The sequence below is a fragment of the Magnolia sinica genome, chromosome 13 (genome assembly GCF_029962835.1).
Source record: "Magnolia sinica isolate HGM2019 chromosome 13, MsV1, whole genome shotgun sequence".
NCBI classification, from domain to species: Eukaryota; Viridiplantae; Streptophyta; class Magnoliopsida; order Magnoliales; family Magnoliaceae; genus Magnolia; species Magnolia sinica.
In genome coordinates this window covers 81,991,989-82,064,077 of record NC_080585.1, presented here as the reverse complement: position 1 = coordinate 82,064,077, position 72,089 = coordinate 81,991,989, and the positions used below count along the sequence as shown (strand labels likewise).

General features: G+C 43.1%; 1 protein-coding gene across 5 annotated transcripts; it reads right to left on the bottom strand.

Moving 5' to 3' along the window:
- Positions 1 to 19,528: 19,528 nt before the first annotated feature.
- On the bottom strand, positions 19,529 to 46,832 carry LOC131223919 (peptidyl-prolyl cis-trans isomerase FKBP53-like). 5 transcript variants are annotated; one of them, XR_009160769.1, is made up of 14 exons: positions 46,690 to 46,832; positions 46,461 to 46,534; positions 45,795 to 46,030; positions 45,470 to 45,606; positions 33,103 to 33,454; positions 32,674 to 32,976; positions 32,297 to 32,548; positions 31,945 to 32,176; positions 30,921 to 31,008; positions 30,770 to 30,811; positions 30,621 to 30,669; positions 30,417 to 30,512; positions 29,718 to 29,754; positions 19,529 to 20,000 (listed from the first exon to the last, which is right to left on the bottom strand). XR_009160769.1 is itself a non-coding variant. In XM_058219497.1 (13 exons), exons 1-12 carry the CDS (start codon positions 46,700 to 46,702, stop codon positions 30,434 to 30,436), a joined length of 1,857 nt encoding a protein of 618 aa, XP_058075480.1. In that variant the 5' UTR covers positions 46,703 to 46,832; the 3' UTR covers positions 19,529 to 20,000; positions 30,417 to 30,433. The 5 variants fall into 5 exon arrangements, 2 of the variants coding, with proteins under 2 accessions (XP_058075480.1, XP_058075481.1); XR_009160770.1 differs by having other exon boundaries at positions 19,529 to 19,994; XR_009160768.1 differs by lacking the exon at positions 29,718 to 29,754 and having other exon boundaries at positions 19,529 to 19,746; positions 19,844 to 20,000.
- Between the last annotated feature and the right edge of the window lie 25,257 nt (positions 46,833 to 72,089).

Genomic DNA, 72,089 nt, shown 5'->3' with positions numbered 1-72,089 from the left:
TCTTATGTACCTCGGCTTCTGTTTCTCAAGTGGCCTCTTCCTCAATGTGCTGCATCCACAGTACCTTCATAAGTGGGATAGCCTTGCTACGCAATACCCGCTCCTTCCTGTCTAGGATACACGTCGGCCACAGTACATAAGTAGCATCCTCACTCAACTGCACCTGTTCCCATTTAATGATGTGGGAAGGATCAGGAACGTATTTCTTCAGCATAGATACATGAAATACATTGTGCACGCCCACAAGTGGTGTGGGCAGAGCAAGACGGTATGCCACCACACCCACTCGATCAAGTATTAGAATGGGCCAATGAATCTCAGCGTATGCTTTCCCTTCTTGTCAAACCGAAGGACTCCCTTCATAGGGGAAACTCTGAGAAATACATGGTCCCCAACCTCGAACTCCAGCTGCCACCGCCTCGTATCGGCGTAGCTCTTCTATCTACTCTATGCTGCCTGAAGTCGACATTTGATGATATCGATCTTCTCTGAGGTCGCCTGTACTAACTCTAGGCCAATCAGACTCTTCTCACCAACCTCTGCCCAGCAATGTGGTGCTCGATAAGGCGCCCATACATGGCCTCATAGGGAGTCATGCCAATACTCGCCTGGAAACTGTTGTTATAAGCAAACTCTACATATGGGAGATAGTCATCCCAATTGTCCTTGAAATCAAGTACACAAGCTCGCAGCATATCTTCCAACACCTGGTTTACCCGTTCCGTCTGCCCGTCAGTCTGTGAGTGGAACGCGGAACTGAACTTCAACTTCACACCCATTGCTTCCTATATACGAGTCCAGAAGATAAATGTGAATCGCGTGTCTCGGTCCGACACGATCTCCAATGAAACTCCATGCAAACGCACAATCTCCTTGATGTACAACCTGGCCAATTCGTCTACAGAGTTTGAAACTCTGATAGGGAGGAAATGAGCCGATTTTATCAACCGGTCCACGATCACCCATATGGAGTCATACCCCTTCCTCATCTTTGGTAGCCCTGAGATGAAATCCATAGAGATGAAGTCTCACTTCCATTCAGCAATAGGAATGGGCTGAAGCAGTCCAGGAGGTCGGCGATGTTCAGCCTTGACCTGCTAGCACGTGAGACAACGTGATACATACTCTGCTATGTGGGCCGTCATGTTGTCCCACCAGTACAACCTTTTCACGTCCCGATACATCTTCGTACTGTCAGGATGCATTGTCATCCTTGAATTGTGAGCAGCCTCGAGAACTTCCTTCCTCAAGTCAGGAAGGTCTGGGACGCATAGGCGACCCTGGTAACATAACCCCCCATCCATACTAACTCTCCATTCGGCGTCCTCATCGCTGCTAGCCTGTTCTCTCATCTTCGCTAATAGCTCATCGTCTTTCTGAGCTGCGATGATCCTATCATTAATAAGGGGTCGTACCCAAATATACGCGATGCCCTCATATGGCTCCTCCACCATGAGTTTCTGCTCAAAGTCTCACTCAAACTCTACCATGTCCCACTCTGCTATCATCAGCAGAGCCGCAAATGTCAATGCCTTCTTGTGGCTCAACGCGTCTACCACAAGGTTGGCCTTGCCAGGATGGTAAGACTTCGAACTTGAAGTCTTTTAGGGTCTACATCCATCGTCACTATCTCATATTCAAATCCCTCTGCGTGAATATGTACCTAAGGCTCTTGTGGTTGCAAAAGAGCTTGAAATCTTCTCCGTAGAGGTAATCTCTCCAGAGCTTCAGTGCAAAGATGACAGCTACCAACTCTAGTCGTGTGTAGGGCAGTTCTCCTTGTGTTTCCTCAACTATCTCGAGACGTAAGCAATCACCCTGTCCTTCTGCATAAGGACACAACCCAGACCAATGCGAGATGCATCGGTGTATATTGTATACTTAACCCCTTGCTCTGACAATACTAACACAGGGGCAGACATTAGCTTGTCCTTCAGCTCCTGAAAAGCTGTTTTTGCCTTCTCATTCCAGGCGAATTTCAGATCCTTCCGTATCAACTGAGATAGTGGTCTAGCAATCTTGGAGAAGTCCCTAATAAATCGACGGTAGTACCCTGCCAAACCAAGAAAGCTCCTTACCTCTGTAACCGAACCAGGTTGTTCCCAGTCTTGAACCGCGGCTACCTTAGCGAGATCAACTGTTATCCCTTCTTTAGACACCACATGTCTCAGGAACTTGACTTCTTCCTTCCAGAAGTCACACTTTTTGTACTGTGCAAACAACTGGTTCTTCCTGAGCGTATCGAAGACTGCCCGCAGGTGCTCCTCGTGATCTTCCCGACTCTTGGAGTATATCAGAATGTCATCTATAAACACGATGACGAATCAGAACAAAAATGGCCGAAACACCCTATTCATCAAGTCTATGAACATGGCCGGTGCATTCGTAAGGCCGAACGACATGACGAGAAACTCATAGTGTCCAAAGCTGGTCCCGAAGGCCGTCTTCTGCACATCTTCATTCCTGACGCGCAACTAGTGATACCCTGACTGTAAATTGATCTTCGTGAAGTACTACACCCCATTCAACTGATCAAACAGATCGTCTATCCTGGACAAAGGATACTTGTTCTTCACCGTCACCAGGTTCAACCTGTGATAATCAATGCACAATCGTAGCGACCCATCCTTCTTCTTTAGAAACAACACGGGTGCTCCCCAAGGAGACACACTCCGCCATATGAAGCCAGCATCTAACAGATCGTCGATCTGTTTCCTCAGTTCCTCCATCTTACACGAAGCCATGCGATACGTTGGCAATGAAATAGGTGTCGCACTGGGCACAAGGTCGATAATGAAGTTGATCTCGCGCCGAGGAGGTAGTCCAGGTATCTTACTGAACACGTCCTCAAACTCTCGAACCACTAGTGTGTTTTCAAGTACCAGGCCATCAAAATTCTTCAGTAAGGAAGCATAACAAAGAACTCAAAAAGGGCAACTGACCTGCACGGGAAACGTAAAGGGCGTGCCCTCAGGCCCACGAGCTGTCACTAGTCGGGTCTCGCAGTAAATCTCGACCCTCACTTCAGTTAGCCAATCCATACCATGGATGACGTCAAAATGGTATATCATGGTGACAATCAGGTTATTACATATCATCTTGCTCCCTAGATCTATCAAGCAACCCTCACACATTTTGGTGGCATTTGTAAAAGTCCTTGGTGCTGCGATAACTCGTACCCCAACCATCGGGGTCGTATTCAGCCCTAAGCGCTTGACTGCGAAACATGATATCATGGATATAGTGGATCTCATATCCACCAATAGAAATATAGGGGTACCTTCAATGTAGGCGGTGAGCTTAAGGTGGCGTAAGTGCTGCCTCTGATGCTTTCGCTGTAAGTGAGTGCATGGACACGCGCCTGCTGAGAACAGTTGGGCTGAGGTACCGTAAGCCATTGAGGCAGCCTAGATCGAGGTGTGGGTGGCCGAAATGATGGATAAGCTGGTGCCAACTGTAGAGGTGGTGCTGATATAACCTAAGGATGCTGGCGGTTGATCCTCTGGGGTGGTGAAAAGCCGCTATCTCTCATCCCGGTGAAGCAGTTCACCTCCGTGTGGCCAGGCCTCTTGCAGTAGGCACACCACACATCAAGTCGCCTCACTGGGGCAGGTGGGGCCATCAGCCTCGGCGGTGAGTCTGCGCAAGCCTCTTACCGAGGAACGGTCTACTCGGAAGATCAAGTCACGGCTTAGGAGCCATAGGTGCTCGCATATGGGACTGCCTGTCCTCGTCCTGCTCAGCTCGCATAGACAAGCTCACTAGCTCAGCATAGCTGGGTACGCTAGCGCAACACATCTTCAAGTGGATCTCAGGTCGTAAGCCCTCAGAAAATTGTCACATCTGCATCGGCTCATCCGCTAGAATCAACGGGGCATACCTGCCTAACTCCGTAAATCTGTTCTCATACTCTACCACTGACATCCCTCCCTGTCGGAGGCGAAGGAACCCACTCTCCTTCTCATGGCGATAGGTGATGGGATAGTATTTCTCGTAGAAGCGGGTCTCAAAGGCTGCCCACGTCCATATGTGTTCGACCGCAACAGTACAGAGGACACTATCCCACCAAAAGCTGGCCTCCTTCTCGAACATGAAGGTGACCAACTCCACCTGCTCAGGCTCTATGCAGTGCAGCAGCTTTAGCATCTTAGAGATGCGATCAATCCAATACTCGGCCTCCTCGGGTCTGTGAGTACCCGCAAAGGTAGGGGGCTGCAAGTGCTGAAATCGCTCAAAAAGGCCGCTAGCACCCACATTCCCAACAGGGAGCAAAGGTGATGTAGGTGGAGCCACGCCCATGCCCTGGGCAAAAATCTCTGCCATGGTGGTCAAAACCTGTTGCTGCTGCTGTGCCTGCTGCTGCTACTGCTGTACCTGCTGCTGTTGTATCAACAACATCATTTGCTCCAACCTATCAGTAGGGGGAACTGACTGAGGTCTAGATGGCGTCGAAGAGGATGCACGGTTCTGCTCTAGAACCAGTGGTACAATAGGTGTAGGCCCATTGGTGGGGCCAATGGCCGGCTGAGATTCCAGCATGGTGTCAGAGGGAGACAGGCCCGAACTGGGGTCCGTATGGCTATCGCTTAGGAGAGGTGCCCCATCAAACGACTCGCCAATAGTGAGACGTGCCGTACTCCATGCGGCCTTAGGTGGCATTCCCTATACACAACATAGGGTGCAACCCAGGTCAGATTCAGCATGCCCACTAACTCAACCACACAGCATTCACACATAGTTTTAAGAAACTTCATGCATTTCATTTACCAAAATTGTCACAATTACATGAGATACGACATTACATGAATCATGACAAGAAATGCATATAAGCAATTACAAGCAAGGCTGCAAACATTAAAACAAACTAACAAACACATACACACTTTCTACCTACAATACTATTAGGCCCATCAACATTTAAAACACGGACATCCTAAAACAACAACAAAACAAGCTATAGGGCAACGGCATGGATGACTAGACATCTGAATCTGGCGACGGAGGAGTGGCGCCCTTATCCTGCAGGCAGCACAGGATAGCTTTCAAGATGCGAGTCACCTTCTTAAACTTGTGCTTCATGAGGGCTCAGGTATTAATGATCTCCTGTCGCAGGGCAGCCTGGTCCTCCTCAAGTCGAGCTAAGCGGACTTCCCTAGAAGCCCGATCAGTGTCATGCTCCGTTGCCGTAGGAGGGGAGATCTCATTCGTGTCTTGAGCCTCCACTTCTTCTTCCTGTTCTTCCTCTATCTCTTCTCTGCTTTCCTCCTTGCTTCCATACTCCACACTAGCCATCTCATCCTCACTCTCATCAAGTCGGGCTTGCCGCTGTCGTGGCCCAATTTTCATCTAATTTCGTTTATGTAATGGGTCAGCACCGGCATTTTCACCCCGAGTCTATAGCCAAACTCATGTACAATCTTGCATATGAGTCGGTCGAATGGGAGCCAATCAGACACTCTAGTGGAGCGTGCGGTAAGAACTATTTATCACAGAACATGCGTAGGCACGCACAACTTCTCTCCCTGCCCCACTTGGTACAGGAAATCTACCATCAGATGGGTGCACTCGCTACAGTTGCTCCACTTGGGGTACACGTTGCACGCGAAGATGTGGTGGAGCAGGCGGAAGTCGTCAGTCATATTGGTTGCTAGGAGGCTGTTGTTTGGATTCCAGTGGGCCAGTTGTCCATAAAGGAATCGTGTGTGGTGATCCCTTTCACGTGCACTCCTCAAATTCTTCTCGCTTGCATGGGTCTCGCCAAGCGGCATTCTCATGAGTCAGGCTATCAAGCCAGCATCAATTACGGCCTCCCGATCTCTACCCACTGGAATCTTGAACTGCAAGGGCTCTAGCGTAGGCTCTCGAATGTGGGTGTAGAAGGCTCGGACTGTGCCCACATTTACGCGGTACTCACCCTCTAATACGGGAGCCCACCCGGCCTCGACCAGGCGGTCCATCACCAGATATTGCCCAAAGAGCTTCTCATCAACATGAGCTTCAAAAAGGACCATGCGACCATGAAATCTCCCATGAGACATATCCGTTAGAAGGATCCTTTCGAGAGGAGCCCTGGGATCAAGCTCTCGCTTGGTCCTTATCTCTCGATCGACGCTTGCACTTGTGGTGGCGCCTCTCGGCCTCCTTGAACGAGTAGGGCGACTAGGCCCGGCTTCATCCATAAGAGCCCTTTTCTTTCCCATGATAGAGAGAATGGTGAAAATCGAGAAAAAAGCCATCACAAGCTCGAATAGAGCCATTGGAGTGGAATGATATGTGGGGAATAGGATGGGTGGTTGGACTTGGAGGTATATGAGACAAAATGAGAGATTTGTGCACTCAAATCGAAGGAAAAGAGAGAGATAGGAGAGGGTTTTGATGGAAAATGAGGAAATGGGTGGATCGAGGGGAGATTTGAGAGAGAAACAAGGGTTTTTGAAGAAAAAGGAAAGCTTGGAGGGGTAGGAAATGAAGGAGGGGAGCAAATGGGGTATTTAAAACCATCCCCACATGATTTGATGGGCCACACAGCACCACATCAGTGTCGGCCCGCATCGGCCCGACCGCCCAATCGGCGAGGCCTCGCCAACGATGGCTCGCTAGTGGGACGATGCCCTCCCCCCCAGGGGGGTGCCGAAAACATGCGGGGCCCACTCTGGGCCCCCCCTGATTTGTACGGTTTGGCCCCCCGACTCCGTCTCGAGTCGTTTCGAGTCCTATCTCATGTACATTCACATTCTCTGGGTCGTTTGAGGTTGGAATGGGTTAAATCTCAGTCTAAACCCATCATTTCATGGTCTAGAACTAACCCGGGATCATTTCACGTGATCACGGGTGTGTACGGGCCCGATCTCGGTGGTCGATTTCTGTGAATTTCGCTGATTGGCAAAATTGGGAATCCTATGCCTGTTTTTACATTTTCTCGCACCCTCCTAGGTTAAAGTATGTCAGTGTGTGTCGTGTGACCATAACCCAGGTCCAGTTTAATCCAAATCATTCTCTGATACCAACTTGTAACGCCCAAAAAATTGGGGGTTGAGCATCGGCCCAACTCCCGAGTTCCAACACATCACTTATGCAACATCGATAATGATGATTAAATGTTGTCCATATTAGTGCATTTAACATGAATGGGATTATACCAAAACAGCATATCATACTCCGGAGACAGTTATATTACGCAAGCGGAAGACTATGATAAGTATATAAAGTATGTAAGTGATTGTGAGTCTCCCAAGTATGATCATGTTACCAGGTCGAATAGTTACAAGCATTATTTCAAAATACAAAATGTCAAAATGTGGTGGTCCACTACAAAGTAACAACCATGAAGCCCCGTCGATTCAGAACAGTCTACGTAAACTCGCCTGAATACTGCATGTATGAGAATGCCTCCTCATCATCCTCAAAGTCTAGCTCTCCCTCGCAGGCTGCACCATCACCTGAAACTACAACAGGGTTTGGTTGGTGTTTAAAACACCGTCCCATAACGTGGGAGTGAGTGATCAACTCAATGGAGCTATAAAGTAAAGGTTAACATGTTATCAATTCAGTCAAGCAGTAATGATAAAGCAGCACAATCAAACATCCCTAAATACTCTGATTAATGCAAGAATGATATGAAATAATGATGCATGCCCTCACCTACTCTCCCTCAGCGACTTCATCTCACGATCGCGGCATGCAACCCTTCCTCAGTGCTTGACCTGCTACGCCAAACGCACACGTAATGCGGTGCATGAACGTGATTACCGAGTTCTTATTAGACCCCTTTCATACAGCAAGATTGGGAAGCTAAGGTACCTCCCTTATATCAATTCCCAACGATGATCCATTTTAGGGTCGTCAGTCTTAGTAAATCTCATACGATGTTACAGTTCTAGGTCACTGCAAAGGGCTCGTCACCTGATCAGTGCAGGCCTAGTATGTACTCTTGTTGTTACGTAAAGGCTCGTCGCTTCTACGTGATCTTAGAGTATGCTGGAGGTCACTACAAAGGGCTCATCACCTTATCAGTGTAGGCCAACAACTCGAATACAGTGTCTCATACCACCGTATTCGGCTCACGAGGCTATGTTGCTCACTGGACACTACGGGGAGGCTCATCACCCCAGCGTAAGCCGACAGCTCGACCACGGTGTCTCATACCACCATGTTTGGCTCATGAGACTTAGCAGATCTAGGTACTAAGGTTAACGGGATTTTCAATGGTAAGTTGGTACCTTAAGTTCAAGCAGTAGCGTCCATACATGGTGAACATACATCAGGTCAATCGGGTTACTTGACGAGTTCAACTGATGCGAGCGCACATCGAATTGATCGACATGAAGTGCACGAGCACTCCGTGTGGCTTAACCACTGTTGACAACCGAAGTATGGCTCGTACTCATCGAACACGTCCTGTGGGGCAAAAATAACCTTAGCCACCAAATCAGAGCCTGTTACCGATTTCCTGGACTATATCATAGTCCCAAGCGCATTCAACTTTAGCAGATAATCATATGAGAAAATCAAGGCAACAATGAATCAATAATTCAATTCATACAATCATTTGAGCATATTAGGAAATACAACTTAAACATGAATTCATACATACATTCCATACCTAAACAGACACTATAGTATAAATACAGAGAGAAAATCATACACATAATTAAGGTAGTTGAGAATCATTTCTCAACAATCATATAAAGTACAATTTACTAACTACTAGTTCATTTGGACGTTTTTACAAATACTTAGACTAGCTTTTTAACATACACGACGTATGTTGGCCATAACATGTATTGGGGCAAATCCTTTTGCCAAGGAGTTGTTACACATACAACTAGTATAAACACACAGCAATTAATCATGGCAAATACATTTTCAAATTCCATACATATACGACCCTTTCTACAAATACATGGAATACACTAAACTCAATATAGTTCATATATATCTGAAACGTGAAACAAACATCGTATTTGGCATGTGAAATAGCACCCACGTCCGTAATAAATCATTAACCGACATTGAAAGCCTTGAAAACCATAACCTATATGTTTATAGTCCGCACCTTATGCCGGTAAACACGTAACAGATTCGTTTTAAACACTTAGTCTTTGTTAACGGCGGATTGGCAACCTATAGCATGAATTAGGTTAGCTATTTCATAACTTACACTATTTGAAACCCTAAAACATATTAGGGTTAGCTTTTCTTACCCAAGTACATTGTCGAAAACCCCGAATTTTTGATACAGATAGGGTGGCTAAGTGCGTGGAGCAACGGGATCAAATCCCAGGATGAATCTCCAACTCTCTCTCTCTCTCTCTCTCTCTCTCTCTTTCCTTTCCTTTTCCTCTCCTCTCTTTCTTAGGGTTTAAAATTCGTATGGAATATAAAAGAGAGGGTTTAAGGCCCTTATATAGGCCCAGAATTGATGGGAATGACCCCAGGGCCATGGTATACTTAGGTTATGTCCAAAGATCAGTTGTTCCGATCCAACGGAGCATTTCTGGAGCCCCCTTTTCTGCGTGCGGTCGGACTTAAGCTCCCTGATACTGGATCTAGGTCAAGCTGAGTTTTCACTCCGATCGGGTTTACAAATCGACCATGGAGGACCAGTTTAAATTTAACGGTCACCGTCACTCGATCAGGGCCACAAGTACATTGCCATGTATGGGAAATTTTTCCTGATCCGAGGGTGTATTTAGGTCAGATTCTGACAGTCTGAATCCTTATATTTAACCTGCAAGCGACATGACTCAATTTACTTAAAATTCAAATTTTATTTCTAAAGATATTCACGTTTCTCACACACTTTGCTCCGAACTCAAGTTGTGCATTTCTAGACACAATTAAGACTTGATTTCTGAGGGGTTTGTCAAGTCCAGTAATGCGGTCATACTGTATAGTTTTGCGATTATCGGACTTTTGACGTGCAGTCCAGGTCCGATATGGAGTTTCAAAGTGCTCCCAAGAGCAACTAGGTTTTGAGATAGATCTTAAGTTTTAAGGTAATGTAGCGTTAATGATTCTACACGTTTTGGGTCTTGCAGATCATATTTAAAGTGATTAGTGCTAATTTCACAGGTAATCTAGTTTAGCACTTGGTTAACTCTCGTTTAATTTCTAAAGGATTTGGTCATGTTTGATTTCTGCCTGAGGTGATACTCGGGTCTTTGTATGGATTTTTCCGAGACGTTACAAATGGACTGGATCATTTTCAAAATCTAAGAAATATTTTCAATATAAAGCAGTATCGATCACGACCGTCGACTCGCGAGCCAATGGATTGGATCATTTTCAAACTCTGAAAAATATTTCCAATAAAAACCAGCAATTATCGCGGCCCTTGACTCGCGATCCAATGGAATGGATCATTTTCCAAATCTTAATAACATTTCCAATAAAAACCAGCATCGATTGCAACCATCGACTCGTGATCCGATAGACTGGATCATTTTCCAAATCTCAATAACAATTCCAATAAAAACCAACATCGATCGCAACCGTCGACTTGCGATCCGATAGAGTGGATCATTTTCAAACTATCAAAAACATTTCCAATAAAAATTGGCACCAATCACAACTATCAATTCGCAATCCGATGGATCGGATCATTTCAAAAGCTCAAAAAAAATCCTAATAAAAATCGGCCTCGATTGCGACCATCAACTCGCTATCTAGTAGACCGAATCATATTTCGAAAATACAAAAAAAAAATTCTCAAAGAGTCACAAACCGTGGGACAACGAAATCGATCATGGACCGAAATCTTAACTGCAAAATAGTGGGACGACGGAATTGATCGTGGATCAAAATATTGACCACAAACCACGAGATGATGGAATCGATTATGGATCGAAATCTTGACCACAAACCTGCGGGACGACAGACCTAATTAGTCACAAATCAAAATCTTGAACACCATTGATGGACAGATGTGCACCATTCATAATAAAAGCCAGAGTTGATCACAACCAACAATCTAAATTAGCTAAAAAACAATCAAGTCTGATTACCCTTTGAGACGATGAAACTAATCAACCATATCTAATGGGACTCTTGATCACAACCACTATCAGATTTGCACAAAATAAACCATCCCCAGCATATCTCAATCCCGATTGCAGCAACCAAAATCTAAGCAATAAGGTACAAAATCCTAAAAATTCACAATCCCCATCATAACTAGCATGCGCACTAGCCCCTCTTATATTTTCAATAAAAACCAGCTTAGAAGAAGTCCCATATGCATCCCCAATGGAGACGACCAGTAAGCTGGACACATTTCAAAATTATCTTTCAATAAAAAACCCCACAAAGTATCACTCTCCAGAGTGGGGTGACTTTAAAATTATAAAATATTTTCATAATAAAGCATCAGACTTCCATGGCACTAAGAGATCTTCTATATCTTTGGGTGGGAGTCAGTGCAAAATAAAATCCATGATCGGACTAAACTCCAGTGTCAAATCCATCGCATCAAATGTTAATGCTAAGAAGAGACGATAGGCCAAGACTGGTCAAAAGGTCATCCAAATTGCAAAAAAGACAAATTGTAACCTAAGTGTCAAAACTAGAAGATTGCATGGAAACAGGTTACCCACACATACCTAAGCATGAATGCTTGCGGAATTTGATCGAGTCCAAGTCAGCGCAATGAGTTCCCCATACGGCTACAGAAAGCGCAAGGCACTTAACCACTTTGACGATCAAACAAAACAAGTACTCCTAGGGTGATTTGGGAAGCAACGGACAATCCAGTATGGGTCAGTATCCTCGTAAGGCCACAGAAAGCACAGGGGCTCTACAGTACATTTTCGATGTTAGTACCAATCAAGAGCAAAAGGGTTGCGATTAGCGGCCCATGCAAGGACAATCGTAAAATTGTAATCAAATACTCACAATATGTACGAGTTACCTATTCTAGGCAACTAGCTGACATAGACATAAAGGCATGTAATGGATCCAAATCGCAATTTATGACTGACTAGCAAGGGTGGGGTGTCCACTCTCTTTGACATTCTATTGTACACAACCTCTGCCAAAGAGGGGCATCTGTAGACACCCCATCCCAAGCTGATAAGCTAATTGAGTTTGAACTGATGGATGGTTGACCAAACTCCTACCCTAAACCCTAACCCTAGAAGCCTAAATCCTAGGAACCCCAATCATAAACCCTAACCTTGGAAGCCTAAACCCTAGGAACCCTAATCCTAAACCCTAAACTTGGCCCATTCAAACCAGTAAACCAAGTCAACCTAGTTAGCCTAAAATCCTAAAACGCTAGAGCCTTGAGTCACCTCGGCGAGTCAAGTCATCCAGTCAACTTACTGAGTCAACTCACCCATTGAGCATGTCTAATCCAACAACCCAGCCAACTCACCTAGTTAACCCCAAAACCAAAACCAAACTCAAGCCCAAAAGCAAGCCCAATTGAAGAAATATACAAAACTTCAAAGTAGTAACCTTCACAACAGAGCATCCACACGCTTGGAGGAGGCTGCCCACCAAAGCAAGGAGTTCAAGTGGGGACCGGCAGCAACTAGCTTGTAGCCAGCCACGTGGCACTCCCCGTATTTGGGGTAGCGTCCCTCAAGCATGCGAAATCTTCCTTTTTTAGACCATAAGTTTGCAGTTGAGGTGTATTTACTCTGATGTCTATCTCCTTACCCAAAATTACCCTTTTACCACCTCATCCAACCCATGAGATAATACCATGTGAAAATCTCCAATTCTAACCCTTCAACCACCTTTTGCACCTAGGATTACCAACAATTAACAGAAAATCAGGTTTAGAGGCTATAAATAGCCCCCTCCCCTTCTCATTTTAAGCACTCACTCCCATCCATTAGATCCAAGACATCCAGAAGGAATTCATCTACTCCCATTTCAAAGCCTGTTAATCCGTTTGGGCTTTAGCCATCTAGTCATCCCTCCACCAAGGAGAGTAAGAGTGAGTGAGAGAGCCCAGCCCTGGTCTAGCCTAGCCTAGCCAGAGGTCAAGCCTCTTGAACCACCTAAGTTCAAATGTAAACCACTTGATCTAGCCTTGCGACACTACCATTCATCCAACCATTCAAGCTTCAATCAGTTTCATCAAACCATAACATTAGAATTGTGCAATATTCACTCCCTTCTCAACCCCCCTTGCTCCACATATACATCAGCATTACATTACATTTCATCATTTTCTCATATCTGACTGGCAAGCGTATGCTCAGTGGCTTGTCGATATAATCAGAACTGGTCCACCAGAAACCTTAGCTAGTTGGTCGTCACTTTATTGTAAACATCAATACAACATCAAGCATCTCATACATCACATTTCTATAAATTATACACCTTACACAATCGTTTCGAACGTATGCTCTACTACTTGCCGATATAATTGGATCCTGCCCATTAGAAATTCAGATCGATCAATCACCATTCGCATTGCATCACATTACATTTTTTTGCACATAAGAACTAGTCTTATTCCTCAGAATTAGTCAGATCTTGTGAAGCAAAGACTGTAAATCTGTACGGGCGGAGTTGGTGCATAACACATTCCCTCTCTGTAACCGTGGTTCCTTACTCGGAATCTCTGGAACACGAACTCATGAGTCATATTAGGATTAAGGATCTTCGAGTTTTCAATCCTATGCATATCTATAGGGTCTAACCGACTGTAGGATTATAATAATTGGTTAGTGGCGACTTTGGTCAAATGTAATAACATTTTACCTCCTAAACGTAAGCCCTCGAGCGAGGCAATGAGTGGAAGAGAGAGTCGATCTCCCGTCCCCTGGAAAATCCACCCTTCAGCGTCCACAGGTGGTCAGACCTTAACCCATTTTTGCAAATCGACCAAGTCAGGATGGTTAGAGTTGAACCCATTTTGCAAATCAACTATATCAGGCTGGTCAAGCCTCTTCCTATCCGACATTGGTAGTGGGAGTCAAATCAACCATGACCAATGTGTTCCACTCGACCTAATGATGAGGCACTTGATTGGTACCGACGAGGTTTAAAACGGCCCCCACACCATGGTGCCCGTCCACCTCTACTATTGTTGCCCACACCAGAAATTGGTATTTGTGTTGTCAATGCATAATTTGATTGATTTGGCACACACATCATGCGTACGATGGCTTTCAAATAGGAGTTGGAACTAGTGCAAGGGATGTGGGAACATTAGTGGAGGCTGGCTATCAAAATGGAAGGGGCTCTACTATGAGATATGGTTCTCAAATAAGAAGAGATACCGGGAGGGTCCAATCCCATATATTATGGGTATTGGTAGGCTGCTAGTGCTAGGCAATCTTGACCCGATCCAGTGGATCCGACGGCCTAGATCGGTGCAGATCAAGTATGGTAGTCCAAATCTGAAAGCTTTTCGGGTCGAGTTCGGATCCATACCTATCCGAACCAATCCGATCCGGAATCCAATCCAATTGGATCCGATCCGATCCGACCCGACCCAATCCGGAGCGGATAAACCACATGCATTTTCACGGTGGGCCCCACTAGAGTTTACTCCTAACCAAAAGCGAATTTTCTGGTTTACCACACACCACCTGTATAGCTGTTGTAGGTGGGAAGACGGGTACGGCGAAGACGGATTGGCTAGTTCACCTGACACCAGCCCCGTGGCTGGTGGTCGGTGCTCTGTGGGCTCCAGCATGATGTATGTGTTTCATCCATTTTACAGATCATTTTAGGGCTTTATGCAAAAAATGATAAGGATGTAAGTCTCAGGTGGACCACACCACAGGAAAACAATAATGATTGGATATCCACCATTATAATCCTCCTAAGGCCCACTGTATTGTTTATTTGACATCTAATCTGTTGATTAGGTTAGAAGGACCCAGATGAAGGGAAAAAATAAATATCAGCTTGATCAAAAACTTTTATGGCCTCCAAAACGTTTTTAATGGTTAACGTTCATTCACCATTGTTTCCTATAATGTGGTCCACTTGAGATTTTGATATACCTCATTTTTTTCCTTATAATATAAAATGATCTATAAAAATAGATGGAGGGCATGATGGAACACATACATCATGGTGGGGCCCACAGAGCATTGACCACCAGCCATTGGTTGGTGGCAGGGGGAGTAGACAATCTGTTTCATTGCTGTCGTCTGGCGCTCCTCGAGCTCTGGGTGCACTTCAAGCTTCGAGTTGTACGAACGGTTCAAAGGAGATCAAAGTTATATGGGCACCACAGTGATGTATTTATTATATCTACACCATTCATATATTTTTAGCGACCATTATATAGCATTATCCAAAAAATGAATAATATCCAAAGATCATCTGGACCACACCACAAATAGCAGCAGAGAATGATTTTTACCATTAAACAATTCGTGTGGTCCACTTAAACAATTCGTGTGGTCCACTTGATAGTTAGATCTATCTTATTTTTTGTATCAAGCCTTAAGACGAGCTCACCAAATGGATGGACGGTTTGGATATAACACATACTCCATATTCAAGCCCACAGAACTCGGTAACGTCAATCCAAAAGTCACCTGTACAAGCTGTGCTTGCATGAAAAGCAAGTTACTATGATTTCGTGCAGTGCACGATCCACAGTCCAATAAAAACGTTGATACGGTGGAGGGAAAGTTCATCAAAGCTATGTGGGGCCCACCTTGATGTATATGTTTTATCTAAGCCGTTTAACCATTTTGACATATCGTTTTAGGCATTAAGCACAAAAATAAGGTATATTAAAGGTTGAAGTGGACCACACCATATGAAGGAGTTGGATTAAATTCATGCTATCCGAATCGTACCCAACCCGATCCGACTCGGTTTTCCTGACCGAGTTAGACTTGGTTTGAGTTAGGCCAACCATGCATCAGATCTGTCCGAGTCAAGTGACCCGGACTCAGTCCTAGATCGAATTGAGTTCGGATCAAGCCATTGAGATTTCGGTTCGGATCGAGTTGGATCCAATCCGATCCGATCCGGACTGATGCCCAACTCTATAGGCTACAGAGAATTGGTTTACCTCTGCTCCTGCAATTGGGTAATGAACTAGATCTCGAACTCCAGCTGGCTCTAACCACGCACCTTTGGTGTACCAATTATCGTGCCCACAATAAACGTTGGGTAGCCAAGTGCGGAACAGATAAATGTTGAAAGCATCTAAGTAGTAAGCCCACCCCAAGATGAATGCTTTCCTATTCCGACTTCTCCGGAGCCTCTGGTAGCACAGCTGAGACAGCAACGAGTTCTCTACCCCTAAGGAGATGGAGCAACAAAAGTCTTGAGAATCCAAGATAAGGTCACGGCAGAGCCTATGAGTGAGGTACTAACCCCAAAACACAAGTCAAAAATAGCAGAAGAGCCCTACCCCGGAGAACCAAAAACACAGAGCAAGCAAAGAAAAAATGACGTCCCCCTATTAGTGATGGTGCGCAATGGCTTCAAAAAAGCCCCTTATGTATATAAGGCCCTAACAAGAGTCCATCAGTTTGCTTCAAAACGCTTATGACTATAAATTCAGGCTGTAGCGTGCAACGACTTTTCAGCAGCTTGCTGGCTTTTCAGGCAGTTTTTGTTATATTCCCCAACTGTTTTCGATTTTGTGAAAAATTGGTTGTCCTGAGTAAGGAAGAAACAATTAACGGACCATTAACCATACATATAAAATTTATTAGAATACTAATAAGGAGAGCTAGAGCTCTCTGAGGCAATTACTACTTAAAGCAAACAAAACAACACGATAAGAACTATAAATATCTCCATATACTAAACGTTCGCTAATGAGTACCACATCTTCAGAATTGTAGCCTTCCCATGAATTAGAAGCAACTAATATGTTTTCTTAAACGGTGACGCCCTCTCTATACACCGGAGCCCCTTCCCTCATTTAATCAATGTTATTGGTAACTTGTACAGTTCACACTCTTTGGCTCTACCCATGAATTATCCAGTTGAAAATCATCTCCATCTAGAATCTCAAACATCGCATCCGCAAATTCATTATCTTCCTACCAAGTTCTCGAATTGTTTCCACATCAAACTCACTATCTCTTATCTCTTAGTAGGGTAAAAGCTTTAAATCCGCCAATTTTATATTCATCTGACGATTTGCTTAATTACCAACTCTGAATATCCGATTCCAATTGGATAATCTGGCCTGCATAGCTTCATACTCTGCTATGTTGTTGGTAGCAGGGAACCTCAACCTAAAAGCTTCAAGGATCCTTTATTCCTTATTGGGATATTCAAACTATCCCTATCCTCGCCCAATTGGGCATTCAGAGCTCCATCAAAATAAAATTGCCACAACTTCTCTTTCTCTTCTTCTATTGCAAACGACGTTCATCTGGGAAATGAGTTTCCAAGGGAGAAGGCAAAGGGTGGTTGCATCATATCTAACTGATTCCTTGGTTCAGACCAAGAAGCAATGTCACTCGATCATTATCAAACTAACTGCAATCTTTTTCTGTCCATGAGGATCCCACCAGAGCACCTTCTAATAGGCCATGAACTAGATCAGAATCATTCTCAATTACATTTTCTTAATAATGAGAAACAATTTAAGAAAACCAAGTCGATCATTAAGGTAAACAACTAGAAAAAACACCCATTTCTGTACCATTCCGGAAGAGCGTGTTTTGTTAATGGGAACAAAGAACTGTTAATAGCCGTTACGATATAAACAAGTATACTCATCCGAGCCGCAGAAACACATCTGATAAAGCGGTTGACTTCTCACTAGCCAAAAGTTAGGCTTTAATTGGTTTCAGGCAGGGCCAGACAGTAGCAAGAAATAGACAGCACATATTTCCTCCTCCTGACATTATTGCTGCATGATGTCCAAAGTAAATGGATGGTGGAGTTTCCATTCGTCAACTTACCCTCGAAACTTGGCACAATGATGATTAAAGTTATCTCCTTGTTTCATGTTTTGAAATTCCTTTAAAATGTCATACAAACGCTATATGTTATTTTCATTAGAGCAAAGATGTTAGAGAGTTTGCCAAATTTTCTTTGTGCTATCACCATACATCACGGTGTAATAAACATAGTCTTCCTTAGTATGGACGAGCCAATTCATCACTTAATAATCATCCTCCATCCGTTTAGACAGAGTCTGAATCTTCAAAAGGTTGATTCAGACAGTCTACTGTCAACTTTTTTTTTTAGAAGCAATGAAAGATTTTAATTGAATGAGGCCATGAGAGAAAATTACTCACCCCACATAATTTTGCAGAAGAAATTTGTTGGAAACTTGCTTTTGTTTCTGTTGAACATTTGATCTCAACTAAAGCAAAGCATGGATGATGAGCAACACGATTAGATGCACGTTTTGTTTTGGAAAAGATGAACACAACTCACCAACGATCAATGGCCCACATGGATCAGCAAAGATTAGATGCCGACACGTACTAGCAATCAATGGCCCACATGGATCAGCAACGATTAGATGCCCAAACGTACTAGCAATCAATGGCTCACACACGGATCAGATGCCCACACGTACTAGCAATCAATGGCCCACACACGGATTAGATGGTCACACGTTCTAGCCCACGTAGGGTTCATTTTATTAAATATGCGAGAAATTGTGGGCCAATGGACCAAGCCCAGAAATAAACAAAAATACATATGATGAAGCCCAAAACTATATTTTCTGCGAGAATTGACTAGAGAGAGGTCTTCTATTTGGATTTGCTGTGCTCAATGGGGCCCATGGATCCCCTTCTTGCAACCTCCTTAGGCCGCCACATTTACTAATTTGAAGAGCAGAAAAGTATACACGAAGTGATCCTTGTACGGGGTCAGCTTTCAGTTTAAAGCGAGAGAGACTTCCCGGCAGCATAGGCAGGAAGTACGAAATCTTTGCTTACGATTCAGTGCAAACAGATATGGCTTGCTCTCTGAATCGCAAGTCCGACAAAAATCAACCAGTTGGGTCTGATTCGAGCATGCCAAATGTTCCTAAACACCCACCAGCCACCCACCCACATTTTTTTTGCCCAAAAACAGGAAGATCGGAGTGGGTCAGGCCAGTTGACCACTAATGGCAGCAGACCCAACCATAAATAAGGTCTGGACGTGAACTAGGGAAATGGAATGAAAACAGATTTGACTTTCAACTCAGCCGTCCACACCTTATTTATGGTTTGTTAAAAAAACAACAGGTCCGGTCCAGATACAGATCAATGATTGTATCAGGATATTTAATGCCATAATTCGAAATTTAAGGCATTTAATGTTGGGAATCATGTGGAATAAAGAGAAGATTTTGCTAAGCCACATGCAGCTTTCCTGTTTTCCAGACTTAAAAAGATGAGAGGCCATTTCATTTCCTGAGGTGGACCACAATGTACAAAATGAAAGGGGGTCCAGGCATCCTAATACCTACAATAAGGAATGTTCAAGTGGGTAAACAGTTGGAACGCAAAAAGGTCAGATTAGCCACCAATATTCATTCATTTTACATGCCATATATATATATATATATATATATATATATATATATATATACATATATATCTTTGCCATCAATCAAAACAATATTTTGTCAAGTTTCACAATTTTTCTTTTTAAATAAAATAAATGTCAAAGCAGCAGCATAAAGCAAGCACACAGTAAAACATTTTCATCTGCCGTTTCTCAAGTACTGTGCTTTTGTTTTCTCCTTCATGCAGCTCAGTTTCTAGTTCTTGTATCTCTCGAATCAGCATCTTAATGCTCAGGTGAACTCTGCTATCAACACCTTCAAAAAATGCAACTGCCCCCATTCTAGTGGAAAGAGCACCTATCAGTGAAGGATCCAAATAATAACAAGAAACTGCCTCTTAACTTGCTAATAATATAATCAAACATAAATTCTACTCACAGAGAAGTTTCCAGCACCATAAAACCTGGGGTCAATAGTTGTTAGTCGGATAGCTGCTGCCATGCATGTCCCCAAAAAGAAAATTGAAAAAAAAACTTCACGGCAGCACCCTCTATTGGTAGAGCTTGATGAGGCCACTGTTGAACAAAATCTTTTGCTAAAAAAAAAAAAAAACAAAAAACAAAAATAAAAATAAAAATCACATTAGCAATTGATGGTTTGCAGTTGAAGGCATAGCATCTCTCTTCTGAGCGTAATTTTGAAAGGCACAGCATCTCTACAACACTATTTTTAAGTGCCAACTTTTGAATTGATGAAAAAAATCAGCACAAGCATCAAAATTATCGCAAAACTTGAGATTTTGATGGAAAACTAGCAGGAAAGCAAATGAACATTTCACATAAAGGTTTACTTGCAATCCATGGTTGGTAGAGAGAGCTCATGTGGAAAGATAAGCAAATACAAGAGTCAGGAAATAAATGGCAAGCATTGATGAAAAATGTTGGCCTAACATAACAAACTTGCCTTTGTAGCATGCATGGCCTAAAGTTACAACTGTAGCAAATTTTGTATCAAACATCAACCAAGAGGTGCAGAACAGCCCAACAACCTTGCCAACAGTCACAAAGAATGATACGCATGGAAAGATGGAAGGTTGGTATGGTCGTATGGTTGTATCAATTTCTAGAAAGACTGCACCCAAGCATGCTAGAGACATGATTAGTATTGGCCAGCCAAGTCCCACCAAACACTATTAGGTATGCTAAATTGTGGCTCTATCTTGTGATGATCGTTTATTTGGCTGAAAGTCGAGCCTCTAAAACCTTGAGGAGATTAAACTATCAACATGTGGCTTAAAGAATCACTCTCCAGCTGGATTCACACACAATTTTCTACAACCCAACCACTTTCAGCTGATTTTCAGCATTGTTAAATATGCAAACATATTATCTAAGCATAAATGTTGGAGAAGCTAAGCTAGAGATGTTAACTAAGAGTCTGGACAATAGGCTCCTCAATTGGGAGAGAGAACCTATGGCCCGCATTTAAATAGGGCCAATCAGATGGTTAGGCTCGTTACACGGGAGAATTTTGGGATTTCTCCCATCTACCATGGACACAACACATGAACAACTTGGATCACCATTGGCCAATATATGGATTATCTCCAATTACAGTTGGCTGGCCATTGATTTTGATGATATGACCATCAAACTAAATAAACATATAGGTGAATTTCTGACTAGGCACAGTCTCACATTTGCAAAGATTACACAGGTTCTCAAATACGACAGGTGGGACCCATAGCTCAGTAATCCAGACAATTGGATTGACCTCGTTTTTCGGGGTGTCCCTTCCCTTCATCCTTGTCGGGCACACCTGATGAACAAGTTGGATGGCACATGCACACCGTGGTGGGCCCCACCTGCAATCTGGAAGGTCTCAATGGGGGGTTCCCCCCTCCTGACTGTTCCCTCTAGTGTGGCCACCAGAGTTTTAAAGGCCTGCTACTTGAGATTAGGGCCTAACATGAGGTGGGGCAAGAAATGGACAAAAGCAGATACCATACACACATTAGTGGACCCCACACAACTCAACTATATGGTCACTTACGATCCAATTGACATATTAGATTATATGCATTAGTGTGTGCGTGTGCATGTGTGCTGATCAAGAAGTACACCCAAAATGACATGAGAGACGAGATTGAGAAGGATGTTGCTCATTGAATTAGAATTGAGAAGATAAAGTGGAGACATTTCTCCATAGTTCTAAATGCTTGCTGCAGACCAATCAAACTGAAGGGAAGATTTTATGGGATGGCCATCAGACCAGCCATGCTTTATGGGACAAAATTTAGGCAATCAAGGACAACATGTTGAAAAGACGTGTACCTTAAATAAGAATGTTGAGGGATAAAATTAGAAATTAATGCATTCAAGGGATGTAGAAGTTAATAACTTGAGAAGGTAGACTTAGATGGTTTGGTGATGTAGAGCGGGTTGCGGACATTTTTCATGGCAAAGATGGACCAGAGAAGGCCCAATTAGAGGCGGAAGTAATCAGGACCATTAGAACCTTAAAACAGTCGTATCTCGCAAACTGGAATAAGTTTTTCAGCATATCATATATGATTTTGGAGTAGGAGAAGCTACTTCAGCCAACCAACCCTACTACGCCAGGTTGCCCACACCGGATTTGCGAGATTCCATCAGATCGATGGTTGAAAGTCCATTTTATTTTCGTTTTTACTATAAATAGTAAGTTTTAATTCTATCATAACATTTGATCCTTTTGAGTTGTAGGAGTCGTGCCCAACATGAAAAGGGAATTTAAAAATTAGGAGAATAACGTGGTTAGGCCTACTTGGACACTTGCTATTTTTGGCCAAAACCAGTGAAGTCTAGTAGGAATCAAGACCGTCTATAAATAGTAAATAACTAGTAAGTAATGTTTTTAGGGAGTTTGAGTCTTAAACTCTATCCTAGGTTTGAACTCATTATTTAAAGGATTGAAATTTCGTTTTTATCATCAATCAATTTATTTTCAAATTTATTAGAATTTATTTCTATTTTTTATCTCTCGTGGATTCAAGGAAACTATGTGAGGAATCCAGAGAACTCCTTAGAGTCGAAGTAGTTATCCCTGAGGAAGACGGTGATCGACCTCATCACGTCCTTCCCTACGTCAATTGGTATCAAAGCAAGGACACCCCTCGGGCTGATGGCATCTAACAACGGAATGGACCAAAATCCTGTGGACGGTAATTCAAGGAGTCGTTATCTATTAAGAAGAATGGAAGCTTTCCATTCAGAGAGTCGGTTGACCATGCAGGGGCTACTGGCAACCCTCGATCGTATTGCGAATGCGCTAATTCCACCCTTAGTCTAAGGCGATACTCAACCGCCCGTGATCGTTGTACGACACAACCTAATTTCCATAGAGCACTTCCGGAAATGAATCGTATGGCAACCCCAGATGAGTCAAGCTCCAGCAAAAGGACATCAGTGGCGTCGCTGCCCAACAATCGATCCATAAAGACGATCAACTAAATCGTGTTGATAAAGACTACAAGGTAAGGTCGAACTCTCAAATTTTAATGGCTTATTACGTATGGAAGACTTCCTCGATTGGTCAGTCGAAGTAGAGCAGCATTTTGATTACATGAACGTGCCAGAACATAAGAAAGAGAAATTGGCAATGTTCAAATTAAAATATGATGCCTCTGCATGGTGGGAGCAATTACAACTCTCACGTGCCCGACATATCAAGGCACCTATCCAATCATAGCCGCGGATGACACGCCTTCTTCGATCATGATTCCTCCCTAGTGATATGAGTAAGTATTGTTCCAGCAATACCAAAATTGTCAACAGGGGAATTGAACCGTCACAGATTACACCGAAGAATTCTAGTGGTTAGCAATGCGAAATGATTTGTCAAAGACTGAATCGGAGAAGGTAGCATGGTTCATAGGCAGTTTACGACCGACAATTCATGACCGAGTTCAGTTGCACCCGGTCGGGACCGTGGATGAAGCGGTTCAGTTGGCTGGTAGGGTGGAAACGCATCTTGCAAGTGTCCCTACTCAGTCGTATCCTTTAACTCAGGCCCCCATGACGTGTCCCACGCGGGATTTAGCGTTAGCCAAAGAAAAGGAACCACTAGGAGGGCGTCCTCAACCTACAACCGCAAACAGTGACACGGGTGAACGATCCGTCTAGGCCTCAATGTGCAGTGCCCACAACAGCGGATCTGAGTAGGATTCCAAATCTATATAATCCACCAAGGTCGAACAATTGTTACCGTTACAGCCAACTGTGCCACTTATCAAACACCTACCCTCAACTCCCCACATCCCACTCGGCCATTAATTAAGGGGGTACTGAAGGTGAGGCAGCGAAACAGGGTCCTGGATTTGATGAAGAAGAAAAGGTTGTCGAGGAAGGTGCTGGTGACGAAGAATGGTTGGCCGATGATCATGGCAAATACTTGGTCGTGAGGCAATTATTATACACTCCAAGCAAAGAGGTGCACCCGCAATGACACAATATATTCCATACACGGTGTACCGACAATGGCAAGGTCTGTGATGTAATCATAAACAGTGGCAGTAACGAAAACATCGTCTCAAAGGTGATGGTGGACAAATTGCGGCTACCTACGACAAGGCATCCTTCCCCTTACTTGATTGGCTGGATTAAATTTATTTATTTAAAAAAAAAAAAAAAAAAAGACCAAGGTAACTGAACAATGCAATGTCTCGTTTTCAATTGGTAGAAATTAAAAAGATCATGTACTTTGTGATGTGGTCGACATGGAAGCATGTCATATGTTACTTAGTCAACCATGGCAATCGAACTGTGATGCGACCCACCGAGGACGAGACAATGTTTGTCTTCGTCAAGGACAGTTAAAAGATGATCATTGCCCCTATAGCACGAAAGAACCAACTCCGAAGCTTCTAAAGTAGAGGGGAGCTCCCTCTTGACCATTCAGGATTTTATAGAGGAATCCAAGGAAACCGGCGAGGTGTACGCCGCGGTGGTAAAGGGTGAGAAATCGGAGCCCTTAAGCATTCCTCTAAGTTTAAGGCCGTTGTTGAATGAATTCAAAGAAATCTGGCCCAAAAAGTAACCCAATGGATTGGTCCCCGTGTGAGACATCCAACATCACATACACCTCATCCTTGGGGCTAGCTTGCCCAACCACCCTCACAATCGAATGAGTCCGAAAGAGTGAGATACTTCAAGGGCAGGTGGAGGAATTGATCCATAAGGATCTTTTAAGAGAGAGCATGAGCCCATGTGATGTGCCAGCTTTATTAACGCTAACGAAATATGTGAGCTGGCGCATGTATGTCGATATCAAGGCAATTAACAAGATCACCATTAAATATCGGTTCTCAATACCGCGATTGGACGACATGCTCAATATGCTATAAGGTGCTAAGGTATTCTTTAAAACTAGATCCGATGAGCGGGTACCATCATATTCGTATTCGGCCTGGTGATAAGTGGAAAACGGCAATGAAGACCAAGGAAGGATTGTACGAGTGGCTGGTCATGCCCTTCGGTCTATCGAAGGCACCAAGCACTTTTATGCGTCTATGAATCAAGTGTTGAAACCGTTCATTAGTCAGTTTGTGGTAGTATATTTTGATGACATCTTGATATATAGTCAGGGTGAGACGAAGCACATGGAACATCTCAGGCAGGTGCTAGAGGTCCTAGCAGTTAACAAGTTGTACCTCAACTTAAAGAAGTGCGGTTTTTTATCGGACAGCTTGTTGTTCTTAGAATTTGTTGTGATGTCCACGGGCATCCGTGTGGACGATGAAAAGGTGTGAGCCATCAAGAAATGGCCAATCTCGACAAACATTCATGGAGTGGGGAGTTTCCAAGGGTTGACGACCTTTTATCGTCGATTCGTGCAGAATTCCAGTACTATAGTCGCACCCATTACAGATTGCACGGAAAAAAGTCTCAATGAGGCTGACAAGAGCTTTGCTGAAATCAAGCATCGATTGTCCACAACACCGGTCTTGGTTCTTTCCAGTTTCGACAAGCTATTTGAGGTTGAGTGTGACGCCTCATGTCAGAATTGGAGGAATCTTATCACAGGTAGGGGGGCCGGTAGCCTTCTACAGCGAGAAGCTCAGTAAAGCCCGAAAGAGCATTACCTCTTTCTTTGTTCGAGCATCCATTTGCAAGGTGATTGTAGCTATTGCAATGGTAACATTGAATGTGCTCACTTCCCTTTGAACTAGTGTTGGCTAAACCCTTACCTTTAACACCTTTGTCATAGGTGGGAGCACCAGTTGAGGCCAGGGTTAGGTTTGGCTCCCTGAGTAACCCTGCCATTGGAATCCCCAGCCCCAAACCTCTTCATGGTTGGTTGTACTAGGCATTGCTTAAGCTCCTCTACCCTAAGGTAGGCCTCCTCTAGTGTACCAACATCACGAGGGATGAGCTCGCACCTAATGTCAGCCTGAAGGCCCATCCTAAAACCAGACAGGGTCACTTAAGGGTGCACATCGACGTCACATCGCATCATATATTCCTCAAGGACTGCTACTGGTCCGAAAGACGCTCACGATAGGAAAGTGGGAGATATTTTTTCTAAGGACCTCCATCTCAATCCATGATGCAATTGGCTCATCTCCATGCCGCTCAGCCTTTCGTTTCGTATTGATCTAGAATAGCTTGGCTTAACCCGTCGACTGCATCTTCGCGAACCTCACTCGATGGCGATCTGACATGTCATGCTACTCAAAGAAGCGGTCCATGTCAGCTAGCTAATCAAGGAAATCCTTCGGGTTCAAGCGGCCATCAAAGCTGGAAGCATCGACTTTGATGCTCTTCATAACCCTATCCTTAGGGTCGTAATGATCCCGTGACTCCCTACGGGGCACATGGGCACATGATCCGACATGACCTACTCACTAACCAAAGTTCCTATTATGACTCCTAAGACCCTTAATGGGTTCTATTGGGACTAGACCTTATTCAATTGGGTCCTCATCTGCTGGCTCTCCTGCTTGAGACTGGTGGTCTTCCCCAATGACGGGGGTATCGCGAGCAAAGTATTCTGTAGCAATAACGATGGGCGTAACGGTGTCCACTGTTAAGGATACACTGAATCCCCAGTGACGGGGGTATCGTGAGCAAGGTATTCTGTAGCAGTAACGATGGGCGCAACAGTGTTCACCGTTAAGGATACATTGAATCGGTGTAACGAGTGATAGGAGGGTCGTAACGAGCGATATGCCCCTATATCGATTTTTTAAAAAATGTTACTCCAAAAATTCTAGAAAAAATATTTAGAAAATCTAAAAAAATATAAATATTCCAAATATGCATTCATTTATAATTTTGAACAAGTTTATGCTAGTGTAACTATCCAATGTTTGGTGAGAATGCTATGTCGAGTTGTCTGATGGATTTATGAACCTGACAACCTGGAATTAACTACAAACCTTTTATATTTCGCTTTCTAACTATATAATATCTATATAAATTTACTATAATGAATGTAACACCAAAACATCTTATATTTTCAAGTTTTACTTTTATTTATAGTGCTAGTGCATTGCATACTTCGTGACTCGCATACATTTCATTTCCATATATAGAGTTTAAGGACTTTTGTATCCTATAATGTAATTTTTATGCCTAACAATTTGATATCATTTTCCCCCATATATCTTTTTTTTTTAATAAAATTAAATTGGGGTAAATAGTGTTGCTGATTCGAGGCTGATTTGGGGACCATTCGATGCCCTAAACTAGCCTCAAATTAATGCAATCTATTATCACTCATCCCACTAATGGATTGGTGGATGAGTGCTAATAGGTTTTTTTCAAAATAAAAAATGTGGCCCGTACTGTAACAATAACAACCATTGTTGTCGAATCGCATATGCGATCGCACACATGTGCGATTGCATATGCCTATGCGCATATGCAATTGCACAATCGCATATTATTATTATTATTATTATTATTTTGAAAAATTATATATATGCATATATATATGGGAAAAATTCAAAAAAAAAAAAAATGTAAAAAAATGATAAGAAACTGTGGAGAACTTTTCTAAGTTAATAGATAATTAATTTTACATATTTAAAATACATTTGAGAGAGATAAAATCAATTAAACAACGAATTAAACATCAAGTCATCCACATTTAACAATATAGTTAGCAAGAAGTAACAACAAAATCAACAAGCTATTTATTTATTATGGTAGAAAATCAACAAGCTATCTTCCTTGAAACTTAAAAGTGCTTGAATCTTGATCTTCCAACTTCCAAGAGAGAGGGAATGTAAGAGAGAGATTAAGATCACTTGGATGTAGGAAATACAAGAGAGAGGGAGATTAAGACCACTTGTAATTAAGAAATGTAAGAGAAAAATATAGTAAGAGAGTTTTGGAGTGAGAATATTGCAAATGGAGGGGATTTGGAAGCCTTTTTATAGGCCAAATGTAATTTTTTTGCAAAAAAAATTCAATGTGCCATGGCCAATATGCAATCGCATATCTTCGCATATGCAACATATGTGATCGCATATGTGCCAGATCGCATATGCGATCTGCATATGGATATGTGCATATGTAGTCGCACATGACAACAATGGTAACAGCAATTGCCGTTACGGCAAACCGTTACTGTTATTGAACACCTTGTGTCTAACATTAAATTTTCTTTGGGCAACAGAAGTTTTGGCTGAAGCTGATATTTTTGCTCTGCCTTCATCCAGGTTCGTGTGACCTTATAGACAAATTTGATGGCAAATAAACATCATGGTGGGCCCTAGGAAGGTTTCAATGGTGGGCGTCATCATCCTCATAGCTTTCTATGATGCGATCCAATTGAGCTTTGGGGCTACCTCATTTTTTTTGCTCATGCCCTAAAATGATTTGGCGAAGTGAATGGACGATGTGGATATGACACATACATCATGATGGGGGCCAAAGAACTTTGCCACATCAACATGTCTTCCACCTTACGCAATTAGCCCCACGAAAGCCTACAGCAAAGGTTATAAAAAAAATGGTGATGGGGACATCTAAGCACCATAATAGAGTGTTAAGCCATCCTTATTGCTAGACGACCATTACATGGGGCTCACTTGGCCCAATTCACATTCCTAGCCACATTGAAGACCCCACGTGCATGTTCGTGAATCTTTGGGGACCCCACACTAGGAAAATGCAAGTGGGCTACATATAGGAGCTTGATGGACACATCAGACTGTTGGATTGAGTGGACATGATGATCGGACCGTTAGATTTCGACTGTATACCATTCTGACAGTTGGATCATCATCATTGGACATCTTGATCATGGGCCTCCATGTGCCACGAAAGAGTTTACCTGTTTAGTTTCTTTACATGTTCCGTTATTTTTTGTATGGCTCATATTTATGTTAAGATTAGAGAGTTGGGAACAACTTTTAATTCTTATCTGAGAGCGCCTTTTTGTAAAATGTCTTTTCTGAGACTATAAAGGGTTGGACGTCCCCACCCTAGCCATTATGCATGTTATGAAATAAAGAGATTTCTCTCATTTTGCTTTGAGATTGAACAAAATTTCATCCTGAGATTAGATGGTGGTGCGAAACCACAAGGAGCAATTCCTTCGTCATCTTTTCTACTTTTCTCTCTTCTCAACAAGGTATCATCTTCTCTCATCTCCTTTTCTTCCTTCTTCATCTTTTTTTTTTCTTCTTCTTTTAAACCTTCATTCTTCTTCTTTCTACAGCCCGTAATCCATTCAAACCCAGTTTTCAAAACATTAGTTCTTAAAACCCTAACCCTAAATCTCCAAAAATCCTAATTCTAAAATTCCTAAATTCCAAGATCTCTTGTCCATATCATAAATCCCTAATTCCCATAACCTGATACCCATATTCCCAATTCTAGAAACCCCAAGTCCTAAAACCCTTAACCCAAAATCTGAAATCCCAACTCAAAACCTCCCAAAACCTCAACCATAATGTTCCAAGCTTTTCATCTAAGCCTAGATACCACAAACCCATTTCCCACATTCCCTAGCCTTTAAACAACCCTAACACGCCAAAACTCTTACAAGACATGTGATTTTCATTGAATTTAGATTTAACCCTATGTTAAATTCTATCTCCCATATGCCCTGGTTAATCAATAATTTATGAGATTCACATTGCAGGACTGTCATGACTCATAAGCTTGAATTTGGACATGTCATGAATATGAAATTTCTGAATTTATGGTACATTAGCTTTATTTTTTCGTTCCACTGCTCTAGTTAATCAATGTCTTTTAATTTCATGGCATCATATTAGGTGAAATCATTCTGTCCTACATCAAAAGAATTAAGTGCTTACCGCATTCCGCGTTAAGTGTTAAGCCCGAAGAGGGAAGCTGGAAAAAAATCATATTTTTCAGTGAAAATCGGAAGCACTTAGTTTTTTTTTTAGATCTACCAAACAATTTGAATCAAGGGAAATCACTGAAAATAGCCCTTTCAGTTGTAAGGGCTAAAAATAAGTTTTCAACCAAACAGGCCCTTAGGTGGGCCACACCATAGACAACAGCCGATAGTGGATGCCCATGTAGAGAAGTTTTCTTGATTGTTTATAGGGCCTGTTAAGATGTCGTTCAGACTTCCAACCCATCCATTGTGTGTCCCAATTGGATGAAGGGTCACACCAAATTTCAAGCCATTCAAAAACTCAGGTGGGCCCCACCAAGTGCTTTTTAGATGTTTTAGGCATGATTTCACATGGTTTCAGATTGTTTGGCCCGCCTGAGTTCCGGATACGGCAGATTTTTGGGACATCCAATGACCTAGATGGGACCCTCTAAACACATGGTGTGGATGTCCAACACATCACAGTGAGGCCCACAGAGCTCGACCTCATGACCTTTTTCCATATATTTGTATGTGTCTGCACACACAGCATATATATAAATACCAATTAATTGGGATAAGGGAATGATGATGATTATGATGATTTATTTGTGTGTGCGGGCAGGCAAGTGTGTGTGCATGTGTACATACATAAGGTAAAGACAACACTTACACAATGAAGCAAAATGCTTAGCGGACGTCAACCAACTCAACGTCATACATGAGCCATGCATTCCCCGGTACTTCCCCTGCTCCTTCAGGCCCATAACTGCATTAAGGAATAGAATATATAAAGGATCAAAAGGAGATCATAGAAGAAACAAGTAAATACAAATAAATTAGAGAAAAAAAGAGGTCTAAACAAATTTGCACTTACCCGAAAGACGGTGGAATAATTAGCCTTCTTTTGTCACCAATGCGCATACCTAGAGAAAAGAATAACAAATTTAGAAGAAATTATCTCAAAGGCTTCTCGAGAAAATCCAGCTTATTTATACAATAAAGGATTCAAACTTCGGGAGTTACCAGGAATTCCAGCATCCCATCCCTCTATAACTCGTCCTTTACCTGTAGTAAACAACATATCAGTTGCATTCGAGCCTATAATCAACTAAAACAATTAAAACCAGAACAAATCAGTTTTGCAAGATATGCAAGTTAGGTGAACTATAAATACCTAGCCGGAATTTAAAAGCCTTTTGGCCAATATTCGAGTCGAATACTTTTCCATTCTCATTTAACCTACCAGTATAGTAGATAGACACCTGAAACCAAGTAATGGTTATTTCAAGCAATTGAATTATACATAAAATGTAAATTTTTCTGTATAAGAGAGAATCAAGTTGAAGTACTAATGGGTTCTCGCCTCCTCAGGTCAAGGATAGAGTATACGTTGTTTCTAGTTATATGGAGCATAAGCATGTCAATAGATGACCCTATACAATACAAAGCATGAAAAGCTATGATTGATGGTATTGAATAAAGAATAAATATTGGCCCTGAGCAACAACAAATGCAAATATTTTTAGACTCCCAATACCGCAGATATGGAGCCCATGTTCCAATGATCTCAAACACTTACCTGATGGGGCCATTGAGGATCAATGGATGGGGAATCCTCCAGACTCTTCCATTTTGGAAGAACCTGGCACTTCGATCTTTGGTCTTTGGCCATTTTTCAATTGAAGAGGGACAATTGCTATGCTATTTTTTCCTCATAACCGTCCTTTTGTTATAACATTTTTTTCACTTTTTGTACACTGCAGATTAATGGACTCCCAATCTAGGAGTTTATGGGGCATCTCCAATCCACGATACCAATCACATTGACAATCTCAATCATCAAACCTAGGCTCCCATGATGAATGGAATTGGGACCCTTAGCAAATTATAAATTTCCTTTTGTTTTCTTTCTTTATGTTCTTTGAAAGAACCATTTCAAAGAAAGTGCATCAAGTACATCAAGATTGAGCAAAATAAAACTAGTAAGCTAGTTAAGATAATCTATTTGATGATGCTCAATGCCCTTCTTTAAAAATTTGTTAGAATTGGAAGTCTGGGCAAATTAAAATTTGATGATGCTCAATGCCCTATAATTCTTGTAACAAAAATAATTATTGTTATATTAAAAAAAAAGTAAACTAGAAAGCACAGAATAAGATACACCATTCATGAACAAGTCAAAAGCTTGAAGGATTTACTTTATTTCCATGAGAAGCTCTTTTGCCATCAGGATTGCCCATTGATAGCTCCTCAATAACCAATCCATCAGAGGTCTTTGCTTCTGATATTTGCACTTCAGCTTTCATCTCAATCTCTTTAGCATACTCGGTTTTCTCCTCCATCATTGTCAACCCTGATCCCTCATTGTTTTTATTTGTATCACTCGCCTTACGCTTCAGTTTTTTCTTCTGTTTCTTACCTTCGTTTTGACTATCAACAATGACAGGGTCAGCATTACAGTCAACATCCCATCATAAAAAGACAGCAACATTTTTTGTATATAAAAGATCCCTTCAAGTCAAGTGAAATAACAAAACAACTGATTCTTACTGATCATCCGGAAGCTTGGCGCTTGATTCTTGAGCTCTAACAGGCATATCCTGGTCTATCATTTCACTCTTAGCCTCTTCAATGATATGAGATGACTTCCCATTGTCATAAGAAGCCTTGTCTACTGTTTCAGATGATGGATCAACTTCTTGTTTAAGTGCAGTATCCTTTGAACTTTTATTCTTTTTCTTCTTTGGCCTTCCATTAAATTCAACAATAACTACATCTGAGGGAATTGAGTCAATGGCATTCCTGTCAATGGACCACAGAAAAACCATTACCATAAGTAAAAACAAAACAGTGGCTAGAAACCATGGCACTCCAATGTAAATGGCTTTGAAATTTTAACCCAAAGAGATTAGGTGACTGAATCATACTCATTGCTTGGTAGCTTCTCCTTCAGATCACCTCTGATTGGCAAATCCTGGTCCATGTTATCAATATTCGCCTCCAATGACCAATCTTTACCGTCATTAGGGATGTTTATCTGGCCATCATCTATAGCTTGATTTTGTTCTCTACTGGCCCGTTCCATAGTTTTATCAGTCAATAAACTAACCCCTGACTCAAGGATTTTTAGCTCCTTAGCCCTCTCTTTCTTTTTCTTCTTTGACTTCAGACCATTTTCAGCAGCAACCCCACTTGCTAATACTAAGGAACCACATGTCTGGTTAGCTTCCCTGCTTACATAAGTCAAATTACAAAGATTATTATAAAAATAAAAATAATAATAATAATAATAATAAAAAAAAAAAAAAAAAAAAACCCAAAACAATTCATAAACCTAGATGTCTAAGAAAACTCACCTTTCTCTATTACCGTCTTGCTCAATGGCATCAATCTTCCTTTTTAAAAGCATTCCTTGATCACCATCATCTTCCCCTTTCCTGTTCTTCCTAACTTCCCCAGCAGAATTATTGTCTAATTTATCTTCTGCTTTTTCACTAACATTTTGTTCACTTCTCCGTATGGCAGAAAGTGGAATACAATCTTCATCTTCACTTTCCAAAACAACAAGGCTAGTATGTTTGCCAAAAACTTTTGCATGATCACCATTATCTCCTTCAGAGTCACTGGCCTGATACTTCTTCTTAAGACGCCTTCGAGTACCACTCTTATTTGTAGGTTTTACATCATCCAGTATCTCGTCATTTATAACTGGGAAAAAAGGGGAATTTTATGGGAGGAAAAAAACTACCTAATTAATATAGAATTTACATACTGGTACCTTTTCCAAAAAGACTTTCAATAAGCTACCTCATTAATATAAGTAATTATCATTATAGTTCCTTCCACTCGATTTCTTAACGGCGGCTCCAGTCAGCCACGCGAGAAAAGGGGCATGCAGCTTGGGTTGGCCTCACCATTATGTTTACATGAAATCCACCCCAACCACCAAGTGTCACCCTTTATTAGGCCCACGTCCCAAAACTCAGCTCCATCCTAAATTCAGATAGACCACACGATTGGAAACAATGTACAGGTCAACGCTCACTCTCCAAACTGTTTCCCTTGGTGTGGCCCACCTGAATCATGGACAAGCCCCAAGCCTAAATTTTGGTGTCGCATCTAGTAGTTGGAGTGGATTTCATATATTCATCATAGTGAGCCCTATAAAAATCAAGGGTGGGCGTCTCACTCCTAATAGTTCTTTTTGTGTGGTCCACTGAATCACAAATCAGCTTGATTTCTTGGCCGTGGACCTAATGTGGGATTACACGTCTAACGATCGAACTGGATTTCACATACACATCATGGCAGGCCCATAAAAAAATCAAGGGCAGCATTCATCTCCCAACTATTCCCCAAAAAAAAAAACAGATATTCCCTTACATATTTAAAAAATAAAAAAATCACCAAGCCTTGATTTTTATTGGGCCCACCATGGCGTGCATGTGAGATCCACTCCAACCATTAAGATGTGTAATCCTACGTTATGCCTAGGTCCAAAATATACGCTGACCAAACGAAACTATTGGGAGAGACTTCCACCCTTGATTTTTTACATGGCCCACCATGATGATTATATGAAATCCACTCCAACCATTAGATGTCACACCAAAATTTAGGCCTGGGGTAAAAAAATCAGGCCCTTAAGTGATTCAGGTGAGCGACACCAAGGAAAACAGTTTAGAGGGTGAACATTGCCCTATACATTGTTTCCCATTGTGTGGTCCACCTTAATCACAGATGGAGCTGAGTTTTGGACCATGGACCTGACAAGAGGGTAATGCACCTGGTGGCCGGGATAGATTTCACATAAACATCGGGGTGGGGCCCACACAAGTTGCCAACCCCTTTGCTCGCACGGCCGACCTGAACCACCATTAAGAAATCTAACAGATAATTACTTAGATTAATGAGGAAGCTAATTGAAAACCTTTTTGAAAATGAACCAGAATGTAAATTTCATATTAAGTAGGTAGTTTTTTTTGTAAAATTCCCAAATAAAAAAAAAAAATCAGTAGTGCATATAATAGAGAGGTCTTGACAAAATAATGACGAAACATCAAACAATTAGAATCTTAATGATTGACTTTGTCTGACTACCATTCATCATAGAAGGATAGTAATATCGTCTTTTTTTATTGGTACTACTAACATCATTACTGCACGATAAAATAAACTTTCACAGTACCAAAAGATTAAGAGGAATTGCCTCAAAAATGGGATAGGAAATTACAAACATCAATAATACACATGTTCATCACAAAGTACACTAAAACAATGTGGATGCTAGGTAACTCCAACACCTTCGGAGGCATTAGATCAGTCTCTCTCTCTCTCTCTCTCTCTCTCTCTCTCTCTCTCTCTCTCTCTCTCTCTCTATATATATATATATATATACATATATATATATATATACACACATATAGAGAGAGAGAGCCTCCTACGAGCAGTGCTGTAGGAGAACATCCATGCGAGCAGAAGGATGGGCAGCTTAGGTGGGCCCCACAAATGTGTATGTGAAATCCACTATATCACCCCATGTTAGGCCCAAGGCCCGAAATCATACCCATCCATGATTCAAGTGTGCTACAAAATTGGAAACAGTATATAGGGCGAAACCCAACTAGAAACTGTTTCCTTGTTATGGCCCACTTGAACCACTGATGTTTCTAATTTTTTGTCCCCAGGCCCAACTTTTGGTGTGGCATCTAATGGTTGGAGTAGATTTCAAATGCTCATCATAGAGACCCTAGTTGGGTCAAGTGGCTGTCAGGCTCGGGAGTGTGTGTGTGTGTGTGTGTGTGTGTGTACACACACACACACACACACACTACACGAACCCAAGTTGAGTCGAGTTTCGGATCGAGTCGAGTCAGTACCAAGTCGAATTTCGAGTTGAGTCAGTACCGAATTGGGTGAAGTCTACTCGGTTCGGATCGAGTTAGGTCTGAACGAGTCAGACGAGTCAAACCGTCCCAGGCTCAGCTCTACTCAACATGCATGCGGAGAGAGAAATTCCTGGAGATGGCAATCAACACGAGGACCTAACTAAAGATAGTGTTGTCAGGGATCCGTGGAGCCCACTGTGACATGTTTTTATCCAAGTCGTCTATCCATTTTGACGAATCATTTCAGGGTATAAGCCCAAAAACGAGGCAGATAGAAGGCCCAAGTGGACCACACTACAGGAAGTAGTGGTGACAATGACCCCCACCATTGAAACCTTCTTAGAGTCCACTGAGATGTTTATTTGCCATCAAACATGTTCATAAGGTCACATATATATAGATGAAGGGTAAAATTAAAATCGACTTAATCCAAAACTCTGTGGCCCCAAGTTGTAGGTGTTTGATCCTATTGTTTCCTATTGTGGTCCCCTTAATAGTTGGATTTGCCTCATTTTTGTCTCATGCCCTAAAATGATCTTTAAAAAAAAAAATGGATAGCGCAGATCTAAAACATACATCATGGTGGGGCCCACCAAGATTCAACACGCCAAGTCTTTCAGTTTTCTTCTCTCCAAGTTGGAATGTGCAGTGCACAGCACAGCCAGTGAATGTTTTGACTAATTTTTGTGGGCCCCACCATGACGTATTTGTTAGATCCACACCATCTAACAAGTTTTCCAGATCAATTTAGCGCACAGGTACAAAAACAAGCCAAAGCCAAAGCTCAAGTGAACCACGGTACCACACCACAAGAAACAATGGTGATTGTATGCCTATTGTTGGAAACTTTAGGGTCATAGAAGACTCAGATTAATCCAATATTTGTATTATCCCTTCATCTAGATCTATGCGACCTACTGAACATGTTAGATAGCAAATAAACATCACGGTGGGCCATAGGAAGGTTTGAACAGTAGCCATTCAATCCCACCAAAATTCCACATGTCAACATGGCACCGACATAGGTTTCGCGTTCTACTCCACGCAATCCAAGTGTGGATCTCTGCAATTAGTTTGCGATTGCACAGCACATCAATGTAAGTTTTTTACATCTGGATCTTTTGTGGACCCGACCATGATGTAGTGTTAGATCCACATAGTCCATCCACTTTTCCAGATTCGTTTAGGGCATTATTAGCCCAAAAACGAGGAGGATCCAAAGCTCAAGTGGACCTAACACGGATGAACATGATGAGGATAACTACTCCGAATCCACGGAGCTTCTCTGGACTCCTCACAGAGACTTCTCAAATCCACAAGGAAAGAAAGCAAGAAATAGAAATAAATTCTAATAAATTCGAAATTGATTAATTAATGAATAAAAACGAATTCACAACCCTTTAAATAGGGGTACCAAGCAATGGGAAAGAAATCAGAACCAAACTACAACTAAAACTCCTAGAATCTGCAACTTACTATAAATAGTAAACTTACTATTTATAGACAGTCGTGATGTCTACTAGTGCGCAAGGTTTTCGGCCAAAAATAGTAAGTGTCCTATTTGGCTTCACCAAACCGCTCTCCTAATTATTCTAAGCTCTTTTCACGTTGGACGTAACTCCTAAAGCCCAACGGATGAAGAGTTATAATCAAACTAAAACTTACTATTTATAGTAAAAACGAAATTAAAACAGGGAAACGACCGTCGATCCAGGGGTATTTCGCAAATCCGGGTTGCGCAACCCGGCGTAGCTGGGTTGGTTGGCTAAAGTAGCTCGTTCTACTCCAAAATCATATATACTGTCTGCGACCCGCTCTACATCAGTCCCTTCCACTTCAAAAGAACTCGTTCTCGAGTTCTCATCAGTCCCTTCATGATACTCAGTCAAGTCCGCAACGTTGAAAGTCCGTGAGATCGCCATGTCATCTGGAAGATCAAGAACATAAGTATTGTCATTGATCTTTCGAATGATTGAGACGGGTCCAATCTTCTTATTTTTTAACTTATTGTACGTCCCGGTTGAAAATCTCTCTTTGCGCAGATGGACCATAACGCGATCGCCCACCTCGAACACCTTTTGTCGCCGGTGCATGTCCGCTTGTTCCTTGTACTTCTCGTTCGAGGCATGTAGCTTGGTCCGCACTTCCACATGGATGCCCATGATCTTGTCTGCCATATATTCTGCTGCAATGCTCGTGCCTGGGTGCTTGAGCAGAGGGACCAAGTCAAGTGTGTGGTGAGGCACTCGTCCGTAGATAATCTGGAACGATGATTTCCCTATCGAGCAGTTCACCATGTTGTTGAATGCAAACTCTGCTTGAGACAAGGCCAAATCTCACTGCTTCTGTTTTTCTCCTGAAATACAGCGAAGGAGGTTTCCTAATGTGCAATTCACAACTTTGGTCTACCCATCAGTCTGTGGGTGGTAAGCACTGCTGAATTAAAGTCGTGTATCGAATCAAATCCACAAAGTCCGCCAAAAGTGACTGATAAACTTCGTATCACGATCAGAAGTAATGGTCATGAGGACCCCGTGTAGCCGTACGACCCCCCTGAAGAAAAGATTCGCCACATGTGTTGCATCGAGGATCTTCTTGCATGGGATAAAGTATGCCATCTTGGAGAAACGATCTACCACCACGAACACCGAATCCGTGCCGCGTTGTGTTCGTAGGAGACCAAGTACGAAGTCCATTGATAAATCCTCCCAAGGACCGTCAAGCACAGGTAACGAGGTGTATAGGCCCGTATTCTGAAATTGCCCCTTGGAGGTCTGACAAACATGACAACGTTGTACGGCTTTTCCCACATCACGTACTAATTGCAGCCAGTAATACCGCTCTTCCACAAGAGCTCGCGTCTTGTCTCACCCAAGGTGTCCACCGAGGCCACCTCCATGTAGCTCCTGAATAATTTGCTCCCTTAGAGAACTTTGGGGGATGCATAATCAATTCCCTTCGAAGAGAAAACCGTCCTGTACATGAAGGTCACTAGGGTGACCTTCTTGGCACTTCATTTAAAAATCTTTGAAGTCCTCATCCTCGGCATACAGCTCTTTGAGATAGTCAAAGCCGACCACCTCGTTGCACATCGTAACAATTAGTGATGCACGACGACTAAGTACATCAGCCACCTTGTTCTGTTACCTTGACTTGTGCTTCAGAACAAACGTGAATTCTTGTAAAAACGCAACCCATCTAGCATGCACACGATTCACGTTAATCTGACTATTAATAAACTTTAATGCTTGATAGTCAGTGTACAGAACAAACTATCTTTGAATCAGATAACGTCGCCAATGTTGCAGCGCCTGAACAACTGCGTACAACTCAAGCTCATAAGTCGACCACTTCTTTCGAGCTTCGCTAAGCTTCTCGCTGTAGAAGGCTACCGGCCTGCCTTCCTATGATAATACTCCCCCAATTCCGACGTATGAAGCGTCACACTCAACCTCAAACAATTTATCAAAATTAGGAAGCACCAAGACCGGTATTTTAGACAAACGATGCTTGATCTCATGAAAGCTCTTGTCAGCTTTATCAGTCCACTGAAACGGTCCTTTTTTCATGCAATCTGTTATAGGCGCGACTATGGTGCTAAAATCTCGCACAAATCAACGATAGAAAGTCGCCAACCCGTGAAAACTCCTCACCTCATGAATGTTTGTCGGGATCGGCCATTCCCTAATAGCTCGCACATTTTCATCGTCCACACAAATGCCTATGGATGTTACAACAAATCCTAGAAACAACAGGCTGTCAGTTAAAAAACTACACTTCTTCAAGTTGAGGTACAACTTGTTAATTTGTAGGACCTGCAGCACCTGCCTGAGATGTTTCCCATGTTCCGCCTCATCCTGGCTATATATCAATATATCATCAAAATATACTACCACAAATCGGCCAGTGAACGGTTTTAGAACTTAATTCATCAAACGCATAAAAGTACTTAGTGCGTTCGATAGGCCGAAGGGCATGACCAGCCACTCATACAACACTTCCTTGGTCTTGAATACCGTTTTCCACTCATCACCAGGTCGAATACGAATCTGATGGTACCCGATCCTTAGATCTAGTTTTGAGAACACCTTGGCCCCTTGTAGCATATCGAGCATGTCGTCCAACCGTGGTATTGGGAACCGATATTTGATGGTAATTTTGTTGATTGCCCGGCTGTCGACACACATGCGCCAGCTTCCATCTTTTTTTGGCATTAATAATACTGGTACGGCACATGGGCTCATGCTCTTTCTCAAGAGACCCTTACGGATCAATTCCTCCACTTGCCCCCGAAGTATCTCACACTCCTTCGGACTCATCCGATATTGAGGGTGATTGGGCAGGCTAGCCCAAGGGACAAGATCTATGTGATGTTGGATGTCCCTCATGGGGGGCAATCCATCAGGTAAATCCTCAGGCCAGACTTCTTTAAATTTGTTTAGCAACAGTCTTAAACTTTGAAGGATATTTGAGGGTTCCTCTTCCCCGCCCTTCACCACTACGGCGTATACCTCGCCGGTTTTCTTGGATTCCTCCACGAAATCCCGAATGGTTAAGAGGGAACTCCCCTCCACTTTAAAGGCTTCAGGGTGGTTCTCTGGTGTCATAGGGGCAAGGATTATTTTTCGACTATCCTTGACGAATACGTAGACATTATCTAGTCCCCGATGGGTCACATCACGATCAGACTGCCAGAGTCGACCGAGTAACATATGACAAGCTTCCATATCGACCACGTCACAAAGTATTTGATCCTTATCATTTTTGCCAATTGAAAACGAGATAGTGCATTGTTCAGTTACCTTAGTCTCATTCACTTTTTTTATCTAGCCAATTGAGTACGGGGAAGGATGTTTCGTCATTGGTAGCTGCAACTTGTCCACCATCACTCTTAAGACGATGTTCTCGCTATTACCACTGTCTATGATCACATCACAGACCTTTCCGTTGACAGTGCACCGAGTACGAAATATATTGTGTCGCTGTGGATGTAATTCCTTTCGTGGGGCATACAGTAATCGGCTCACAACTAGAAATTCGCCACGATCTTCGCCTGTCACTTCATCGCCACCTGCTAATTCTTCAGTGGTTTGTTCATGTTCATCAAAATCATGGCCTTCTTCTGCGGCCTCATCTTTAGTGCCCCTTTCGTTTATAGTCAAGTGTGTTGCGGGGCGTTGAAGACAGTGTTTGATAAGTGGCCTAACTAGCCACAAGGCCCACAACGGTAACAATTGTTCGACCTTGGCTGAGCATAAGGATTTGGAATCCTACTCGGGCCCGCTGTTGTGGGTGCTGCACGTTGAGGCCTGGATGAGTTGCTCCCCGTATCACGGTTTGCGGTTGTAGGAGGTTGAGGACGTTCTCCTACTGAATCTTTTCCTTGTGCCAGCACTGGATCCTGCATGGGACCTGTCATGGGGGGTCGAGCTGAAGGATATGGATGAGCAGGAGCTCTTGCAAGTTGTGTTTCTGCCCTACCCGCTAATTGAACTACTTCATCCACGGTCCCGACTGGGTAACATCTGAACTCGATCCTGAATTGTCGGTCGTAACCCACCTATAAATCGTGTCACCTTCTGTGACTCAGATTCTGACAGATCTTTTCGTGTAGCCAATTCTTCAGTGTAATCTATGACGGTTCGATTTCCTTGTCGGCAATTTTGATATTGCTGGAATAATATTTGCTCATAATCACTGAGGAGAAATCGTGATCGAAGAAGACGTCTCATCCGTGGCCATGATGAGATGGGCGCCTTGTTCTGACGAGCTCGTGAGAGTTGTAATTGTTCCCACAATGCAGAAGCACCAGATTTTAATTTAAACGCTACCAATTTTACCCTTTTATGATCTGGCACGTCCATATAATCAAAATCTCTCTCTACTTCAGCTAGCCAATTTAGAAAATCTTTTATACGTAATAAATCGTTAAAACTAGGAAGTTCAGCCTTACCTCAATAATCTCTTTTAGCACGATCTAGATGATCGCCTCCATGGATTGGTCGTCGAGCAAAACCCTTATTAAGGTCCTCGTCGCTAAAACTTGAATCATTTAGTGTAGCCCTACGGTTTGTCACTGGTAGTTCTCTACGAAAATCGGGGTTGCGTCGTACAGTAACCACGGGTGGTAGAGCAACCATAGGTGGTGGAGCACCGCCTAGGGCTCGGGGCGGAAGTAGCGCATCCACAAGACAGTCGAGGGTTACCTGCAGCCCTTGCATGGTCAACTGACTCTCCCGGTGGATAACGAATCCCTAGATCACCGTCCACAGGATTTTCATTCACACCTTCATTGTTTGCCATCGGCCCGAGGGGAATCCTCGCTCTAATACCAATTGACGCAGGGATGAACATGATGAGGATAACTACTCCGAATCCACGGAGCTACTCTGGACTCCTCACAGAGACTTCTCAAATCCACGAGGAAAGAAAGCAGGAAATAGAAATAAATTCTAATAAATTTGAAATTGCTTAATTAATGAATAAAAACGAGTTCACAACCCTTTAAATAGGGGTACCAAGCAATAGGAAAGAAATCAGAATCAAACTACAACTAAAACTCCTAGAATCCGCGACTTACTATAAATAGTAAACTTACTATTTATAGACAGTCGTGATGTCTACTAGTGCGCAAGGTTTTCGGCCAAAAATAGTGTCCTATTTGGCTTCACCAAACCGTTCTCCTAATTATTCTAAGTTCTTTTCACGGTGGACGCAACTCCTAAAGCCCGACGGATGAAGAGTTATAATCAAACTAAAACTTACTATTTAGTAAAAACGAAATTAAAACAGGGAAACGACCTTCGATCCAGGGGTATTTCGCAAATCCGGGTTGCGCAACCCGGCGTAGCTAGGTTGGTTGGCTAAAGTAGCTCGTTCTACCCCAAAATCATATATTTTACGCCTAATAACTCATTCTAGATTGTGAGATACGCCCGATCTAAGGTCCAACGGTCCGGATCACTTCTGTCGTCGACCGGGCCTTTTCTGATCCATCTTGGCCATGAAACTGTTCGCGACCCGCTCTACATCAGGACCACACCGCAAGAAGCATTGGAGATTGAATGACTGTCGTTGAAACCTTCCTATAGCCCACCATGACGTTTATTTTCTATCTAACCTATTCATTAAGTCACACAGACCTGGATGAAGGGAAAACACAAATATCAGATTGATCTGACCCTTATGTGGCCCCAAGAAGTTTTTAACGATAGGCGTACAATTACCATTGTTTCTCATGGTGTGGTCCACCTGAGCTTTGGACCTGGCTTTTTTTACTCGACCCTAAATTGATCTGAAAAAATGGATGGACGATGTGGATCTAACACATACATCATGTTGGGGCCCACAAAAATTCAATTAAGTCAAAACATCTGGTTATTGCGATATGCACTGCGCATTCCAATCCAAACAGAGAAGAAAAACAGAAGTTTTGACAAGTGGAATTTTGATGGGGCCCACCATGATGTATGCGTGAGATCCACACCGTCCATCCATTTCTCAAGATCATTTTTTAGACCAAAAATGAGGTAGATCCAACTATCAAGTCAACCACACCACATGAAACAGTGGGGATTGAACGCCTACCGCTAGAAACCTCTTGGGGGCCACAAAAGTTTTGGATCAAGCTGATTTTATGTTTTCCCTTCATCCAGGTATATGGAACCTTATGAACAGGTTCTATGACAAATAAACATCACCATGGACCCTAGGAAGGTTTCAACAATTAGGGTCCATCTCACTAATACTTTCTGTAGTGTGGTTCACTCAAACCTTCCATCCACCTTGTTTATAGGCACATACCCTAAAACGATCTATCAAAATAGATGGCCGGCTTGGATAAAACACATATCACGATGGGTCCCACAGCTCCCCTGACAGGACTGTCTCTAGCTAGGTCCTCGTGAGGATTACCATCTCCGAGAATCTCTCCCTCTCCGTGTGCGCACCGAAGCTCTCACTTTTAATTTTAAAAACTTTCATCATGGCCGTAAATGAGACCTGACAACTTAGGAGGAGGTGCACAATTAACCTTTACGCATAGGTGCGCAAGAGAAAATCTCTCTCTCTCTCTCTCTCTCTCTCTCTCTCTCTCTCTCTCTCTCTCTCTCTCTCTCTCTCTCTATATATATATATATATATATAGAGAGAGAGAGAGAGTGAGGGAGAGAGAGTAATGCTCTCCTACGAACCATAGGGTAGGGGAGCTACGTGCGCAACGTCCTGGAGTCCAGGATAGAACCTAATGAACACATAATATTGATTTTTGATGGGTCCAACAGTGATGCGTACGTGAAATCCACTTCGACCATTTTATGCCACCCTAAAATTTAGGCACGGAGCCCAAAAATCAAGCCCATCCCTAATTCAAGTGGGCCACACCAAGGGAAACTGTTTGGAGGGTGGGAACCATGTTTTACACTGTTTTCAAATCGTGTGGTCCACTTGAATCATATATGGGGCTGATTTTTTAGCCCAATGTCTAATATTGGGTCACGCACCGGATGGTCTGAGTGGATCTTGAAAAAAACTCACATTGGGGCCTACTACCAACATACCCCTCTTCTCCTTAATGCTTCCCTCTTCTCTACACGTAAATGCGTACCTTACATGATGTAAGGACAGACATCCGCTTGTGCAATGAGTAACTTGTTGCAGGTGTGGCATGTTAAGCAAACTCTATAGGGCGCACCTTGATGTATGCGTCATTATCTATGATGTCCATCCATCTTTTTTAGCTCATTTTAGGGCATGAGCCCAATTGTAGCATATTTAAAGTTCAACTAGACCACACCACAAAAACTTGTGGGAATAATGACATCCGCCATTGAAACCTCTCTAGGGCCCACGATGATGTTTATTTGTTATCCAACATGTTCATAAGGTCACATAAATATGGATGAAGGGAAATCACAAATATCACTTGATCAAAAACTTCTATGGCCCCCAAAATGTTTTCAACGGTAGGCATTCAATTCCCATTGTTTTCTATGGTATGGTCCACTTGAGCTTTTGATATGCCTCAATTTTTATCTCATTTTAGGGCATGAGCCCAAAATTGAAGCATATCTAAAGTTCAAGTGGACTACACCACCAAAAAAAAAATGTGGGAATAATGACGTGGGAATAATGACGTCCACCATTAAAACCTTTCTAGGGCCCACAATGATGTTTATTTGTTATCCAGCCTGTTCATAAGGTCACATAGACGTGGATGAAGGGAAATCACAAATATCACTTGATCCAAAACTTCTATGGCCCCCTGAATGTTTTCAACAATAGGCGTTCAATTCCTATTGTTTCCTATGATATGGTCCACTTGAGCTTTCGTTATGCTTCAATTTTTGGCTCATGCCCAAAAATGAGCTGGAAAAATGGCTGGGCAAACATCACAATGGGCCCCACAGAGTTTACTTAGTACGCTCAGTACCAGCCTGCATCCCTAGTGTAAATAGCTTACGTAACCTAAACAGTTATGTAAAGGTTACATAAAGGGGTGGTCCATATAGGTTGGCCCCTCCATCATATACTTACTAATTCCGCTCTAATCATCAGGTGTGTAACCAAATATTAGTTATAGGATTCAAAAACAGTCGAATCTATGATTCATGTGGGCCACATGATTTGAAAATAGTGTACAAGGCAATGCCCACCCTCCAAATTATTTCTCTTGATGTAGCCCACCTGAATTAGAGGGTTGGCATTCAGCTTGTTCTATCATTGACTCTAGGACGTAGCGCATGTAGTTCCCCTGTGCTACCATTCATAGGAGAGCATTACTCTACATGTGTGTAGATACACAGAATACTTCAAAAGCAAAAATCAACTAGTGTACCTCCACTACTTCTGAGCTGAGGTGACGCAAGAAAGAGTTCAGGATCACCATCATCAATGAAATCATCGTCATACTCATCTTCAGTTTCATTCGATCGATCAGTTTCCGTATCAGCAATATCTTCCCCATAAGAATCACTTAAGTATGGTAAAGGGCAATACCAATAACAAATTTTTATTTTCTTCGAAAAGAGCACGAATCTCTTGAACCCATGAAAATATTGAAGCATGGGGATGACAAATTTTGCATTTCATCAAATCAAAAGGGCATGTGATTTCTCCAAAAAAAAAAAAAAAAAGGAAAGAAAAAAGAATTGAAAGGATACGTGTCATCACCGTCTTGATTGTACCTACGACTCGAACCCAGATAGTAACCAGTAAGGTGCACACTTTTGGGGCCAAGAACTGAGAAAACGACTTCATCAGCCTCCTCAAATTCAAGATTCAATGGGCATGACTCTATTTTCTCAGGCAACAAAGAACATAGCAGGACAGGAGTCTTATTGCCCACATTGCACTGAACAACACTCTTCTTCATTGACGGCCCATAATCTAATGTAGCCTGCACAAGAACAACACTTGCTCAAGAAAAAGAAAAGAAGAGAGAGAGAGAGAGAGAGAGAGAGAGAGAGAGAGACATAAACATGAACATTTCAATGCACAATACAGGAAATTTCGATTGGAGAGGTATTCCAATCATCATTCTCAAGAAGAAGAAGAAAAAAGCCAAAGAAAAATCTATATTGCCAAAGGAGACCCAACATCTAAGTCCCAGATAGTTTAGTATCCAATGCCGAAAATCTCAATCCTCAGAAGAAACTGAAGATATGCCAACATCAGATCAACTATAACATTTTTATTTTTTTTTCCTTTTCTTCTAACGAATAACCCAATACAGAAAATCCCAATTATAAAGAAGAAGAGAAAACAACCAAACATAAAAATAAATAAAAATAATAGTTTTCAAGACATCAAGGAATTTGTAAAAGAACCTGAGAAATGTGAAGCCTTCCGTGCGTGTCGTCGTATTGATGGGTGTATGGCTTTCCTGGCTTTACTTCAACACCTAAGAGAGGAGAAAGAGAGAAAACCTAAAATCCAATTCATGGATAGAAAATACGAGACGATAGTTTGTCTGGGAATCTAAAAACATTGAAAGAAAAAGGCAAACAAAAATGCTATGGATTAATTGGAAATTGGGAGATTTGAGAGTATGCTTACCCCAAAAAGCCATTCTCGAAAGAGATTTCTTCGAGAAACGATTGTTTGTGAGAGAATCTTCAGCAGCAGAGGCAGACTAAAACCCTAGGAAGCTTTTATCAACCGAAGCTGGGTTCTAACCGGACGCGGATTGCGTCCTACCCCCGCCCTGTGGGGCCCACGGTGATGTAAGTGTTTTATCCACGCGGTTCATAGATTTTTTCAGATCATTTTAATGTCTGATCCTAAAAATGAAGTAAGTCCACAGCTCCAGTTGACCGCACCAAAGAAGCTGCAATCATAATGACACTCACCGTTGAAACCTTTCTGAGGGCCACCGTGATGTTTTTTTTACTGTCCAACCTATTCATAAGGTCATGTAGACGTGGATGAAGTTAAAAAACAAATATCATCTTGATCAGAAACTTCTCCAGCTCTTAAGAAGTTTTTAATGGTGAACATTCAATCCCCACTTTGTGATCTACTTAAGAACTGTACCTGCTTCATTTTTTGTCTTATATCGTAAAATGATATGAGAAAAACGATGAAGTGCGTGGATAAAATACTTACATCACGGTGGACCCAACAGAGCCCTGCCTGGACGGATTACCGTCCAGGCGGGGTAGGACGCAATCCGCGTCCGCTCTTACCTGTCTCAGAATATGAATAGTCGGAGAATCAATAAAATGGCATTATTAAACCGGCGCGTCACACGTAAACTCGGGAACCCGTACATTCTGTGGGCGCCATTCATCAGGTGTTCTCCACCACGACGCTCCAGTAATCAGGCAGCGGGCCACAAAGGTTAATCTTGAGGTTTTTTTAGTTTTTTTTTTTTTTTGGTGTGCGATTTTCGTAGGTTTCTTTTGTTGTGTACGGCTTGATAAATGGACCGGCATGATTTGTGGGACAAGACTTGTTTGAAGCCATGTGGTGCTGAAGTTGTGTTGTGCACGGATTGGGTGCTACCCCTAAGCGGTACCTAGCTGAAGATGGACAATCCTCTCACGTATATGTGGGCCAAGTATATGTTTTATCCACACTGTTCATCCATTTTAATTGATTAGTTTATGACATGAGTATGTGAACACCTCTCATGCACGCATAGCGGTGGTGCCTTCATTTTCTTGACCTTAGTGTTGATTTGTTATTATAGCTAAAGTATATTGTTAACTCAGGTGTAAAAATGTATTTGTTTCGTAATTGATACTAACTAAATGGAGCTTAAAATCTATATTGGGCTAGAAACCGTAAAATCGCTTAAGAGTCGGGGAATCTCATAATTTCATAACTCAAGTGACTCACACGGTTGATTTACGACCGTAGATTCGGAGTAAGGGCCTCAGTAACGAAAAATGAAGGGATTAAGCACCGTTTTCTGCCTGCACAATGTGTAGTCTCTACTTCACAATATTTGTAATTTTTTGGGATTTAACGGAATTTCGATATTTTTATATTTGCTCGTGCTTCGCATAATTAATAAAAATCAGGTAAGCAAAAATAAGGAAAAAAATATTTAGCCTTATATCTCATATCTGCCTCCAGGTAGGTAAATAAAGTAAAAATGCATGAATAAAATAAAATTCTAACTAGCCTTACTTCGTAAGATTTAAGATCCTGAACAGGCAAATAAATTATAAAAATGGAAGAGGGTGAATAATGCGGAATAAGATAAAATGAAACATGAATATACTTCATGCACTTAAAATGTGTAGAGTGGGATGCGAATTAAATAGATATGGACGGACTCTTAACTTTAATGACTTATTTGATGGCCGTTTTTGTCTCATATGTCAAGCAGCATGTCGGTATGTTGAAAATCTTTAAGACACCTCAAACAACACCTACAACACCTCCGAGTGAAATCCAACCTCTGACTCTCTCTGTATTTTTACATCTCTTTCTACTCTCTTTTTTTCTTGCTCTCTCTCACTTTATGCTTCTTTCTGCTTCTTTTCATCTTTGTCCCTTCGTCTCTGTCTATATGTGTGTGTGTGTGTGTGTGTGTGTGTGTGTGTGTATAATTCTTACAAGTGGCGAAGGCGTCTATTTATAGACCATGTAGGCACAATGGGAGTTGTAATTTTTTTTCGTACCAGTGGTTTTAACATTAAAATATTATTTCATTTCATTACTCTTGACATCATGCAGATAATGATATTTTTATATTTATTTTTATATATAATGTAATCATTACTTATATATATAAGGTAATAATTACTTTTATATATATATATATATAAGGTAATGATTACATATAGTGTGTGTCTGTGTGTACACACACACGTAGTTATATATTGGTTTTTATCCTTTTATATAAACTATTTAAATGTTTGTATCTTGTTCGTTGTTTGTTCATTTTCGGTAATATTAGTCTTGCTAACAAGATAATTAGATAACCTTCCTAACAAGACTACAATTGTCACGCCCCAAACTCGGAAACCAGACTTACAGAATTCCCGATCGCCAAATCCGACGCCGACAGCCTCCGTAGTACCCCATTCTCGGCTTCCGGCACTCATATGCAATATTCTAATCCTAAGATCCTACAAGGAGGATTTTCAGTATGATTTTTTTTTGGTAAAGGAGCATAACCAAGTCACAAAACAACAATGCCACATATCCACTATATCAAAAACTTTAAGTACAATGTAGAAAGGGAAATACAAATATAGATATCGAAACTCCAAAAGCTCAGCTACACGCTCTTGCCTCAGTGCTACTGCGATCCAACGTCACCTGCACACAATGGTCATGCATAAGCTTACAAAATGCTTAGAGGGTGGTGTAAGTGTGTACGCAAAGCAGTGTCAAGTATGCAATATTAAAGTAATGCGGAAATATGATGGTAAGTCCATGAATACTATCAGTCGTACCAAGGTTATGCGATGCAAGACATGAATGTTATCGACCATACCAAGGCCATGCGATGCAAGGCCTACGTAGCCAAATGTCATATACGAGATGCAACACAAGCATACAGGTCCTTATCTGAATCCACATAACAATACAACTCATCTCTAAAATATCACTGGGGTCTAGTACACTCCACACTAATTGCCACTGCCCTATTTGGACAGCCCAGCGAGTGGAAGAGACCACACTATCCGCCTGACCAGTAGTCTGCCGATATCTACTCGACTCGTCGATAGCGGACCCCCTGAAGATCAGGAAAAGACTACGTTTATATGTCCCTATGGCACCTTTGCTTACCGAAGGATGCCATTCGGAGTATGTAATGCCCCTACCACCTTTTAGCAATGTATGATGAGTATCTTTTCTGACATTGTAACGCCCTGAAATTCGGGGGCCGAGCATAACTCACCTCCCGAGTTTCAAAACATCACTTATGCAACATATTTAATGATGGATGTATGTTATGATTCGTGCATAAAACATGGAATAGATTAAGCCGAATTGCAGATATAATTCAGGGATAAGTGAAGATCGCAAGCGGAAGACTTAAAGAAATATATATGTACACGTGCGAATCCCTGAAATACATACATACCAGGTCATAATGTAAGTATCGCTATCAAAATTATAAGTATCGAATTACATCATTTAATTTCCAAAAGAAATCCCAATCCCACGCATCAAAACAAGGCTCACTGAACCCGTCTAAAACCGCATAAAAGAGAAAGCGGCCTCATCATCCTCGATCTCCGGATCTACCTCAAAGGTTGCATCAACATCTGCAACATCGGAACTAAGACAGAGTCCGGTGGGTGTTTAACACCGCCCGAGAAGGGAATGAGTGATCAACTCGGTGGAACAATAAAGCAAAGGTTAACATGTTATCGTTCAATCAAGCAGTAATGATAAAGCAGAACAATTAAACATGTCCTAAGTACTCTTGTTAATGCAAGGATGTATGAAGAATAATGCGTGCCCTCACGCGTACACCCTCAGCGTCTTCATCTTACGTTACGCATGACATCGCCTCAAAGTGCGCCACGTCTACAAAGTACATGCAAATGCGGTGCATGAACATGATTACCAAGTTGTTATTAGTCCTTTTCATATAGCAGGATTGGGAAACTAAGGTACCTTCCTCATATCACCATCCAAACAGTGATCCATTTTAGGGTCGTCAGTCCTAGGCATCTCATACGATCATATGGTTTGAGGTCGTTGCAAAGGGCTCGTCACCAATCAGTGCATACCTATCATACCCTCGTTACTACACTAAGGCTCGTCACCTTAATACGGTATCCAGGCATGCTCGAGGTCACTACAAAGGGCTCGTCACCAATCAATGTAGGCTGACAGCACGAATATAGTGTCCCATACCACCAAAATCAACTCACGATTTTGGTTGCTCAATGGTCACTACGGGGAGGCTCGTCACCCCAGCGTAGGCAGACATCAAGACCATGGTGTCCCATACCACCATGTCCGGCTCATGAGTCTTAGCGGATTAAGGTATCAAGGTTAATAGGATTTCACTGGTAAGTTCGGTACCCTAGATTCAAACAATGGCGTCCATACATGGTGAACATACATCGGACAATCGGGTTATTTGACAAACTCGACTAGTACGAGCGCACGTTGGGTTGTACGACATAGAGTTCGCAAACACTCCGCGATGCCAAACCACCTGCCGACAACTCTAATACGACTCGGGTTCGTCTAATCACTCCTATGTGGCGAAAGTAATCTCCCACGAACTTAAAGCCGATTACCATTTCTGGACTATTCATAGTCCCAAACACATTACACTACAACAGATATTCGTATTGAATGTAGAACAGTAATGGAACAACAACTTCAACCATGTAGCATATGAGTACTTGAAGAATATCAACTCAACATGAATGTAAGCATAAGTAATGCTTGAACTTAAACAACAAGGAATGTAACTTGCGTGAAGGAAATCATACACACTAATGGGGGAGTTGAGAATCGCTTCTCAACGCCCACAGTAGGTTGATATATCACACTTTAGATCATTCAGACATTTCTACAAACACTTAGAATACATAATACAACATACATGACGTATGTTGAAATACACACATTTGGACAATTCCTTTTGCCAAGGCGTTATCACACATACATCTAACATACATACACGACAAATAATCATGGCAATCACATGTTCATATTTTATATGCATACAGTACTTTATACATACACATAGAATACACAAATCTCAATATAACACATTCATATCAGGAACACAAAATAAACATAACATTTAGCATGTGAAATCTCATCCATAACAAGAGTAAACCATTAACTAGCATTGAAAGCCTTGAAAACGATAACCTATATGACTAAAGTCCGCACCTTAATCCAGAAATAGAACACTGAACTGATTCTGACGATATGTCTTCGTCAACGGTGACAGGATAACCTAAGACAAGAATAGAAATGAGCTACAACAACACAAAAACTATTCTAAGCTCTAAAATAGATTAGGGTTAGGTTAACTTACCCAAAGATGAACTCAGAATCACCGGATTAACGATTCAAAAGTGAAGGTTTAAGGATGAAGAAGAACAGGAAAGAATCTAAGGTGATTCACCAACTTCTCTCTCACTTTCTCTCTCTTTTCCTCTCTCTTTCTTAGCTAAGGTTAGGAAAATCGTATGGAAAAGAGAGGTAGGGTTTTAAGGTCTATATATAGGCCTAACATTGATGAAAATAACCCCAGGGCCAAGGTATACTTAGGGTATAACCAAAACAGGTCTCTCTCGATCCAACGGAGCACTTCCGGTGGGCCTATTACCACGAAAGGTCGGACTTAAGCTCACTGACCATGGATCTAGGTCAAGCTGAGTTTTCGTACCGATCGGATCTTCAGATCAGCCGTGGCGGACCACACTCAATTCAACGGTCACCGAAACTCGATCAGGTCCACAAGCACAAGGACATGACTAGGCCACCTTCCCTGATCAGAGAGTGGAATTGGGTCAGATTCCAATGGTCAGATTGCTTAAAATCATCGCGCAAGCGACACAACTCAGATTTCATAAAAGCTTATTAAATTTCCAACTGTTCTCACACTCTTCACTCCGGACTCAATCAAATCGACCTAGAACATCATCTGGACTTGATTTTTGAGGTGATAGCCAAGTCCAACATGGTGACCACAACAGCCTAAGATCATCGCTATCGGACTTTCGACGCGCGGTCCAGGTCCAATCCAGAACTTCTAAAAATTTCCAAGAACAACTGGATTTAGCGATGGATCCCAGATTTCAGAGTAACATAGCGCTAACTATTCTACAGGTTTTGAGTCAAGCAGATCAAATTTAAAGTGATTGATGCAAATTTCACAATCAATCGAGTATAGCACTAATTACCCCAAAAACACTACTAAGGAAAATAGAGGTAGTACTCGGGTCTTAGCACAAAATTTTATGGGTCATTACAATCTACCCCCCTTAAAGAAAATTTTGTCCTCGAAATTCATACATTCTCATATTCCTCAAGGATCTGAGGGTAGCTCTTTCTGACCTCAGCTTCTGATTCCCAAGTAGCCTCTTCCTCACTATGATGCGTCCATAGCACCTTCACAAGAGGGATGACCTTGCTACGCAATACCTGCTCCTTTCTGTCAAGAATACGCGTCAGTCGTTGTACATAAGTGGCATCCTCACTCAACTGCACCTGCTCCCAACTAATAATATGTGAAGGATCAGGATCGTACTTCTTCGGCATAGAAACATGAAATACGTTATGCACGCCCGCAAGAGATGTGGGAAAAGCAAGGCGGTATGCTACCACTCCCACTCGATCCAGAACTTAAAATGGACTAATAAATCTCGGCGAAAGCTTTCCCTTCTTACTGAACCGTAGAACTCCCTTCATAGGAGAGACCTTAAGAAACACATGGTCTCCAACCTCAAACTCAAGCGGTTGCCGCCTCGTATCAACGTAACTCTTCTGTGCTGTCAGAAGTCGACATCAAATGATGTCAACTTTCTCTCAAGTCGCCCGCACCAACTCGGGCCAACCAACCTACGCTCACCAACTTCGCCAAAGAATGCGGTGCTCGCACGGCGACCATACAACGCCTCGTAGCGGAGCCATGCCGATACTCGCCGGAAACTGTTATTATACGCGAACTTTGCATACGGAGACAATCATCCCAACGTCCTTGAAATCTAAAACACAAGCTCGCAACATGTCTTCAGAACCTGATTCACGCGCTCCGTCCGCCCATCTGTTTGCGGATGAAACGCGATGTTGAACTTCAATTTCACACCCATTGCTTCTTGGATATGAGTCCAGAAGATAGATGTAAAATGCGTGTCTCTATCAGACACAATCTCCAAGGGAACTCCATGCAGACGTACAATTTCCTTGATATACAACCTAGCCAACTCGTCTGCAGAGTTTGTGACTCTGATCGGTAGGAAGTGAGCCGACTTCGTCAATCGGTTGACAATCACCCAAATAGAGTCATATCCCTTCCTCGTTCTCGGCAACCCAGAGATAAAATCCATAGAGATGAAATCCCACTTCCATTCTGCTATGAGCATGGGCTGCAGCAACCCAGGAGGTCGGCGATGCTCTGCCTTGACCTACTGGCACTTGAGACAACGAGAAACAAACTCAGCAATCTGGACCTTCATATTGTCCCACCAATAAGATCTCCTCATATCCTGATACATCTTCGTGCTACCTGGATGCATCGCAAGCTTAGAACTATGGGCTAACTCGAGAACCTCCCATCTCAAGTCGGGGATGTCGGAACACATAACCGCCACGAAATCGTAAGCCCCCATCAGGAACTAACACTCCATCGGAATTCTCATCGTACCAACCCACTTCCTCATCTTCACCAAAAGCTCATCATCTGCCCGAGCCGCAACGATCTTCTCGTCAATAAGGGGTGTACTCGAATGTGTGCGATAACCTCATACGGCTATTCCACCGTAAGCTTCTGCTCAAAGTCTTGCATAAACTCCAACATATCCCACTCTATCAGCTGAGCCGCAAACTCAATAGCCTTCTTGCGACTGAACGCATCGCCACAAGGTTCGCCTTGCCAGGATGGTAAGAAACATCGAACTTGAAGTCTTTCAATGTTTCCATCCATCGGCGTTGCCTCATATTCAAGTCACGCTGCGTGAAAGTATACTTAAGGCTCTTGTGGTCGCAAAAGAGCTCGAACTCCTCTCAATAGAGGTATGTCTCCTGAGCTTTAATGCGAAAATGATAGCTGCAACTCCTGGTCGTGCGTAGGGTAATTCTCTTCGTGCTTCCTCAACCGCCTTGAAGCATAAGCAATCACCCCTGTCCTTCTACATAAGGACACAACCTAGACCAATACGAGAGGCGTCGGTATATATAATATACTTAACCCCTTGCTCGGCAATACTAGCACAGGGCGGACGTCAACTTGTCCTTCGACTCTTGAAAAGCTTCCTCCGCCTTCTCATTCCAAGCAAACTTCAAATCTTTCCGTGTCAATTGCGACACTGGCAATCTTCGAGAAGTCTTGAATGAAGCGTCGATAATAGCTGCAAGACCCAGAAAACTCCTTACCTCAGTAACTGAACCAGGCTGCTTCTAGTCCTGCACTGCAGCTACCTTGGCAAGATCGACAACTATCCCTTCCTTGGACACCACATGTCCCAGGAACTTGACTTCCTCTTTCCAGAAATCACACTTCTTGAATTGCACGAAAAGCCGATTCTTCCTAAGAGTATCCAAAACCGCTCTTAAGTGCTCCTCGTGTTCTTCCCGCAGAATATATCAAGATGTCATCGATAAAGATAATGACGAATCGGAACAAGAATGGCCGAAACACCTGTTCATCGATCCATGAACATGGCTGGGCGTTCGGAAGACCGAACGACATCACAAGGAACTCATAGTGGCCGAAGCTAGTCCTGAAAGCTGTTTTTTGCACATCTTCATTCCCGACGCGCAACTAGTGATACCGTCCGCAGATCAACCTTCAAAAAGTACCGTGCCCCCTTCAATTGATCAAACAGATCATCAATCCTGGGCAAAGGGTACTTATTCTTCATAGTTACCAAATTCAGCCTGCGATAATCAATACACAATCACAAGGAACCATCCTTCTTCTTCACAAACAAAACAGGTGCTCCCCAAGGAGACACACTAGGCCGAATAAAATTCAAATCCAGTAAATTATCTATCTGCTTCCTCAACTCCTCCATTTCACTCGGAGGCATACGATAGGTGGGTAAAGAAATGGGCACCGCACCATGCATGAGGTCGATAGCAAAATCAATCTCACGCTGAGGAGGTAATCTAGGAATCGACTCAAACACATTTTCAAACTCCCGAACTACCGGCGTACTAATTAACGCCGATTCAGCCATACTCTCCAACAGAGAAGAATAATAATCAATACGAAGAGGGTAACTGACCTGAACTGGGAAAGTAACAGTCTCGCCCTCAGGTCCATGGATCGTCACTGATCTAGCTTCACAATCAATCTCAGCTCGCATCCTCGTGAGCCAATCCATACCCATAATAACATCGTAATAATAAAGAGGTGTGACAAAGAAATCAACACGGATCGATCCACTTCCTAGATCAACCAAACAATCCATACAACGCTTGTTCATAGCAGAGAAATCCCCGTAGCGGTAGTAAGCGTCACTCCTTGCATAGAAACAGTGCTCAGACCCAAACGCCTAACTGCCGCATATGATATAAGAGAAGTAGTGGACCCTGTATCCACCAACATAGAAACGAAAATACCTTCAATGTGTGCTATAACCTCGAAGGATCTCGGCACCAAGTCAGACATAGGCGCTTCAGATGAGAGCGCATGAACTCGAGCCTGCTGCTTGATATTCGGCGGAGGAACAATGGGTCGCGAGGTGGCCCAAGCTAGGTACGCAGTGCGAAGGATGGATGAGTGGTGTTGAACGAAGAGGTGGAGGAAAAATAACCGAGGCATCGGACGGTTAATCCTTTGCGGTGGAGTAAAACCACCGCCCGCATACCCGAAAAGCAAAAACGATCTAAATGCCCCATCTTCCCACAATACATATAGGTAAACATGATCGTAGCTGAGCGGGCGGCGCCGAACGCCTAGGAGGAGAATCGACTCGCGGCCTCTTGCCGAGAAGGTACACCACTGAAAGTCCGGTCGCGGCCTAGGAACCATCAGTGCTCGCATACGGGACGACCTGTCCCTGTCCTGCTCTGCTCGCAAGGACATGCTCACCAACTCCGCATAAGAAGAAATGCTAGCACATCATATCTTCGATTGGATCTCAGGCCTCAATCCCTCAGAAAAGCGCCGCATCCTCATCGGCTGATCGCCCAGAATCAAAGGCACATACTGACCTAGTTCAGTGAACCGGTTCTCATACTTCGTCACCGACAGCCCTCCCCGGCGTAGGCGAAGGAACTCACTCTCCTTCTCATGTCGGTACGTAACTGGGAAATACTTCTCGTGGAAGCGTGCCTCAAACGCCTGCCACGACCACTCAAATCCTTCCTCGACAGTGCGAAGAACACTGTCCCACCATAGACTGGCCTCCTTCTCAAACATGAAGGAGGCAAGCTCAACCTGCTCAACCTCAGAGCAGTGCAACGGTCTCAGCATCTTAGAGATGCGATCGATCCAATACTCGGCCTCCTCGGGTCTATGAGAACCCGCAATTGTGGGAGGTCGTAAGCGCTGGAATCACTCAAAAGTGCCGCTCGCACTGGCGCTCCCAGATTGAGGCATAGGTGAAGCAGGAGTCGTCGCCCCCACTGACTGAGGGAAGATGCCAGCCATGGAAGATAGGAACTGCTGCTGCTGAATCCGCTGCTGCTGCATCAACAGCATCATCTGCTCAAACCTATCAGACGGCGGAGCAGACGAAGATGCACGGCTCGGCTCAGGAACCGAAGGCGTGACTGGAGGAGCCATAGGTGTCGGCCCAACACCGGCATGAGACGGGCCCGTCTGTGGATCCGTCTGGCTATCGCTCAAGGGAGGAACCCCAGCAAGCGACTCAACCAAGGAGAGACGGGCCGAAGACTTCGAACCCTTAGGAGGCATACCCTACATTCAACAGAGGATGCAACCTGTAAGATTCTACGTCCACATAATCCATCCACACAGCATTCACAGCACAACTTCAAAGATAAACAACATGCATTCCATTAAACAAAATTGTCGCAATACAAGTAGTGCAGCATTACATGAATCACGACAGGGAAAGCATGTGAACTACAACATCTAACACTTCAAACAACAACAAACAACCTCTAACCACAAAAGCCAACAATGGCTACACCAAAAGAAAACAACAAAACAAAGCAAATGACGACTACAACGACAACTACTCGTCGGAATCAGGAGATGGAGGTGGGGCACCCTTATCCTGCAAACAACACAGGATAGACTTCAGAGTTCGAGTCACCTTCTTAAACTTATGCTTCACAAGGCCTCAAAGATCCATAATATCCTGGCGTAGAACAGCCTGCCTTTCTTCAAGCCGAGCAATATGGGCATCCCTGGCAGCCTGATCTGCGCTCTGCTTTGGTGTCATAGGAGGAGAGCTCTCACTCGTATCCTGTGCCTCTACCTCTTCCTCATCCTGCTCTGTTTCTTCCTCAATCTCAGCACCACCTTCAACATAACTCTCATCCTCATCACTCTCTGACTCATCCTCACTCTTTGAGGCCTATCGACGAGGACCAATCTCCATCTGCTTAAGGTCGTCAGATTAATATGACGAACAGGAACCGGCTTCTCTGCTCCAAGCCTATAGCCAAACTCATGAGCAAGCTTACAGATAAGTCAGCCAAAAGGAAGCAATTCGGTCCTCCTAGTTGAATGAGTGATAAGGATAATCTGACGCAAGATGTACGTCGGCACACACAACTTCGCTTCTTACCCCACCTGATATAAAAAATCTACCATCAGGCGCGTACACTCACTGCGGTTGCTCCACCTTGGATATACATTGAACGTACACATGTGGTGAAGCAAGTGGAAGTCGTCCGTCATCTTGGTAGCCAGAAGACTCCTATTAGGCTGCCATTCGACCAAACGACCACACAAGAACTAGGTGCGACGGTCCCTCTCGCGCATACTGTTCAAATTCTTCTCACTGACATGCACCTCACCAAGTGACACATTCAGAAGTCGGGATATCAAAGCGATGTTGACCGTAGCCTCCCGACCGCTACCACAAGGAATCTTGAACTGCAGAGGCTCCAGCGAAGGATCACGAATATTGGCATAAAAGGCTCGAACAGTACTTGCATTCGCGCAATACTCACCCTCAAACAAGGGACACCAACCAGCCCCTTCCAGGCGCTCCAGCAACAGAAACTCGTCATACAGCCGCAAATCAACGTGAGCCTCAAAAAGGACTCTACCGCCTTCATAGACTCCATGCGACACAGGGTCCCAATGGGAGTTCGAGGATTAAGGTCCCGCTTGGTCTAAAATTCACGAGCGGCGGTCGTGCTCGTGGCAGCACCTCTCAGCCTCCGTGCACGGGTTGGGTGGGTAGGCCCGGCTTCATCCATGGGCGCTCTCTTCTTCCCCATCAAAGAAAGAAGGGTAGAGATGGAAAAGATGGCCGTAATAAACTCAAAGAGGGCCATGAGAAATGAGAGAAAGAAAGAAATATGAAGGATGGTGAAGCTTCCACCCACTTGAGATCCTAATGATGGATTTGGGAGCTTAAATGAGAAGAAAAGTAGATGTAAACAGCAATGGGGGTGAGAGTTTTGAGATGGGTGGATAGGGTTTGCACGAAAATGGAGGAAGAAGAAGATTTGGAGAAGATTTGAAAGAGTTTAGAGAAGAACTTGAAGGAAAAGAGAGCTAGGGAGGGAAGTTTGTGAAGGAAGTAGGGTATAGAAGAGGTTTTAATCAACAAACTGTGGAAGGGTGGGCCACACTTGGCCAAAACCATGTCGGCCCGAGCCGGCCGGCTGATCGGCGAGGCCTCGTAGAGCCGGCGATGACATCGCCTGTCTCTGGACCGACCTGCAAAGGCTCACCATTTGGACGAGGTCCTCCTGGTCCATTATGCTCAAAATGATGTGGGTCCCCCTGAGCTCCACTGAAAATGCCCCGATCGGCCCCTTTGCTTGATTCGATGCCTATCGGGCCATTCAGGCAGAAATCTGATACAAATAAAGATTTCTTGAAGATTTAAGGGTTAAGATGGGATGATAGACCATCTAAACTCATTAATAGATGGTCTAGGAAAGGTTTCGGGTCGCTGTGTGTGATCAGGAGAGAGCACAGACTCGATCTCGGCGATCGTTTTCAGTAAACTTTCGCCGATAGAAGCTACGGAACACAAACACACAATCTACGATAAACTCGCACCCAAATACACTAAAGTGGTGACAACGTGCGGTGTGTGACCATAACCCAGGTCCGGTTTAATCCAAATCATGCTCTGATACCAACTTGTAACGCCCTGAAATTCGGGGGTCGAGCATAACTCAGCTCCCGAGTTCCAAAACATCACTTATGCAACATATTTAATGATGGATGTATGTTGTCTGTATTAGTGCATAAAACATGGAATAAATTAAGCCAAATTGCAGATATAACTCAGGGATAAGTGAAGATCGCAAGCGGAAGACTTAAAGAAATATATGTGTACATGTGCGAATCCCTAAAATAGATACACATACCAGGTCGTAATGTAAGTGTTGCTATCAAAATTACAAGTATCAAATTACATCATTTAATTCCCAAAAGACATCACAGAATCCCGCGCATCAGAATAAGGCTCACTAGAACCCGTCTGAATACTGCATAAAAGAGAAAGCGCCTCATCATCCTTGATCTCCGGCTCTGCCTCAAAGGTTGCATCAACATCTACAACATCAGAACTAAGACAGAGTTTGGTGGGTGTTTAACACTACCCCGAACGAGGGAATGAGTGATCAACTCGGTGGAACAATAAAGCAAAGGTTAACATGTTATCGTTCAATCAAGCGGTAATGATAAGGCAACAATTAAATAGATCCTAAGTACTCTTGTTAATGCAAGGATGTATGCGAGAATGATGCGTGCCCTCGCGCGTACACCCTCGGGTTTTCATCTTATGTTACGCATGATATCGCCTCAAAGTGCGCCACGTCTACAAAGCACATGCAAATGCGTGCATGAACATGATTACCAAGTTGTTATTAGTCCTTTTCATGTAGCAGGATTGTGAAGCTAAGTTACCTTCCTCATATCAAGATCCAAAAAGTTATCCATTCTTGGGTCGTCATTCCTAGGCATCTCTTACGTTCCTAGGGTTTTAGGTAGTTGCAAATGGCTCGTCACCTATCAATGCACGCCTATCATACCTTCATTACCACACTAAGGCTCGTCACCTTAATGCGGTATCAGGCATGCTCGAGGTCACTACAAAGGGCTCGTCACCAATCAATGTAGGCCGACAGAGCGAATATAGTGTCCCATACCACCATAATCGGCTCACGAGTTTGGTTGCTCACTGGTCACTACGGGGAGGCTCGTCACCCCAGCATAGGCCGACAGCTCGACCACGGTGTCCTATACCACCATGTCCGGCTCATGAGTCTTAGCGGATCAAGGTACTATGGTTAACAGGATTTCATTGGTAAGCTCGATACTTTAGATTCAAACAATGACATCCATACATGGGGATCATATATCGGACAATCGGGTTACTTGACGAATTCGACTAGCACGAGCGCACGTTGGGTTAAACGACATAGAGTACGCAAACACTCCGCGTGATCAAACCACTGCTGACAACTCTAATAAGACTCGGGTTCGTCTAATCACGTCTTTCGTGGCGAAAGCAACCTCAGCCACGATCTCAAGGCCGATTACCGATTTCCTGGACTATTCATAGTCCCAAACACATTACACTACAACAGATATTCGTATTGAATGTAGAACAGTAATGGAACAACAACTTCAACCATGTAGCATATGAGTACTTGAAGAATATCAACTTAACATGAATGTAAGCATAAGTAATGCTTGAACTTAAACAACAAGGAATGTAACTTGCATGAAGGAAATCATACACACTAGTGGAAGAGTTGAGAATCGCTTCTCAACGCCCATACTAGGTTGATATATCACACTTTAGATCATTTAGACATTTCTACAAACACTTAGAATACATAATACAACATACGTGACGTATGTTGAAATACACGCATTTGGACAATTCCTTTTGCCAAGGAGTTGCCGCACATATAATTAGCATAAGTACACGACAAATAATCATGGCAATCACATGTTCATATTTTATACGCATATGGTACTTTATACATACACATAGAACACATAAATCTCAATATAACACATGTATATCAGGAACGCAAAATAAACATAACATTTGACTTGTGAAATCTCATCCATAACAAGAATAAACCATTCACTGGCATTGAAAGCCTTGAAAACCATAACCTATACGATTAAAGTCCGCACCTTAGACCAGAAATAGAACACCGAACTGATTCAGACGATATGTCTTCGTCAACGGCGACAGGATAACCTAAGGCAAGAATAGAAATGAGCTACAACAACACAAAGACTATTCTAAGCTCTAAAACAGATTAGGGTTAGGTTAACTTACCCAAAGATGAACTCAGAATCGCCGGAATAACGATTCAAAAGTGAAGGTTTAAGGATGAAGAAGAACAGGAAAGAATCTAAGATGATTCACCAACTTCTCTCTCACTTTCTCTCTCTTTTCCTCTCTCTTTCTTAGCTAGGGTTAGGAAATTCGTATGGAAAAGAGAGCTAGGGTTTTAAGGTCTATAAATAGGCCTAACATTGATGAAAATAACCCCAGGGCCAAGGTATACTTAGGGTATAACCAAAACAGGCCTCTCTCGATCCAACGGAGCACTTCTGGTGGGCCTATTACCACGAAAGGTCGGACTTAAGCTCACTGACCATGGATCTAGGTCAAGTTGAGTTTTCGTACCGACCGGATCTTCAGATCAGCCGTGGCAGACCACATTCAATTCAACGGTCACCGAATCTCGATCAGAACCATAAGCACTGGGACATGCTTAGGCCACCTTCCCTAATCCGAGGGTGAAATTGGGTTAGATTCCAATTGTCAGATTGCTTAAAATCGTCGCGCAAGCGACACGACTCAGATTTCATAAAATCTTATTAAATTTCCAACCGTTCTCACACTCTTCACTTCGGACTCAATCAAATCGACCCAGAACATCATCTGGACTTGATTTTTGAGGTGATAGTCAAGCCCAACATGGTGATTGCAACAGCCTAAGATCATCGCTATCGGACTTTCGACGTGCGGTCCAGGTCCGATCTAGAACTTCCAAAAATTTCCAAAAGCAACTGGATTTAGCGATGGATCCCAGATTTCAGAGTAACCTAACGCTAACTATTCTATAGATTTAGAGTCAAGCAGATCCAATTTAAAGTGATTGATGCAAATTTCACAAGCAATCGAGTATAGTGCTAATTACCCCCAAAATAACTTCTAAGGAAAATAGAGGTAGTACTCGGGTACTCGTGGGCTCATGTATCCATTCGGTCTAGACGTTAAATCATCTCCTAGTAGCAAAAAGGTTCTGGGACTTTCAGCGAAGGACATTTTATGTGCCCACAATGCTAAAACCAATATTTTCGATATCTAATCCAACTATCCATGATGTGCCTGTGGAGGCTACAACCCTGATGTCGTTAGGGCGTACAATGAATATGTCACACAAATGCGAGATGCATGAATTACACTGTCCAGTCATGCAGTAATCCTACGTGTATCGCGCGCTCATGTGGACAACTCCTATGAGTGAGTCTCATAAACAATCTGCCCAATGACATATGCTATGATCAGTCACTCCTCATATCAAGTATACATATGATGCGTATGGTCATGAATCATGAAGTTATACTAAGCATGTTATATGGTGATAAACTATCTTCATAACGAAGATGGGCCTAGACGGCCTACACACAACAAGTATGGGCTTAACAATGGGCTTAACAATGGGTCATAGGGAGAGTTACAATGCAGACATTTAACCATCATTGCTCTCAAGGCATGACTTGCCATAAACATCGTTACATACATCATGGTAGAATCACACATCGCAATGGACCTCATATACATCACGTTCGGCCCCACACAAAGGCCTCACATACGTCTCATTGGGCCTCACTCATGGTCCTTATATACATCACACTGGACCTCAACCCATGGGCTTCAAATACATCACAATGGGCCCATATACATCAAGTGGGCTACATCACTGTAACGTCTCGGAAAAATCCGTACAAAAACCCGAGTACCACCTCAGGTAGAAATCACCTAGAACCAAATCCTTTAGAAATTTGGTTAATATTAGCAAGTGTTAAACTAGAGTGCTTATGAAATTAGCACTAATCACTTTAAATATGATCTGTAAGACCTAAAACGTGCAGAATCATTGACGCTACATTACCATGAAATCTAGAATCCATCCTTAAACCCAGTTGCTCTCGAGAGCACAATGAAACTCCGTATCGGACCTGGACCGCACGTCGAAAGTCCGATTACTCCGAAACTATACAGTTATGACCGCATTACTGGACTTGACAACCCTCTCGAAAATCAAGTCCTAACTGTGTTTAGAACTACACAACTTGAGCCCGGAGCGAAGAGTGTGAGAAACGTGAAAATATTTAGAAATAAAAATTTGAATTTAAGTAATTTGAGTCGTGTTGTTTGCGGGCCAAATATAAGGATTCAAACTGTCAGAATCTGACCCAAATGCACCCTTAGATCAGGAGAAATGTTCCTCACATGTCGATGTACTTGTGGCCCTGATCGACTGACCGTGACCGCTGAACTGAAACTGGTCCGCCACGGCTGATCTGTAAATCTGATCGGAACGAAAACTCAGCCTGACCTAGATCCATGGTCAGGGAGCTTAAGTCCAACCGCACGTAGAAAAGGGGTCACCAAAAGTGCTCCGTTGGATCGGAACGGCCCATATTTGGATATAACCTAAGTTTACCTTGGCCCTGGGGCCATTTCCATCAAACTTGGGCCTATATAAGGACCTTAAACCCCCTCTCTCATATCCCATACGAATTTGAGAAACCCTAGGAGAGAGAGAAGAGAAAAGAGAAAGGAAAAGAGAGAAAGTAAGAGTGAGAGTTGGAAGATCTTCCTAGGATTCGATCTCATTGCTCATCAGCCTTAGCTACTGCATTTACATCACTAATCCGGCATTTTCGATAACGTACTTGGGTAAGGAAACCTAACCCTAATCCGTTTTAGGATTTCTGATAGTGTAGGTTATCAAATAGCTAACCTAATTTATCTTATAGGTTGTCAAATCTTCCGTAGACAAAGACTTAGCTTTAAACTGAGTTCATTACAAGTCTACCGGTGAAAGGTGCGGACTATAAACGTATAGGTTATGGTTTTCAAGGCTTTCAATGCCGGTTAATGGTTTATTATTGATATGGGTGAAATTTTACATCAAAATGCGATGTTTGTATTGCGTTTCTGATATATATGAACTATATTGAGATTAGTGTATTCCATGTATACATAAAAAGTATCGTATGCGTATATGATATGAACATGTATTTGCCATGACTAATTGTCATGTGTTTGTGCTAGTTGTATATGTAATAACTCCTTGGCGAAAGGATTTGTCCTAATACGTGCTATCACCAACTTACGTCATGTATGTTGGAATATGTAGTCTAAGTGTTTGTAGAAATGTCTAAATGAATAAATGTGTAATATATTATACTTTATATGGGCGTTGAGAAGAGATTCTCAATTATCCTAACAATGTGTATGATTTCCTCCATGCAACTTACATTCTTTGTCTGCTTAACTTAGACACTACTTATGTGTGAATTCATGTTTAAGTTGAAATCCATCAAATGCTCACATGCTTGGGTATGAGTGGCCTCCTCGAGTGATTCCAGCGCTTGTGGCCTCCTACATTTGCGGGTTCTTACAGACCCGAGGAGGCCGAATATTGGCTAGACTGCATCTCTAAGATGCTGAGGATGCTACACTGTACAGAGCCGGAACAAGTCGAGTTGGCCACCTTTATGTTTGAAAAGGAGGCCAGCTTGTGGTGGGATAGTGTCCTGCAGACCGTTGTAGTTGACTATGTATGGACTTGGGCAGCTTTTGAGTTCCGCTTCCATGAGAAGTACTATCCCCAGACGTACCGGCACGAGAAGGAGAATGAGTTCTTGCGCCTCAGAAAGGGAGGCATGTCAGTGATAGAGTACGAGCATCGGTTTACAGAGTTGGGCGGGTACGTCCCTACAGTACTTGTTGACGCGCAGATGCGGATGCGGCATTTTTCAAAGGACTTGCGACCTGATATTTGCTCGAAGATGTGCTATGTTAGCATAACCTCCTATGCTGAGCTAGTACATATGTCTATGCGGGTGGAAAAGGATGGGGATCGATTGCCACGTTCTCGTGGGCCTATGGTCCCTAGGCCACGACCAGATTTGCGAAGCAGACCATTCCTTAGGAAGAGATCTCGTACCGACTCTCCTCCTAGGATCGCGGCGCCACTAGTTCCGATGAGGCGACTTGGAGTGACGTGTACGTATTGTGGCAGACCAGGTCATGCTGCAGAGAGCTGTTTTGCACGCATGAGAGATATTGGGTTTTCGTCGCCACAGAGAATCGACCGTCCTCGCCCTCAGGCTCTATCGGATCCATCCCTACGGACAGCACCTGCACATCCTTCCTTCAGGCCCCTTGCACCTCGATTTAGGCCACCTCAGTGACCTATGGTGCCCCAGCCCAACGGATCCCAGTTGGCACGCGTTCACGCACTTACAGCGGAAGCACCTGACACTACAACTATCGCACCTTTGGCCTTCGAGCTCACCGCCCACGTTGAAGGTACCCCTATATTTCTGTTGGTGGATACGAGATCCACTATATCTGTAATATCATGTTCTGCAGTCCAGCGCTTAGGGCTGAATACGACTCCGATGGTTGGGGTGTGAGTTATCGCAGCACCAGGGACTTTCAGATGCCACCAAAATGTGTGCGGGTTGTTTGATAGATCTAGGGAGCAGAACGATATGCATTGACTTGATTATCACTACCCTATACCAGTTCGATGTCATCCTTGGTATGGATTGGTTAACTGAAGCAAGGGCTGAGATTGACTGCGAGACCCGTCTAGTGACAGCGTACGGACCTGAGGGCACGCCCTTTACGTTCCCCGTGCAGGTCAGTTGCCCTTTTCGAGTTCTTTGTTACGCTTCCTCACTGAAGAATATTGATGGCCCGACACTTGAACATATGCCAGTAGTTTGGGATTTTGGGGAAGTGTTCAGTAAGATACCAGGGTTACCTCCTCGTCGTGAGATTGATTTCACCATTGATCTAGCGCCTGGTGCGACGCCCATACCTCTTCCGACTTATCGCATGGCTCTATGTGAGGTAGAGGAACTGAGGAAACAGATCGACGATCTGTTAGATGCTGGCTTCATACGGCCAAGTGTGTCTCCTTGGGGAGCACCCGTGTTGTTTGTGAAGAAGAAAGATGGGTCATTACGGTTGTGTATTGATTACCGCAAATTGAACCAAGTGACGGTGAAGAACAAGTATCATCTGCCCAGGATAGACGATTTGCTTGATTAGTTGAGAGGAGCGTAGTATTTCACGAAGATCGATTTGCAGTCAGGGTATCATCAGTTGCGCGTTAGGGATGAAGACGTGCAGAAGACAGCTTTCAGGACTTGTTTTGGGCACTATGAATTTCTTGTGATGTCATTCGGTCTTACAAACGCTCCGGCTGTGTTCATGGACTTGATGAATAGAGTATTTCGGCCGTTCCTTTACTGATTCGTCATTGTGTTTATTGATGACATTCTGATATACTCCAAGAGTCGGGAAGAACACAAGGAGCACCTGCAAGCAGTCTTGGATACTCTGAGGAAGAACCAGTTGTTCGCCCAGTACAAGAAATGCGACTTCTGGAAAGAAGAAGTCAAGTTCCTGGGACATGTAGTGTCCAAGGAAGGGATAGCTGTGGACCTTGCTAAGGTAGCTGCAGTTCATGACTGGGAGCAGCCCGGTTCGGTTACCGAGGTGAGGAGTTTTCTCAGTCTGACAGGTTACTATCGACGATTCATTCGGGACTTCTTGAAGATAGCCAGACCTTTATCTCAGTTGACACGGAAAGATTTGAACTTCGCCTGGAATGAAAAGGCAGAAGTAGCTTTTCAGGAGCTGAAGGACAGGTTGACGTCCGCCCCTGTGCTAGTTTTGCCAGAGCAAGGGGTCAAGTATGTCATATATACCGACGCATCTCATGTTGGTTTGGGTTGTGTCCTTATGCAAAAGGACATGGTGATTGCATATGCCTCAAGATAGTTGAAGAAACACGAGGAAAACTACCCTACGCACGACTTGGAGTTAGCTTTCGTTACCTTTGCTTTGAAAATCTAGAGGCATTACCTCTACGGAGAGGAGTTCGAGCTCTTTTGCGACCACAAGAGCCTCAGATACATATTCACTTAGCGGGGCCTGAATCTGAGGCAGCGATGATGGATGGAGACACTAAAGGACTTTAAGTTCAAAGTCTCTTACCATCCTGGCAAGGCCAACCTTGTGGCAGACGCACTGAGCCGCAAGAAGGCAATAGTATTCACGACTCCATTGATGATAACAGAGTGAGAAATAGTAGAGTTTGTGCGAGACTTTGAGCAGAAACTCATGGTGGAGGAGCCGTATGAGAGCATCGCACATATTCAAGTATAACCCCTCATTGATGACAGGATTATCGCGGCTCAGACAGACGATGAGCTGTTGGCGAAGATGAGAGAGCAGGCTAGCAGCGATGAGGACTCAGAGTGGAGAGTTGGTACGGATGGGGGCTTACGTTACCGTGGCCGCCTATGCGTCCCGAACCTCCCTAACTTGAGGAAGAAAATTCTTGAGGCCACTCACGATTCTAGGATGGCTATGCATCTAGGCATTACGAAGATGTATCGTGACATGAAAATGTCGTACTGGTGGGACAATATGAAAGCTCACATAGCAGATTATGTGTCCTATTGTCTCACGTGCCAGCAGGTCAAGGCAGAGCATCGCCGACATCCTGGACTCCTTTAGCCCATGCCCATAGCAGAATGGAAGTGGGACTTCACCTCTATAGATTTCATTTCAGGTCTGCCGAAGACGAGGAAGGGTTATGATTCCATTTGGGTGATCGTGGACCGATTGACGAAATCATCTCATTTCCTCCCTATCAAAGTTTTGAACTCTACAGACGAGTTGGCCAGGTTGTACATCAAAGAGATTGTACGTCTGCATGGAGTTCTCTTGGAGATTGTGTCGGACCGAGACACACGAATCACATCTATCTTCTGGACTCGTATCCAAGAAGCAATGGGTGTGAAGTTGAAGTTCAGTACCGCGTTCCACCCACAGACTGACGGGCAGACGGAACAGGTGAATCAGATTCTGGAAGATATGTTGCGGGCCTGTGTGCTGGATTTCAAGGACAGTTGGGACGACTGTCTTCCCTGTGCATAGTTCGCCTATAATAAAAGCTTCCAGGCGAGTATTGGCATGGCTCCTTACGAGGCACTATATGGGCGCCCGTGTAGAGCGCCGCATTGCTGGGCAGAGATTGACGAGAAAAGCTTGATAGGCCCAGAGTTAGTACAGGCGACCTCAGAGAAGATCGACATTATCAGGCGCCAACTGCTGACAGCGCATAGCAGACAGAAGAGCTACGCCGATACGAGGCGGTGACCGCTAGAGTTCGAGGTCGGAGGCCATGTGTTCCTCAGAGTTTCCTCAATGAAGGGAGTCCTTCGGTTTGGTAAGAGGGGGAAGCTTATGCCTCGATTCATTGACCTATTCCAGATACTTGATCGAGTGGGAGCGGTAGCGTACCGCCTTGCTTTGCCTACACCGCTGGTGGGTGTGCATAACGTATTTCATGTTTCTATGCTGAAGAAATACGTTCCCGATCCTTCTCACATTATCAGATGGGAGTAGGTACAGTTGAGCGAGGACGCTACATATGTACTGCGACCGAGCGTATCCTAGACAGGAAGGAGCAGGTATTGCGTAGCAAGGTCATTCCACTTGTGAAAGTGATGTGGACGCATTACACAAAAGAATAGGCTACTTGGGAGACAAGCCGAGGTTCAAAAGAACTACCCTCAGATTCTCGAGGAGTACGAAAAGGTACTAATTTTAAGGATGAAATTTTTCTTTAAGGGGGGTAGATTGTAACGTCTCGAAAAAATCCGTACAAAGACTCAAGTACTACCTCAGGCAGAAATCACCCAGAACCAAATCCTTTAGAAATTTGGTTAATATTAGCAAGTGCTAAACTAGAGTGCATATGAAATTAGCACTAATCACTTTAAATATGATCTGCAAGATCCAAAACGTGTAGAATCATTGACGCTACATTATCCTAAAATCTAGAATCCATCCTTAAACCCGGTTGCTTTTGGGAGCACATCGAAACTCCGTATCGGACCTGGACCGCACGTCGAAAGTTCGATTACCTCGAAACTATACAGTTATGACCGCATTACTGGACTTGACAACCCCCTCGAAAATCAAACCCTAACTGTGTCTAGAACTACACAACTTGAGTCCAGAGCGAAGAGTGTGAGAAACATGAAAATATTTAGAAATAAAAATCCGAATTTAAGTAATCTGAGTCGTGTTGCTTGCGGGCCAAATATAAGGATTCAGACCGTCAGAATCTGACCCCAATACACCCTCAGATCAGGAGAAATGTTCCTCACATGTCGATGTACTTGTGGCCTTGATCGACTGACCGTGACCGCTGAACTGAAACTGGTCCGCCACGGCTGATCTGTAAATTCGATCGGAACGAAAACTCAGCCTGACCTAAATCCTTGGTCAGGGAGCTTAAGTCCTACCGCACGTGGAAAAGGGGCCATTAGAAGTGTTCCGTTGGACCGGAACGGCCCATATTTGGATATAACCTAAGTATACCTTGGCCCTGGGGCCATTTCCATCAAACCTGGGCCTATATAAGGACTTTAAACCCCATCTCTCATATCCTATACGAATTTGAGAAACCCTAGGAGAGAGAAAAGAGAAAAGAGAAAGGAAAAGAGAGAAAGTAAGAGTGAGAGTTGGAAGATCTTCCTGGGATTCGATCCCATTGCTCCCCGGCCTTAGCTACTGCATCTACATCACTAATCCAGCGTTTCCGATAACGTACTTGGGTAAGAAAACCTAACCCTAATCTGTTTTAGGATTTCTGATAGTGTAGGTTATCAAATGGCTAACCTAATTTATCCTATAGGTTGTCAAATCTTCCGTAGACAAAGACTTAGCTTTAAACTGAGTTCAGTATAAGTCTACCGGCGAAAGGTGCGGACTATAAACGTATAGGTTATAGTTTTCAAGGCTTTCAATGTCGGTTAATGGTTTATTATTGACGTGGGTGAAATTTCACATGTAAAATGCAATGTTTGTATTGCGTTTCTAATATATATGAACTATATTGAGATTAGTGTATTCCATGTATACGTAGAAGTATCGTATGCGTATGTGATATGAACATGTGTTTGCCATGACTAATTGTCATGTGTTTGTGCTAGTTGTATGTGTAATAACTCCTTGGCGAAAGGATTTGTCCTAATACGTGCTATCACCAACTTACGTCATGTATGTTGGAATATGTAGTCTAAGTGTTTGTAGAAATGTCTCAATGAATAAATGTGTAATATATTATACTTTATATGGGTGTTGAGAAGAGATTCTCAACTATCCTAACAATGTGTATGATTTCCTCCATGCAACTTACATTCTTTGTCTGCTTAACTTAGACACTACTTATGTGTGAATTCATGTTTAAGTTGAAATCCATCAAATGCTCACATGCTTGTATGATTGAATTTGTTGATCCATTACTGTTCTGTTTTGCTTGTATGAGTATCTGTTATAATTGAATGTGTTCGGGACTACGGAATAGTCCAGGCAATCGGTAACATGTTCTGATATGGTGGCTGAAGTTGTTTCGCCACATAGGACGTGATCGATGAATCCGAGCCGTACTTGAGATGTCGGCAGTGGTTAGGCCACATGGAGTGCTTATGCACTTCATGTCGATTAACTCAACGTGCGCTCGCACTAACCAAGCTCATCAAGTAACCCGATTGGCCCTATTGTATGTTCACCATGTATGGACGCTACTGCTTGAATCTAAGGTACCAAACTCACCATTGAAAACCCTTTTAAACCTTAGTACCTTGATCCACTAAGACTCATGAGTTGGGCATGGTGGTATGGGACACCATGGTCGAGCTGTCGGCTTATGCTGGGGTGACGAGCCTCCCCGCAGTGACCAGTGAGTAACCCAGACTTGTGAGCCGAATACAGTAGTATGAGACACTGTATTCGAGCTGTTGGCCTACACTGATAAGGTGACGAGCCCTTTGTAGTGACCTCGAGTGTACACTAAGACTGTGTAGAGGTGACGAGCCCTTA

Excerpts from the sequence above, each read along its gene's own strand:
- LOC131223919 (XM_058219497.1), bottom strand. Across the intron at positions 32,977-33,102 it reads CAAGACGGTAATAGAGAAAG|GGAAGCTAACCAGACATGTG; the intron begins GTGAGTTTTCTT and ends TTATGTAAGCAG. Across the intron at positions 30,812-30,920 it reads GGCTTTTAAATTCCGGCTAG|GTAAAGGACGAGTTATAGAG; the intron begins GTATTTATAGTT and ends TGTTTACTACAG.